General features: G+C 42.1%; 5 protein-coding genes and 1 pseudogene across 10 annotated transcripts in view; 2 read left to right on the top strand and 4 right to left on the bottom strand.

The window, feature by feature from the left end:
* Positions 1 to 11242: 11242 nt before the first annotated feature.
* LOC112223812 lies at positions 11243 to 22415 on the bottom strand (annotated as a pseudogene).
* Positions 22416 to 24777: 2362 nt separating this feature from the next.
* On the bottom strand, positions 24778 to 27138 carry LOC112230886 (sclerostin domain-containing protein 1). The gene is made up of 2 exons (XM_024397237.2): positions 26814 to 27138; positions 24778 to 25806 (listed from the first exon to the last, which is right to left on the bottom strand). The coding sequence occupies exons 1-2, from the start codon at positions 27019 to 27021 to the stop codon at positions 25358 to 25360; spliced, it is 657 nt and encodes a 218-aa protein (XP_024253005.1). The 5' UTR covers positions 27022 to 27138; the 3' UTR covers positions 24778 to 25357.
* Positions 27139 to 31616: 4478 nt separating this feature from the next.
* On the bottom strand, positions 31617 to 36455 carry LOC112230891 (ankyrin repeat and MYND domain-containing protein 2). Its single transcript, XM_024397252.2, has 10 exons — positions 36236 to 36455; positions 35696 to 35760; positions 35208 to 35346; positions 34982 to 35080; positions 34605 to 34765; positions 34015 to 34229; positions 33558 to 33693; positions 33020 to 33148; positions 32706 to 32835; positions 31617 to 32459 (listed from the first exon to the last, which is right to left on the bottom strand). The coding sequence occupies exons 1-10, from the start codon at positions 36300 to 36302 to the stop codon at positions 32305 to 32307; spliced, it is 1296 nt and encodes a 431-aa protein (XP_024253020.1). The 5' UTR covers positions 36303 to 36455; the 3' UTR covers positions 31617 to 32304.
* Positions 36456 to 37776: 1321 nt separating this feature from the next.
* LOC112230919 (tetraspanin-13) lies at positions 37777 to 43174 on the top strand. The gene is made up of 6 exons (XM_024397311.2): positions 37777 to 37945; positions 38660 to 38827; positions 39230 to 39310; positions 39577 to 39690; positions 39796 to 39909; positions 40714 to 43174. Exons 1-6 carry the CDS (start codon positions 37820 to 37822, stop codon positions 40786 to 40788), a joined length of 678 nt encoding a protein of 225 aa, XP_024253079.1. The 5' UTR covers positions 37777 to 37819; the 3' UTR covers positions 40789 to 43174.
* Positions 43175 to 43305: 131 nt separating this feature from the next.
* LOC112230897 (large proline-rich protein BAG6) lies at positions 43306 to 59421 on the bottom strand. 4 transcript variants are annotated; one of them, XM_024397270.2, is made up of 25 exons: positions 58889 to 59421; positions 56247 to 56340; positions 56039 to 56156; positions 55318 to 55535; positions 55121 to 55192; positions 53251 to 53373; positions 52843 to 53021; positions 51304 to 51433; positions 50895 to 51095; positions 49780 to 49879; positions 49275 to 49331; positions 48748 to 49133; positions 48420 to 48492; positions 47947 to 48257; positions 47442 to 47733; positions 47061 to 47230; positions 46815 to 46868; positions 46559 to 46661; positions 46333 to 46457; positions 45999 to 46136; positions 45733 to 45780; positions 45419 to 45619; positions 44982 to 45089; positions 44559 to 44705; positions 43306 to 43955 (listed from the first exon to the last, which is right to left on the bottom strand). In XM_024397270.2, the coding sequence occupies exons 1-25, from the start codon at positions 59146 to 59148 to the stop codon at positions 43860 to 43862; spliced, it is 3804 nt and encodes a 1267-aa protein (XP_024253038.1). In that variant the 5' UTR covers positions 59149 to 59421; the 3' UTR covers positions 43306 to 43859. The 4 variants fall into 4 exon arrangements, with proteins under 4 accessions (XP_024253038.1, XP_024253030.1, XP_024253047.1 ...); XM_024397262.2 differs by having other exon boundaries at positions 49648 to 49879; positions 58889 to 59420; XM_024397279.2 differs by lacking the exon at positions 58889 to 59421 and adding an exon at positions 57586 to 57757 and having other exon boundaries at positions 49648 to 49879.
* A 10673-nt stretch (positions 59422 to 70094) lies between these two features.
* Positions 70095 to 71051, top strand: part of apom (apolipoprotein M) — a 6353-nt gene continuing 5396 nt past the window's right edge. Inside the window, exons 1-2 of one of the 3 annotated variants that reach the window (XM_024397335.2) lie at positions 70095 to 70369; positions 71005 to 71051. The exon at positions 71005 to 71051 is cut by the window's right edge and continues 93 nt beyond it. In XM_024397335.2, coding sequence (XP_024253103.1) covers positions 70250 to 70369; positions 71005 to 71051 — 167 coding nt within the window. In that variant the 5' untranslated portion in view covers positions 70095 to 70249. The remainder of the gene's footprint in view (positions 70370 to 71004) is intronic. The other 2 variants (XM_042312135.1, XM_024397325.2) reach the window with 2 other exon arrangements.

Consider the following 71051-nt stretch of genomic DNA (forward strand, 5'->3'; position numbering starts at 1 on the left):
CTCAGGTTTAAGGTATTCCTGGTCTGGGATCTTTGAGGAGAAGGAAACGCGGGGAGGGTAAACATCAGGGCTCTCACTGCAGGGATTAGAGCGCCCATATATCACTGTGACAACCCTCTTTTCATGCTGTGACAGGTTGCCAGGACCCTGGACTGGGGGGGATCCGGTGACACTTCCTATCGCCGCGGCAGCCATTGATAGGGGATACGATCATAGTTTTCACACCGTAAGATTGGCTTACTGCACTAGAGCGTCTCCCAACTCTCACCACCAACAACTTCAGCCAACAGCTTAAATGGTCTGAGTGTTCAGTGTTCACACATCATGGTACACATGTCAGGTGTGCATCTTTGGTCAGGTTGAATAACACCATCGCAACAGGTCTGTGGAGGGGCTTTGATCACAGATCTTTCAGTTCATTGTCCATGACTCCATTTGTTCAGCTTGGGAGAAATCTTTACCTTAGGTAAACAGGAATGGTTCTGCAACGCTGCGTTCCAGCTGTGGGTGTTGCCTTGAATAACATGAAACCACAGTCATGGCTCCTTTCAGTAGATCAACTTTGGGTCCAAAAATACATTTTCTGAAAGCCAATGAGTTGGGGATGAAGAAATTCATAATTTTAAAAAACTTAAAATGGCATGCATTTATTCATCTGTAAAGCTAAAATACTACGAAAGTTGCTATTAATATGTGCAAAAGTGTACTTATGTGGCAATCCATTCTACTGTAGATAAATATATCTCAAACCGCAGACATTCAGTTCACAATTATCCTGTACAGACTTCAGGGTGTGTCTTGTATTCCCCCGTATGATACATAACAGAAGCATTTCAATTATCTCCATTAAGTTCATCCCTACTTACTGTGGTTGAGTAGTAATAATCCTGAAACAACAAGAACATTTAGTTTGGGGGGGAGACTATGGAGAAATGCAAGGGGCCAAGAATAGATCCCTGCGGGGGGCCGCATGTAATATCAAAGACATAGTCTCCTAATACAACAAAACATTGTCTCCCAGTAAGATATCAGTTAAACCAGTCCATTACTGGTCCTGATAAATATACTACATTGCATTCAGGTTGCAGAGTATACGAGTATACAATGGTGCAATACTGAAAATGTGCTCCACTATCACCAGACACCAACAGGTAATTTTGCTTGCAACTTCCTCTTGCTGCATTAGGGGATCTACACTACCAGATTTGCCTTGATGACAGCTTTGCACACTCTTGGAATTCTCTCAACAAGCTTCACGAGGTAGTCACCTGGAATGCAATTCAATTAACAGGTGTGCCTTCTTAAAAGTTAATTTGTGGAATTTCTTTACTTCATAATGCATTTGAGACCAAGTCCATATTGGCAAGAGCAGCTCAAATAAGTCAAGAGAAACGATAGTCCATCATTACTTTAAGAAATGAAGGTCAGTCAATATCGAAAATTTCAAGAACTTAGAAAGTTTCTTCAAGTGCAGTCGCAAAAGCGCTATGATGAAACTGGCTCTCATGAGGACCGCCACAGGAATGGAAGACCCAGAGTTACTTCTGCTGCAGAGAATAAGTTCATTAGAGTTAACTGCACCTCAGAAATTGCAGCCCAAATAAATGCTTCACAGAGTTTAAGTAACAGACACATTTCAACATCAACTGTTCAGAGCAGACTGTGAATCAGGCCTTCGTGGTTGAATTGCTGCAAAGAAACCACTACTAAAGGACACCAATAAGAAGAAGAGACTTGCTTGGGCCAAGAAACACGAGCAATGGACATTAGACTGGTGGAAATTTGTCCTTTGGTCTGGAGTCCAAATTTTTGATTTTTGGTTCGATGTGGGTGAATGGATGATCTTCACACGTGTATTTTCCACCGTAAAGCATGGAGAAGGTGGTGTTATGGTGTGGGGGTGCTTTGCTGGGGATACTGTCTGTGATTTATTTAGAATTCAAGGCACACTTAACCAGCATGGCTACCACAGCATTCTGCAGTGATACACTGTCCCATCTTGTTTGGGCTTAGTGGGACTATCATTTGTTTTTCAACAGGACATGACCCAACACACCTCCAGGCTGTGTAAGGGCTATTTTACCAAGAAGGAGAGTGACGGAGTGCTGCATCAGATGACCCGACCTCAACCAAATTGAGATGGTTTGTGATGAGTCGGTCCGCAGAGTGAAGGAAAAGCAGCCAACAAGTGCTGAGCATGTGGGAACTCCTTCAAGACTGTTGGAAAAGCATTCCAGATGAAACTGGTTGAGAGAATGCCAAGAGTGTGCAAAGCTAAGGGTGGCTATCTGAAGAATCTAAAATATAAAAAAATAATTTGATTTGTTTAACACTTCTTTGGTTACTACATGATTCCATATGTGTTATTTCATAGTTGTGATGTCTTCACTATTATTCTACAATTGTCACGTTCTGACCTTTATTTCCTTTGTTTTGTATTTATTTAGTATGGTCAGGGCGTGAGTTGGGTGGGCAGTCTATGTTTGTTTTTCTATGATTTGGGTATTTCTATGTTTCGGCCTAGTATGGTTCTCAATCAGAGGCAGGTGTCATTAGTTGTCTCTGATTGAGAATCATACTTAGGTAGCCTGGGTGTCACTTTGTGTTTGTGGGTGATTGTTCCTGTCTCTGTCTTTGCACCAGATAGGACTGTTTAGGTTTTCCATGTTTATTGTTTTGTAGTGTTCATGTGTACATTTACATATTAAAAGAACCATGGACACTTACCACGCCGCATATTGGTCATCTGATCCTTTTCGCCTCTCCTCTTCGGAAGAAGAGGAGGAAATCCCTGACAACAATGTAGAAAATAGTAAAAATAAAGAACCTTGAATGAGTTCTATAACTTTTGACCGGTACTGTATATCATTAGTAAAATAATGTGTTTCATTCCAGTCAGTGAAGGTTTAAAATAACAAATCTCCTCACATTCGATTAGATTCTTGGGTGAGATTTCGCCCCAGGTTCTCCACAGTGGAATTATTGCAGCAATCCCATAGAATGGCCAAATGTCTTGGCATACGAGGTAATGAAACATGACAAAATCTATACTTACAGATGTCTAAGGGGAAATCAGACGAGTCTCCAATAAGAACAACTGTTTTCAATACGATATTTGAAACTGTATTTACCAGAGTGGGTTTACTGATCCTTATCAAGTTCTAACAACAAGAATCCCTCTACATGACTAACTAAAGAATTCCATCTCTAAACAACATGGAAATTCTAGCATACCAAAAACAATATTGCTATTTAACATTTTGTTTGGAGAGAAAAACACACAAAAAACAATCACTGACTTTCAATTTTTGTTATAATTACAGTGTCAATGTGTGTCAGTGAGTGCTTGGCTAACATAGTCATAGGTCGATACATTTCAATCTGTTTTCACACAAAGGTTTGCTCTTTGCACTATGTCATGTACAGTATAGGAACTCTACATGCAATCTTGGTTAGGTTTCCCAGTCACGGAGTTACAATGTCTAATTGAACAGGGCTTTTAAGTACCTTTGGGACATTGTATTAAATTACAATTCATTAAATACTGTCCAGCCATTTGGGTGATATGAAAATTAAATAACACAGATGCAATGAGTTTAAGTTGTGGATGTCCATTAACATAGATATATTTGTACATATCTGGAGGCCAGGAGGACTGAAATAGGGAGTTTTGACAAGAATGAATAAGCCCATCTGGGAAGAATTATCCTCATTATAACAGAAAACCTATCACAGTGATTTATGCAAGGTCTTAGTCGGCTATTCCCCTATCTGACAAGGATAAGCATTTTCTCATAAAACTGGAACAGGAATGACTAATTAAGAGCATCACTCTCCATAGGTCAGTGGAAGACTCTGGCATGCTGGGAATTGCGGACCAAAGACCCAACATCCGATAGCACAATCAAACTCACATGTGAAGTAGGTGCATCACACGCTTCCCCGTAAAGAATACAGAGCACCTTGTTTTAATTAGATGACACGTCGACGTCAAAGACTGACGGCCGCATGTCTCCGACACTCCAAACAATGGAAAGCCCTCTTCACTTCATTACTCAGGTTGACTTCCTCCTAGCTAATGCTGACAAGGCTCAAATCAAAAGAGATGGTTGAAACCTCTCTCGAGCTGCCCGAACAGTGCGGTACTGCCATTGGTTTGTGATGTGTTATTGCTGCCAAGAAATGGAAGCTGTCATTTGTCCAAACACAAAGCTCACTGGCATGTATATCAATTGTTGCACAAACAAGATTACAACCATTATATGTTGTTGTTGTTTTTTTTGGGGGCTTTTCTATTGTGAGAACATCTGGCTTTTCTGTATCCTTTCCAGCTGTTGCGACCTACTGTTGTGGGTGAGCGCAACGTAGCCACTAGCCTGCAGTAATCCAATCTCTTCAGTAACACATATCCCGCCATCTCTAATCCAGTGTTAGGAGGGTTTCACATTCATATAATCATGTAAATGCCAACAGGAACACATTTCACGTCAACCGCATCAACCCTGACAACTGCAGTGAACTTTTGACAGGCCAATGGGGAACCTCAAACACCATCCAGAGCAGAGCCTTCCCATGAGACACAGCTGAGGTATGTATGCGGTAGGGCAAACACTTGAACCAATGTGTGTGTAAGTGTAACATGGCTTTTTCACACTTGGAGGACATCTTTATCCTCTGCATGTTTCTTTTATTAAAAACAAAACACAACATCCGTTGTCTGGGTGGAAAGGTTAAAAGGTCATATTCCACCCACCAATCATCCACACACCCACCCACACATGTAAGCACACGCACACACACACATCCAACATCTAACACAGACAGCACAATTAGCCTCAAGACCAAATGCATGAGGAGACAAGACTCTGGAACAAGGACTTACACAGTTCTCATTTGTTCTCTTTTGTTTGGTTTTTTGAAAAGAGCATTCCAGTGGGACTCTAAATCCAGGAGAACGTAAGGCCAGACACACATAAAAAACAAAACAAGGGGGCATACCTTTGAGTGATAAAGCTGGGTACCTATTTCCGAGCTTGGCTCCATCATGGCCGCCGGCTCTCCTCCCATCGGCTCGCTGGCGGACAAATCGTCCTTCGACACACTCAAATACACCTATCAAAAGAAGCCCCGCCACACCCAGTCAGACATGCATCTCCTGCCAATAATGACAATCTCTTACAGAGACTTAGAGGATGATTAAACCATTGGATCAATTAAAGCACATTGTTCAAAACACTCCTAAGAAAGACGAGCTTACGACTGAACAAGCATGTTTATTTAAAGGTCCTCGTTTGTGGAGGGATGTTGGAGGAGTGTGTTGTCGTGTTCGGGGTAAACACACGGCGGATAGGACTCTGGGGGTAGTAATCCCTCTGGTTCAGGTGGAAAGGCCTCACAGTGTTTATTTAGATAGATGGGCCCACCTTAAGACAGCATAAACCAACACTGATGAGTCACTTAGTGTGTCATGCATGGGATGGGAAAGCATGTGAGTCTACACTGCTGCTGCTGCTAAACGTCTATTTCTAATTGGGCTGTTGACTGACGCTCGACAGGGTGAATTCACTCCAATTATGTCTTCTTATACTGGATTTTTGTGTTGTAAGCTCAATGTCAAATGTGTTAATTAATCTGTTATAAACCTATTATACATCATTATATGACTATAAGTAAAGTAAGTCACTTGTCATCTATCAACATCTGTTTTAATTCAAATAAGTGGTATTATTGATTTGTTTTGCTGCAGTAGAAGGTGCCAGTTTGGCTTAAGTCTAGACGGGATCATTACCAGGCACATACTGAATCGATTGCCACGCACTCTGTCTGTGAAACTCGATTATCTCCCACTCTGATTGCTAGGTCATTGTTTAATAATACAGACTAAGCCAGGGTTTCCCAGACTCGGTCCTCTGGACCCCAAGAGGTGCACATTTTGTTTTATTGCCCTAGCACTACACAGCTGATTCAAATAATCAACTAATCATCCACTTTTGATCATTTGAATCAGCTGTTTAGTGTTAGGGTAAAAACCAAAATGTGCAACCCTTGGGTTCTCGAGAACCGAGTTTGGGAAACGCTGGACTATGTCCTCAAGAAAGAACAACGTGTGCCATCTAATGCCACCCAGATATCCTTCACTGTTGATTTTGCGTCCTCACTTAAGATGGGGAGATTCTGAGATCGCTCTGTGAGGCAACTCTTGTTTTGAATTCAGCTCCCACCTCGCTAACTCTGTTTGGATTTAAGCCTTCCCATGATGCTGATGTTCAATGTAGGACATCCTTAAGCTGCCATGAAAACGACTTAGGCCGGGAGTAAATGTATTTTTAATAAGGTGCTGGATCTAGGGAGTCCTAGGGTTCTCTACCTGGGAAAAAGGGCATCTGGTCCACAGTAAGAGCTGTGGGGAAAACTCAGACACAGATGCATTTACTCTGGTGTGGTGGAGAGCGATGCTCCCACCCTAATGCAGCCTGGAACCTAGCTCAACACCACCGGAGAGGAGCTGTTTGTGTGTGTGTGTGTGTGTGTGTGTGTGTGTGTGTGTGTGTGTGTGTGTGTGTGTGTGTGTGTGTGTGTGTGTGTGTGTGTGTGTGTGTGTGTGTGTGAGTACTTGCATGCACAGAGATTCACTGAAGACCTAACAAGGCCTTACAACACAAATCAAGGCAGGCGGTTTAATCAAGTTATCCTGTATGGCATTTGCAATGATTAAAACTGAGTTGTTTTGAAGACGTAAAGACTTGCTTAGAGAAAAAACAGAATGCAACTTCCCCAAGCCCACTGTACCTCTTTCCCCTCACTTTGTTTTGCCAGTTGTGCTGTTCCCGGGCTGAAAAGGTAAAATCACAAAAAGCCAATAGGACCTTCATACCGTAAATATTTATTTTGGGTTCCAATTAGATTATATCGCGGGGGGTTCTACTTGAGCTGTCATGAGTTAATGTTGCTCTGTGGTTGATATTGACATCTGAACCGAGCCAAACGGTAAGTGAAAGGAGTGAAGTGCTCTCAGGGGGGGTATAGGGTTTCTAAACAGCAACATCGTTTTGTCGGAGGGACCAGAGGTAGACTGCAAAGTGAACATTTTACAAGTGGAAAAAGGTCGGCTGGCCATGTAGTACATGTACCTTGAGGAAACTAGAGCTTGCCCGGGCCAGACGTGTGCTTTAGAAAACACCCAACACAAGTTCATTCACAGTGTGGGAAACCTGATTGAGCCATGATAAACGTCCACTAAGTCCACTAAGCACAGACAACACCCATATACACAATGTTCTCTGTTAACACTGCTAACTCACCTTGTTCTGAATGTGTGCGATTGCTACTGGGATACCCAAACATCAGAGGGTTCCATGGCCTTCGCAAGCTTACAGTCCATCCTTAAAGCAACAGGGCCAATTCACAACAAGCAAAGTGAACAGTAAGGGGCAAAGAGCCCCAAGCATAGAGAACTGAAGAGAGTCTAATTTCCAGTACCAGAACAAGAGTGTTGGTAAGGCAACTGTGAATTCATGTTTTTTTCTGTTATTTTACCAGGTAAGTTGACTGAAAACACGTTCTCATTTACAGCAAGGACCTGGGGAATAGTTACAGGGGAGAGGAGGGGGATGAATGAGCCAATTGTAAACTGGGGATTATTAGGTGACTGTGATGGTTTGAGGGCCAGATTGGGAATTTAGCCAAGACACCGGGGTTAACACCCCTACTCTTACGACAAGTGCCATGGGATCTTTAATGACCTCAGAGAGTCAGGACACCTGTTTAACGTCCCACCCGAAAGATGGCACCCTACACAGGGCAGTGTCCCCAATCACCAGTATGAGGCTCTATTCACACATTTATCCCCATGTGAACTCAACTCACCCAACTAATGACCACTGGATGCAGGAGTGCTCGGTCTGCCTCCTCCAACGCACTCAGCGTTTTTCCAACTTCAGGCAAGCAAGAACTGTTCACGTATGGATACAAATTAAAAGCAATTGTCAGAAAAGAGTGGAATATTGTTGAGTTGGCTATCTGAACAGCAAAAAATTTACATTTTGGCAATAACATAAAGCATTTTCATAGTGTTTAAACAGGCTTACTTATATTCTGTTTTCCTAAACTCCTGAAGTGTGAACTTACAGAAACTCAAATAAAGTTCAACTCTTTTGACAGAGATCGTCTCCTTATCAAGTCTGAGATCACATCCACCTCCTCGAAGAAAGACACAAAGAAACATTTTACAGAAATACTTTATTAAAATGTGAAATAAACCAAATTGTGATGTTAGTTAGTGCTGTTAAATTATATTGGAATTCAGGGGAGCTCAACTACAGTCCAAGAGGGTTTTCCATGCAGGAATTAATTTCTCCCTGGCACTTCATCAATTCATTTCAACCGGAGAGTCTCAGTCCACACACCTGGTTACCCAATAATAAATGAGTCCCTGATTAGAAAGCATGGACAAAACCAGCATACATTACGTAGCTCCAGGACTAGAGTTGAACACCATTGATCTTAAGCTAAATTCTCTCCGTGGCTGGATTGCTCATTAGAACAAATGAAAGAGACAAGGAACCACTGCTGGGTTCTCTTTGTCTCTCCGAGCTGGCAGAATGATAAAGCGTACAAAGAAGCCTGGGGACAGAATTGCAGATGAGCCAAGTTAAATGACATTACACTGTAAATCGAATCAAAATTCAGGACAGTCCAAAATAGTAAAAGCATTTTTGTTCACTGTAATTGTAACCACATTTTAGCTGAATATCTTTCAACGAATTTAGCCCTTGAATACAAATGAAATGAAGCTGTACAACATGCTACAGTCAGTGTGTCCATTTCATGTTCATCTCTTCTGTTTTCCCAGTAATTCTTCCCTGGTCCTGTCCAACATTTCATACACAAGAGGAAATAAACACAGAAACAAACATCCACGCTCTGTGTTTGTCACTGACTTTGAACCGTTTAGAATAACAACGACAATTATAAATATGAAATGGTTACGGGAAACATGTGGAGAGTTATTTGATCCAGAAAGATAAGTTGCTTGTGGGTTCTGAGGGAAAAGCATCAGTCAGAAATGTAGATTTGCGAGATTATATTTTCTGACATGATTTAAACAAGGTTAGTTGGGCATGAAATTCTGGAATGGGATGTTTGTTCAAGAAGTCTGTCTGGGAGAGCCAAGGAGACAGGAGGTCAAGGACCAAGTACAAGACACGCCAGAGATTCCGTGACCGAGGCAGAAATCAAGTTCCAGGCTGCCAGAGGAAAAAAAGAGAACTGCCCCAAACTATGAGTTTCAATTCAGTTTCAATTCAGAAAGATGTTACCAACATTGTTTCCTAGTAAAGACCTTAGAAACACCAAGTCCCAGCTTAAAACAGGCTATAAAATAAAGCGTTACCTATTACGTTTTCAAACTATGAGTTGCTTGTTCGAAATGCCGAGAAACTCAGACAAAGAGAAAGGATAGACAATATTTGAATATAGTGCTCAAAGTGTAGTTCAGAGAGCTTTGTCCCGACCTAGCTGTTCCTCTATCTGGCTGTGTCCATGACTAAATATCTAGTAGGTCAAGGTTCATATTTTTGAAAAAGGAGGGATATAATTCATGTGTTCCAAGATTGTACTTAATCTTGAGTGAATATGAAATACTATCTTATACCAAGCTCAAAATGTTAAAGATAAGGAGGGGATGGAGGTGTTCTCCCTTCATCAGATCCTCCCTTCCTATCATGACACTAATGTCTATTAGATTGGGCTCCGACACAAATGGACTCAGAGCCTAAATGTAAAAAAAAAAAAAAAACATGCAGATGTTTCAGTGGCAGCTCTGTAATGTCAGAATTATGTTTTTGTGGTAAAATTCCAATTCCTTTGTCTCAAGACACTGAAATAAATGTGGCACTAATAGCTTTACTTATTAAATAAAAAATGATGAATGGTGAAGAAAGCTGTTTGTTTGAACGGTCTGGGAATGTCTGATAGAGGACAAGTGATCTGGGGTTACTGTGGCAACAACAAAAAACCTAAAAAAAGAAAATAATAATAATAATATTTGACCAACATTATGTACAGAACAAGAAATAAAAGTGCTAACAAGAACATTGTTTTTAATATATTGCATATTAATACAATTTCATGTTTATTTTGTATCTTCCACTATGATTATGGGATCACGTCCATATTCATCCTGCTATGAGAATCCCCTAATCATATTCTCCCCACAATAACACACACGCAGCCAAATCCTCCACCTGCACACACACCACACTGTGTGCTCGCCTCCAAGCTCCAGCTCAGGCTCTACCTCCCTTATCCCCTGTATTAGATTCATTAATGGCACTGATCACAAAGCTAACTCCTCCATTTCCTCTCCTTTCATCTCCCTCGAACCCCTGGGAAGGATGTATCTGGTCCCAGACGCGTGCACCGCAACACGACCCCACCGGGCACCCGTGTGCAAGGAACGATGGTTCCAATCAGAGCCAAAGCCTTAGGTTCCTAGGATCCCATACGTCTCCGGGGTCTGCCTAGCACCACGACAGCTAGATCCGCTGCCTGTTTGACGCGTACTGCCTGATGAAGGGCTTGGCACTGCTTCACAGGAGGATGAGCTGTGTCTGTGCTCTCCCTGTATCACCAACACACTTCATCCGCCATGCATTTCCCACCTCTGTTGTCAACTACCGAGGGAGGATGTATATACTTTTCGATATACGCAGGAAGGAAGAGACTCGATGGCGATGTGGGGACGGTATGGTAGGAGGCCGGGATGTCTGTTATATAATTCATGAGAATGGAGAAGTGCAATGTGATTTGTGGGGACGATATGGCAACCTGTGACCCCTTCACCCTGACTGAGAATGAACGGGAGATATGTCATACGGGGACGGTATGGGGACACTGGTTGCCCTTCAACATGATGGGCGGTAGTGAAGAGTCATCGCTGAACACTCAATTAATCAGATAATTCCCATGGCATGAACTATATGACTGCCATCTGCTTTCCGTCATGCCGGGGAGGTGGAGTGGTGGAGAGGCAGAGGGGGGATGGGGGGGAGGAGGGTTTGGAAGCCTTCAGACAAGCTCCATTATAGGTCTAACAGCAGATGGCAAGTCTAACCGGGGCCCACCCAAGCAGAGCTCACATGGTCTGGGAGAGGGGTGTTGTCGGAGGGGTGGAAGAAACATCAATGTGATGATCGCATGTAAAATCTCACAAACATTGTAATTGTAATCATCGTCATAATCATCACCATACCATGTCCAAAGCGCTCATGCGCCTCTGCAGAGCGTTGGCCAGCTCTGTAGCCTGTGCAGACTCACCTGTGACAACACAGAGAGTCTCTGAAAAAAAAGAGTCTCTGAAAAAGAAAGTGTACTTTGACCACTTTTGCGGCAAATCTCCATTACTAATCAAAGACAATCATCTTTAAACATAGCGAGAATTCATTGAAATCAGCAGCACTCGCAATTCAACTTGATTTACGTGGGGAAGTGATGTGCCAAAGACACACGCACACACATGAATGAAGATGTATTCTTGCATATGCTCCCAACACACACTAACAATGAATTCATTCACACACAAAGCTCTCTTGGTATAATTACTATGCTCAATATGTCATAATCCAGTTGGACGGCCCAGGTGCATACAGAGGTAAAGAGTAGGACTGATGACTTTATGGATGTTTCCCTGACTGTGCAGAGAACATGATGGCTCTACCCTGCCCTGACTTGTATAGATGGCATTCACATCACAGACTGCAAACACCCACCCTTACTTTCTGACAAACTTAAAAACAAGACTTGGTAGAATGTCTTCCTGGGAGAACAATAAAATACTATTCTATTTCTCATCTACACTCTATTCCATTCTGAACTGGCATTGTCTCACACAGGACAAAACGCCTTTACGTCACTTATGTGGTATAGAAAATAGTGCTAATGTACATTAGGTCTACAAAGTACGTGGTTTTACTGTCGAGATAAACAACGATCATGGAAATATTGCACTTAAAAACAGTACAATGATAAAGTGATGATAAAGTACAAACAAAACAGTACAATGACAAAGTTGTGTATAAAAATGTATACACATACATACCTTTGACAATGGACTCTGCTGCAGCCAAATCTCCTTTGTAGGTCACCTACAGTAGAAATAAACTTAGTTTAACAACATGTTAGCATCAAACCTGTTCTAAAAAGCATTGTTAATTTTAATATATTTACATTCATAGGCCTTACCCGATTACTGGCTTATTTCAATGCTATAAAAACCATTAAAAAAACTCATCATATCATCACATCACATCATATCAAGTAGTATTAGATACAATAGACAATGTATAAATTCAGATCTGTACTTGTCCCTGTATAACAAACTAGTAATAAGAATACAGCTAGAGCTATGACAATGGCCTAATTTAGGCTAAAAGATATTGTCCCAAACTGAGTTCCAGTGTCCCAGGCTTGCTCACCTTCCACAGGGTTGGCGGGCCCTCGATGAGCTTGGCATTGGTGCCACATTACTGCAGCGCCAGAGGAAGGCACTCTGTGCCAAACTTAAAGTCCGACTCGCTGCACTATGAGGACAGGACACAAGAGACGTGGGATTGTTGACGATGCATAACAAACGGAGTTAGTTCCTATTTCATAAACAGAGTTGAGAAAGTATTCTGGGGACAAACAAAAGAGGATAGCTCACAAACTCACATCAACCATAGTTACATCTAAACAGATTTTTCACCTAGTCGGCTCGGGGATTCTAACCAGTGACTTTTCGGTTATTGGCCCAACGCTCTTAACCACTAGGCTACCTGCCACCCCAAATCAGAGGAAAGTTGAGTTCATAACACTTTGGCCCAGTGCAGTGAGAACACATTGGAATCAGATTGCCGGCGCTGTAGATCGCATTGCATTGAAAAAGTGATATAAGCGATGAGCTCATGGCTTTTAAGATACTGTGTGTGGACTACAAAGGCTAAATCAAAGGCTAACTCATGCTACCTGAGATAATATGCGGGCAATATTTTATCAGGGTTATAGAAGAGAGGGCCTTATTCTCAGGACCCTGGAACTGAAGGAGAAATATGACTGCGTCCTGTGGTAATCGAACCTGTAGAATTCTCTCCCAGTACAAAGGCGTGCACTGGGGACAAGGATAGCGTGTCTCCCCTTTGTCTTTTCAGACCAGAGTTCTGCCAGGCTCAATGCATGTCAAACTACAAATGTGAGGCTCATGCAGAATATGTCCTACAGTGCTAACTTGACAGACACCTTACACTTCCCCAACTTCGATGGACACAAGTGAAGAGGGGGTGGGGCACTCCCCATCGCGCTAGAGTCTCTGGTTCTCACAAATACACTTACATCACAACAAATTTGTCTTAATTATCAGTGAAATGCTACTTGACTGGCCTTGACACTCCACTTCACTTGCATAGTGAATGTGCTCTCATTTTCAGAGTCAAAGCCAAAACCAACAGGGCTCCCTGGTAATCTAAAATTCGTAGGTGCCAGGAACCAAAATAACTGCAGACAAATGGGGCTCCAATTGGAACCGTACTTCGGCTCTTCGTCAAGGCTTCAAAACACTGGTATCTGCATCATCATCTAAATCGACCCAAGGTTCAAATAGCAGAGCTCTGAAGTATCTGGGCTGGTTGAAATATAAATATGGTGAATTTTTGCAGTGACGGATTTGTGATAGACAGAAAATCTTACAATGTAAAACTTATAAACCTACATTTTAAGATAAGAATCCACACATTTATGATTTTGGTCAAAGGGGTGATTCCTGACGAATCTAGGTAAAACAAAAATATGATTTGGGAGATTTTCCCAACATTTAATCCATAGAAGGGTCCATTGGAGGAAGGATTATTGACATATTTGACATTTGTATCATAAAGCACAATTGAGAAATAATGAATTGAAGTTGGAACATTTGTGACATTATGGTCTTACCCAGGCCTCCTTTAAGACGTTAGAATGTTTCATCTGTAGGTGCTACAAAGAAAAATGTTTTTCATATGAAGCTTTGCCACTTGCTCTGTAATATAAGTAACATTTTGATTTCAATAATGATTTTCTTAAATTAATGTATGAATATTTAAAAATAGAAACATGAATATTGAAAACATACCCTTTTCGATATAGCAAATGTTTTAATATATTGTTGAATATAGTATACTCTACAGGCATATCAAAGTTCCAAAGTGGGATCTCTGCTAGTTTTGATGTTATGGACAATTTTATACAGAGAAATTGTCATAGTAGGCAATGTAACCAATCACAGCCATCATTTTACTTGTATCATTGCACATCCTGCAAATCACCAGCAGAGGGCAACTGTTTTGAATCGATTTTCACAATCACTGTTTGTAATGCTTACAAATTGGATCATAACTTTAACAATAGAAGAGATCCCACTCTGGAACTTTGAAATGCCCACAGAGTATATATTGTTCAACAATATATTAAAAAATATAGCAAATCAAAACGTTTTCAGTGTTGGGGGTAATGCGTTACAAAAGTACCGCATTACAGTAATGCATTACTTGTATCAGTAATGGAATAATATAACAAGTTACTGTGTTCAAATATTGTAATACTATAATAGTACTTTTTCAAGTAACGCATCCAATACTGGCAAATTGGGCCACCTTAATTGGCAAAGTGGGACACTTAATTATTTATTGTAAAGAAGGATCATTGAGAGGGTACATGAATAATATATATTCGTGATAAATTAAATGTATTAAAAACACTAGGTATTTTTGTGGAACATTAATAATTAATGATCTACACGAAATACTCTGCAATGTCAAAGTGGGGAAAAATTCTAACATTCTAATTCTAACAAGAAAATATTAAAAATAAAGCACTAATCTATCTTGATTAGATAAGTACTCAACCCCATGAGTCAACACGTTAGAATCCCCTTTGGAATAGCTTATAGCTGTGAGTCTTTCTGCCTAAGTCTCTAAAGAGCTTTCGACACATGGGTTGTGCAACATTTGCCCATTATTCTTATCAAAATTCTTCAAGCTCTGTCAAATTGGTTGATGATCATTGCTAGACAACCATTTTCAAGTCTTGCCATTTATTTTCAAGCAGATTTAAATCAAAACTGTAACTGGGCCACTCAAGAACATTTACTGTCTTCTCGGTAAGCAACTCCAGTGTAGATTTGGCCTTGTGTTTTAGGTTACTGTCCTGCTGAAAGGTGAAATTATCTCCCAGTGTCTGGTGGAAAGTATACTGAACAAGATTTTCCTCCAGGATTTTGCCTGTGCTAAGCTCCATTACGTTTCTTTTTTAACCTGAAAAACTCCCCAGTCCTTAAAGATTAGAAGCATACCCATAACATGATGCAGCCACCACTATGCTTGGAAATATAGAAAGTGGTACTCAGTAATATGTTGTATTGGATTTTCCCCAAACATAACACTTTGTATACAGGACAAAAAGTGATTTGCTTTGCCACATTTTTTTCAGCATTCATTTAGTGCCTTGTTTCAAACAGGATGCATATTTTGGAAAATGTTTTATTCTGTACAGGCTTCCTCATTTTCACTCTGTCAATTAGGTTAGTATTGTGGAGTAATTACAATTATTATTTAAATGATTTTTTAAAGACCTTTATTTAACTAGGAAAGTCAGTTAAAAACAAATTCTTATTTACAATGACTACCTACCAAAAGGCGAAAGGCCTCCTGTGGGGATGGGGGCTGGGATAAAAAAAATCTATCTATATATATATATATATATATATACACTGCTCAAAAAAAGAAAGGGAACACTTAAACAACACAATGTAACTCCAAGTCAATCACACTTCTGTGAAATCAAACTGTCCACTTAGGAAGCAACACTGATTGACAATAAATGTCACATGCTGTTGTTCAAATAGAATAGACAACAGGTGGAAATTATAGGCAATTAGCAAGACACCCCCAATAAAGGAGTGGTTCTGCAGGTGGTAACCACAGACCACTTCTCAGTTCATATGCAGTTCCTAGGCTGATGTTTTGGTCACTTTTGAATGCTGGCGGTTCTTTCACTCTAGTGGTAGCATGAGACGGAGTCTACAACCCACACAAGTGGCTCAGGTAGTGCAGCTCATCCATAATGGCACATCAATGCGAGCTGTGGCAAGAAGGTTTGCTGTGTCTGTCAGCGTAGTGTCCAGAGCATGGAGGCACTGCCAGGAGACAGGCCAGTACATCAGGAGACGTGGAGGAGGCTGTAGGAGGGCAACAACCCAGCAGCAGGACCGCTACCTCCGCCTTTGTGCAAGGAGGAGCAGGAGGAGCACTGCCAGAGCCTTGCAAAATGACCTCCAGCAGGCCACAAATGTGCATGTGTCTGCTCAAACGGTCAGAAACAGACTCCATGAGGGTGGTAGGGCCCGACGTCCACAGGTGGGGGTTGTGCTAACAGCCCAACACCGTGCAGGACGTTTGGCATTTGCCAGAGAACACCAAGATTGGCAAATTCGCCACTGGCGCCCTGTGCTCTTCACAGATGAAAGCAAGTTCACACTGAGCACGTGACAGACGTGACAGAGTCTGGAGACGCCGTGGAGAACGTTCTGCTGCCTGCAACATCCTCCAGCATGACCGGTTTGGCGGTGGGTCAGTCATGGTGTGGGGTGGCATTTCTTTGGGGGGCCACACAGCCCTCCATGTGCTCGCCAGAGGTAGCCTGACTGCCATTAGGTACCGAGATGAGATCCTCAGACCCCTTGTGAGACCATATGCTGGTGCGGTTGGCCCTGGGTTCCTCCTAATGTAAGACAATGCTAGACCTCATGTGGCTGGAGTGTGTCAGCAGTTCCTGCAAGAGGAAGGCATTGATGCTATGGACTGGCCCGCCCGTTCCCCAGACTTGAATCCAATTGAGCACATCTGGGACATCATGTCTCGCTCCATCCACCAACGCCACGTTGCACCACAGACTGTCCAGGAGTTGGCGGATGCTTTAGTCCAGGTCTGGGAGGAGATCCCTCAGGAGACCATCCGCCACCTCATCAGGAGCATGCCCAGGCGTTGTAGGGAGGTCATACAGGCACGTGGAAGCCACACACTACTGAGCCTCATTTTGACTTGTTTTAAGGACATTACATCAAAGTTGGATCAGCATGTAGTGTGGTTTTCCACTTTAATTTGGAGTGTGACTCCAAATCCAGACCTCCATGGGTTGACAAATTTGATTTCCATTGATAATTTGTGTGATATTGTTGTCAGCACATTCAACTATGTAAAGAAAAAAGTATTTAATAAGAATATTTCATTCATTCAGATCTAGGATGTGTTATTTTAGTGTTCCCTTTATTTTTTTGAGCAGTGTATATATATATAGAGGACAAAACACACATCACAACAAGAAAAGATACCACAACACTACATAAAGAGAGACCTAAGACAACAACATAGCATGGCAGCAACACATGACAACACAGCATGGTAGCAACACCACATGACAACAACATGGTAGCAGCACAACATGGTAGCAGTACAAAACAGGGTACAAACATTATTGGGTACAGACAACAGCACAAAGGCAAGAGGGTAGAGACAACACATCATGCAAAGCAGCCACAACTCTCAGTAAGAGTGTCCATGATTGAGTCTTTGAATGAAGAGATGGAGAATGTTGTTGATCCATCCTAAGTTTTCTCCTATCACAACCATTACACTATGTAACTGTTTTAAAGTCACTGATGTTGAAATCCCCGAGCAGTTTCCTTCCTCTCCAGAAACTGGGCTAAAAATTGAGTTTTTGAGCTAGGAAGTATTTGTGTCGTGACTGGGCGTATTGATACACCCTCCAAAGCATAAGTTAATAACTTCACCATGCTCAGAGGGATATTCAATGTCTGCTTTTTATAACAAAATGTCCCATCTTCCAATAGGTTCCCTTCTTTGCAAGGCATTGGAAAACCTCTGTGGTCTTTGTGGTTGAATCTGTGTTTGAAATTCACTGCTCGACTGAGGGACCTTACAGAAAATTGTTAAACACTATTATTGCACACAGAGTGAGTCCATGTTTTATTCACATTTTTACTTATGAACTTAATTGGCTCATTCATACCCTGTAACTATTCCCCAGGTCGTTGCTGTAAATGGCAATGTGTTCTCAGTCAACTTACCTGGTAAAATAATTGTTGTAAAAATAATGGGAAACTGCCAAAATTGTAATATTTTAAAAAGTTGAGAGTACTGTAGTACAAAAACCACTTACAGTCATTTTGATTCTCAATTACATCCCATTACAAAATATGTTGTAATTAGACAGTGAATATCCTTCCTTCATGTTTTATAACCTTAACATTAGTTACCTCAGAACACTCATTTTACTTACCATTATGCCTCTGTTAGTCCACGGGATGCCACACCCACAATGATGATGTCATACCCATTGAACCCATTGTTTATCATCAAATACTTAGGTATTTGATGGGTATTGATTGTTGATTATGTTATTGTACATATTTAAATATATCTATTACAAACCTTAAGAGTCCTACTTTTGCCTGTGTCCCATTTAACCAATACTCATCCTATATGGAATTGTTCCACAAATACGTGTCCTGGATAGTCCCGGATAGCTTTACGAAAAGATACATAGCCTACATATTAAAGCCATTAAATACCGGCTATCAAATCAAAACCGACTTCAAATGCCGATCGCAAGATTCAAATAACCGGCGCATTAATTGACCGCGGCGCAAATGCAAACTATGTCAGGTCAATCCTGCACATAATAATGTATTGAAATGAAAGGCATATAATCAAAGGGATTACTTATCATCAAGGACCTAAAGTATTTAAGTCTAATGAAATCGACCAAACTACGGCAAAAAGTACCAAAGGAAAATCTACACCTTCGCTCATCTGATAGGCACATAGTGGAGCTTCGTGCTGAATGGATGGCGTAAAAAAAATCTAAATAAAGAGAATGTAATAGATTATATGTAATAGAGTGTTTTTCCAAGTAACAAATCCAAACACAGTTCATGTTTATATTTTTTTAAATTTTCATAAATAATTGTAAGAAAATTGTTGAAATACTGAAAAATTGAAATCAAAATACTACTCATAGTACAGAGCAAGACGTAAAGCTTCATATGAATTATACTTAAAAAATGTCAAATATATGTCAACAAACATTCCTCCAAAGGACCCTTCTATGATTAAATGCTGTGAAAATCCCCAAAATCATGTTGTCACCCCAAGGTGAAATTATTTCCATTATTATTTCGCAAGTATTCTTGGATGTTCAAATCGTCTCACATGTAAATAAAAAAAATCACAGACAGTTAGACCTGTAGTAACCACTTTACTTCAGTGTTATTTTTAAGTTACCTTTGCCAAGCCAAGAGGTCTTTTTCTGTTGTTCGATGGAGTGATAGCCTGCACAGTGCCAGAGTATATTAATGTGTCATTTCTTTCCCAGACATAACCATGCCATAGTGAAAATGATGGCACCCACACCACAATCTCTTCAGCTTGAAACCCTGCAGGTTCGAGCACATCTGGTGAACAATGGACGACTGTAAAGACTTGGTGTGATGTATGAGAATCATAAAGTCTTTTGTCATCTAGTCGCATTGCTGGGGTTAATTATTTCTTAAGCATAAATCTCTCTCAGACTGTCATTTTATGTGATTCAATGGACCTTTTAAAGCAATTATTTGACATTGAGAGGGAACATTCAAAACCTGCAGGACATGACTAGTGCTCGATTTGGAAAAAGGTTTGCAGACCTCTAAGGTTCTCTATTTCCCTGACCGGAAGTGGAGACAACTTCACAAAATCATTATCTAAACGTGAGAACTAACTACTGTACAAGGCTTGGTTTGGACTTTGTTTCAAGGTGCATCCTTGTTGGCATATTTCCATTTAAGAAAATCATTCAAAGTTGGTTGTTATATCAGTCACATCCCTAATTCAAATGTGCACGGTAAACATAGTCATTTTTAGCCAGGTCAAACAGACTGACTGATGCATTCACTTTCTGTTTAATTGAAACAGAATGTGAGTTTTCGTGAGATCAGGCTGGGTTCACGGGGCTATGTATTTTTTACATAGCCCCAAAATCGGGCTACCAGTTTTTATTAACTGGACCTTGGGTAGACTACAAGTAATGTTTTGTGTACAAGAGCTGCCTAGAAGTACCTACCCTCTGATAAGCCTGGTAGATGACATCATAGATGAATCCCTGGGGTATCTCACTGGCTCAGTACTTGGTTCTCTCCAGAGAATGGTCCAGGTAGCCCTCCAATGTGGTAGCAATCACTGTGGAAAGGTCGGATAGCCCCAGCAGCCTGCAAAATAATAAACGGAACAGAATATGTCATTCTTCCTTATTCTTTATGGCAAATGCACACATCAATCCATAATGTATCAAATGGTTTCGATGCTATTGTGTCTTGAGGCTTACCACAATTGTTCTAGCCATGGCTGGATAACAACAATAAATACTAGCTAAACAACAGCTTGTGCATACAATGCTTTTTAAACAACATTCCTGAGATCCTATTTTCTTGTGACCATGACGTGATTGAGGATGAAAATCCCCATTGTGCCAAGAACAAGTATGGTCAATGAGGTAATGGGGGCAAAATGACTTGCAAATGGAATGAAAGCAAACATGTGTTATGTGTGTTACACATGTTGTTAAAATCAAAATTAATCTCATGCTCTTCGGAGGAGACTGACATTTAATCATGATCGGGGATACTGGCAAGTTAATGAAGACCAGACTGCCGGCTTTGAGAGTCAGTCACTCACACACACACACACACACACACACACACTGTCAGCCCCAATGTCAAAGAGCTCCTGCTCTCACTTCTCACTTTTGTGACCAGCCTTCAACAATATCATGTCACAGCTAGTAAAATGTAAATATGAATCACCATCTAAACATATCAGTGTCTTCCTTAGCCACTAATATCAGCCAATGTGGTTTACATTTGTCATGGCTTACAGTAGGTACACATGGCTACAGTTGAGAGCAATGAATCGGTCCGTCTGTGCCCCACTGACTGTGTCGCGGTGGAAGAGATAGAGGACTTTGAATATGTACAAACCCCTTGCTCTTTGGCAGCCATTGTTATCTTCAAGAGGAAGTCCTCTTCCACAAAGGGACGCACTGCATCATGAATGATGACCACCTTTGGTTTGACGCGGGCCGTACCACCCTCTCACTCACTGAGGGCCCGACCCCATTGAATATACAGTGCCTTGCGAAAGTATTCGGCCCCCTTGAACTTTGCGACCTTTTGCCACATTTCAGGCTTCAAACATAAAGATATAAAACTGTATTTTTTTGTGAAGAATCAACAACAAGTGGGACACAATCATGAAGTGGAACGACATTTATTGGATATTTCAAACTTTTTTAACAAATCAAAAACTGAAAAATTGGGCGTGCAAAATTATTCAGCCCCCTTAAGTTAATACTTTGTAGCGCCACCTTTTGCTGCGATTACAGCTGTAAGTCGAGCTCTCCTTGGCAAGCTCTCCTTGGCAACCACCACAACGATGCTTTGGATCCATGGCACTCTGTCAAAGAAACAGTATGTCTAGTCATAAGTCAACAGCTTTCACTGCGGTTAGAACATATCATTCTTGTTGAGTATATTTGTTTCATTACTTGTGTCATGACTTGTTATATTACCATACATAACACATTCGGGTGCAATTATTTACATACATTATTTCAACCGAATTCAAATGAAATGGTCACATTGAAACAAAAATACATGGTAGTATAAAGAACAAGTAGGCTATTTTGGACGTTGTAGAAAGTTTTTGGAAGTTGTAGAAAGACTCAAAATTGTAATGTGTGACCTGGTGGATTCAGTAAAGATCTTTTGAATGGGATAATTTGAGACATTACAAAACCTCACATTTATTCAACGATAACATAAAAGAGCTTGGCACCCCAGTGAAATGGTTTGTTTACATGTGGCCACTGTCTTGTGCAGTGACAAGGGGCAGGACCATAAAACTACAGTATTCCAAACGGGACAGATATGTATTTGCATGCAAACATTCGACACTTCAAGTGTTACCTCTCGAAAGTTTGAATTGTGTAGCTTATCAGAAGTCTGTTGAGAAACGTGCAGAGCTGTTTGGGTGTCAATATCCCCGTTCTTTCTCCACTGCCACCGGCTGGGAGAACCACAGCTACCGGGAAATCGACACTGCAAAGTCCCGCAATGTGCTTGTCCAACCGGGCTTGGCATGTTGTGAAATGCCCTGGATCAACAGGCCTGGCCATGTCACCCGTTTCCTCTTGCATGCTTCAGGACAATTTATTAATTTGAAGTTAAAACGGACTAACATTGATGTCATGAATATATCCTACCGGTATCCCCGTGTACCGTTCTATTCATTATTTTATGGGCGGAGTCGCGTAGACTAGTGATTGATTCGATTTGCGCGGTCGAGGAAGCCCCATACGAGCTACACGTCACTGATGTTATCTGTGGGGTCTTTGCTGATGTTCTCAAGATTTCGATATCATATCTAAAATGTATTTGTGGTTATTTATGACTTTCATGCCTTTTAAAATGTTGACTGCTTGATGCAATTGAGCATACATTTACATTTTAGTCATTTAGTAGATGCTCTTATCCAGAGCGATTTACATGAGCAATTAGGGTTAAGTGTCTTGCTCAAGGGCACATTGAGAGATTTTTACACCTAGTCAGCTCAGGGTTTTGAACCAACAACCTTTCAGTTACTGGCCCAACACTCTTAACTGCCAGGCTACCCGCCGCGTATTCATTTATTCAAGATTGCTTGATCTGGTGCAACTGTATAACTAGTGGGATATGATAATTGTATGTGTAGGCCTATACGATATGGGATTACTTCACCTACAGTTGAAGTCAGAAGTTTACATACACTTAGGTTGGAGTCATTAAAACTCGATATCAACTACTCCACCAGTTTCTTGTTAACAAACTATAGTTTTGGAAAGTCGGTTAGGACATCTACTTTGTGCATGACACAAGTCATTTTTCCAACTTATAATTCACTGTATCACATTTCCAGTGGGTCAGAAGTTTACATACACTAAGTTGACTGTGCATTTAAACAGCTTGGAAAATTCCAGAAAATGATGTCATGGATTTAGAAGCTTATGATAGGCTATTTGACATCATTTGAATCAATTGGAGGTGTACCTGTGGATGTATTTCAAGGCCTACCTTCAAACTCAGTGCCTCTTTGCTTGACATCATGGGAAAATCCAAATAAATCAGCCAAAAAAAATTGTAGACATCCACAAGTCTGGTTCATCCTTGGGAGCAATTTCCAAATGCCTGAAGGTACCACGTTCATCTGTACAAACAATAGTACGCAAGTATAAACATCATGGGGACCACGCAGTCATCTTACCGCTCAGGAAGAAGACGCATTCTGTCTCATAGAGATGAACGCACTTTGGTACGAAAAGTGCAAATCAATCCCAGAACAAAGCAAAGGACCTTGAGAAGATGCTGAAGGAAACAGGTACAAAAGTATCTATATCCACAGTAAAACGAGTCCTATATCGACATAACCTGTAAAGCAGCTCAGCAAGGAAGAAGCCACTGCTCCAAACCCGCCATAAAAAAAGACAGACTACGGATTGCAACTGCACATGGGGACAAAGATTGTACTTTTTGGAGAAATGTCCTCTGGTCTGATGAAACAAAAATAGAACTGTTTGGCCATAATGGCCATCGTTATGTTTGGAGGAAAAAGGAGGCTTGCAAGCCGAAGAATACCATCCCAACCGTGAAGCACGGGAGTGGCAGCATCATGTTGTGGGGGTGCTTTGCTGCAGGAGGGACTAGTGCACTTCACAAAATAGATGGCGCCATGAAGAAAAGTGATGTGGATATATTGAAGCAACATCTCAAGACATCAGTCAGGAAGTTAAAGCTTGGTCGCAAATGGGTCTTCCAAATGGACAATGACCCCAAGCCTACTTCCAAAGTTGTGGCAAAATGGCTTCAAGACAAAGTAAGCGTATTGGAATGGCCATCACAAAGCCCTGACCTCAATCCTATAGAACATTTGTGGGACGAACTGAAAAAGCGTCTGCAAGCAAGGAGGCCTACAAACCTGACTCAGTTAAACCAGCTCTGTCAGGACGAATTTGACGAAATTCACCCAACTTGTGGGAAGCTTGTGGAAGGCTACCCGAAAATGTTTGACCCAAGTGAAACAATTTAAAGGCAATGCTACCAAATACTAATTGAGTGTATGTAAACTTCTGACCCACTGGGAATGTGATGAAAGAAATAAAAGCTGAAATAATTCTCTCAACTATTATGACATTTCATTCTTAAAATAAAGTGGTGATAATAACTGATCTAAAACAGGGAATTTTTACTGGGATTAAATGTCAGGAATTGTGAAAAAATGAGTTTAAATGTATTTGGCTAAGGTGTATGTAAACTTCGACTTCAACTGTACATGCTTCAACATTGAAATGCCATCTAGTGTTCCATAGAACAATTTGGGGTAGGCCTACATATTTGTAGGTGGTCGACATGCGCTGCCACCCAAGATATGTTTAAAACTAAATTACTATGTGTAAGTAGCCTGCCACAGGACATGGATTTACATCAATGAAACAAGAACTTGAAAATGGCCCCAGGACATAAAATAATTGCAGGGGGAACATCAATAAAGTATGCAAAAAAATAATACTGGGTAATAGTCCATTTTAAAAGTGGTAAATTAAGAATTAACATACAATAAGGGGAAATTTGGGTTAACATGTTTTATTAAAATGAAAGCATGAGCAATGACAGATTTTTGCAAAATATGTGTGATGCATATTAAAAGGTTTATCAAATGAATAGCAATACAACATATATTACATCATATACATCTTATCGAAAACATTTAGACATATGTTATCATACTTCAGAGGACATGTGATATCATATTATATATGTACACATATTTACATTGTGTTGTGTATTTGTGGTGCTTTTGTGTTGGGAATCCCTTTTCATGCAGAGCTTATTTTATTACATTATATTGGCTGTAAAACTGTTTGTATAATGGAGTTATGAGCAGGTTTACATTGTCATACAAGAACTTAAATGACGCGAGTTATCTTAAAAGTTCCAGACAGTTCTATTGGTCATGATGACCCCATTTAGGTTCATTTCATCTTATTAGCTAATGACTCAATGGTGCCCATTGGTCCTCAGATGTAGCAAGCAACCAATGCCATTCGCTTTTACAAAGTCACTTTCAGTGGTCCTCCTCACAACAAGCCAGTCCCAATAAAGAGATAATCCAAGACCACAGTCACAGAGGCATTCTGCAGTCCTGCTTTAGGGCTCTGCTTCATGCCAATTCTCATTTAGCTTAATCTTCCCTAGCCTCCTTTTGGCTTTGGCTTTGTGTTTGTGGAGAAGCTGGGGCCGAGACAAGGCAGGCTCCTCAAACTTCATATGGCTCGACTCGTTGTGTTGCCGGGAGTACCTCTTACACTTGCACGAGGTGACCACGGTGATTTTGTACGTTCTTGTGCTGCCGTCCTGGCACTGCAGCTGGATGCGTTGGGTGCGCGTCTTGTCGTTGACGCAGCGCCAGTCCTGACTGTTCCTCCGGCTCCAAAACTTTCTGCCGTAGCCGCCACCGATCCAGTTGGGAAGCATCTGAGCGGGGAGGCACTCGCCAGCACATACTAGCTCCTTTATGGGGTTGATGCTTGTGCATTGGCCATCAGAGATGTATTTGGTGGACCTCAGCTCTCTACAGCCAACTTGGCTTCTCTGGTCTGTGAAAGAGAGAAACAGAAAAACGATGAGAATCAAACCACTTTGAAGATTAAAAATGTCCTTTTGTGGCCACAAACAATTTGGTTTCACTTTGAATCCTACTGCAGGTAACATAAAGGGTTTTCGATCAGAAAACCTTACAAACACAGCCATCTATTTGGTTCATTTGGAGGTTTTTGGCACAGACTGTAAGCCTATACTGGTTACTGGCTTGTAGGGAGGAAATTGTGCATTGCACTTGCATGAGAGGAAGGGCTTTAGTGTTCTGAGCTATGTCAATGGAGCTGGCTTTCTTGTAGGATTATCAGCGGGCAACTGGTAGGACTATCAGCACTGTTCTGCTCCAGGCTACAGTTCCTCACTCTCCCTGTAATCCAAGCCAGGGCCCCATTCACAGACTGCCATACACCTCTGTGACAATGTGCCCCCTTCTCTATGACAGAGTTTGATGAATGAAGAGAGGAGAGGCTCCCTTTCTCTCCTTCATGCTCGGGATCCTGAGAGAGCTCAAGTCAAACAGCGCCACAATCACAGACTTCCTGTGTATAGGAACACACCTCCATTCAGTGGTGCTGACACACGATCACTCCCCAAACGCTAGCCTGGCTGCCCTGGGTGACTCATCTCTGCTGCCCTGCTTGGACGCCTGCCAGGAGTGTGTGTGTGTGTGTGTGTATTGAAGATCATTGTGCCAAGCTTTGCCTGGTCTCACTCAGTGGGGGCATATGATACTGTCTCTGGAGAGTGTCACTACATAGCTACTGACCAGAGCTGATCATATGTCATTTTAGCAGTTACATTAAGAATGTAGTATATTAATTTCAAATATAATTTAGAGAACACCATCTCAACAACCTAATTGTAGAAGCCTCTATAAACCTGCTTGCGCTGGAAAAAATATGTCTATGCACTTGTCTTGAGAAATAAAATAAGTAAAAAAGTAAATCAGTTAAAAACAAAGCACAATTTCTCAATGTTTTGAGAAAGAATACTGAACAATACTCACCAACTCTATCGTTCCCAGCAGTATTTCCCGCGCCTCTCCCGCCGTTTCTTGCCCGATTTAAAGAGACATTGCTCCGGGCATCCTGCACAGGAGTATCCACGTGCGAGTATAGGATCTCCGTAGCATCATTATTGAACGCCTGGCAACTCCTCACAAGAATAGAAAACAAGAATACAAGGTGGCACGACTTGCATGCGCTCAAGTGCATATTTGCTTCTGGGGATTTAGGGAATAAGCAGATCCCGTGTCAGGTAAATTGATTCTGTGCCTCTGATGTCTGCGGCAGAGATACTACGTTCTGAGCTTGTTTTATATAGGCCTGCCCGAGTCTAGTTTTGGCAACCGCTCAGGTGCACATCATGGGATCTCTTGACTGAAGGCTGGGCGTAACTGGATAACCACGCCCATGTGTCTGTGCGCTAGAGAGCCAGTGCGTCTAAAACATCTGGAGTGATCCTGTTCCTGTCTCTCCAATTGATGGGATTTGGTGCTATTGCGTAATTTGTGCTTCTTAAGATCGCAATCTATTCATCACATTTAATCTATTCAAAATAATAGAAGAACCCTCCACTTTTGGTCTTTGCAGTAATGTGTTCTTCTTCTGTTAAATGTTTTTTATACATGTTTTTATATATATTCCCTCATTTAATAATCTTCCATGTTCTGACATGCAATCTCACCTATTCTTCTTAATTCAAAAATGAAAGCTGATACGGTCTGTGTAATTTGCTTTCGATCTCTGTCATTCTCTTCCTCTCGACCTCTCAATCCCTTGTCATTTTTATACCTAATGATTGGAGTGCCTAGACTAACTGGAGTCTTTGTGTGTGCGCAACTCATGGCAAGGAGAGATATAATTACTTCTGCGGGAGCATTCACTTCAGCCTTGTCTTCCAGATTTGAAAAGAAGTGTCACACATAGACACTAATTGTTGCTTATGTGAATGAAATCTGATACACTTTTGTTCAGTGTCATTATCATATGAACCTTAAATATAGGGCCCTACTTCCTCCTGTGTAGAATACCACAAAGCATTGAAAACAAAGCAGATGACTGTATCTTGTCATATAATATCTGCCTGAATACATGTAATGGTGAAGCCATAATATATTGTTTGTACTATTGTTGATTTTGTAACTAACGACCTTGTCTCTTTTTTACTTTAATGCAAGGCATATTTCACTAAAAAGTTCTTTCACCTACCTCACTTCCGCCACAAAATAAAGACAATCAAACCATTTTATCCCAGGAGACTAGTAATACATGGATGGCTTTCCCGTCTACAGTCCTTTAGGTGATGGGGTGAATGGTGCAGAAGTTCATACGATATACCACTGTCATGTTTCTCCTATCTAAAGGAGCAGAAAGCTGAGACAGCACCGTCTGTAGGTGTCCAGACCATGGAGACGGTGACATATAGGAGCAGATCAGGTGACAGAATCCTGTGGGAAGTAAAGGGACAGGCACACAATCCCATACACATTCCTGCACGCACAAATATGCACACACACACAGAGAGTTATTAACATATCGACAAGCAACATGACAGGAGTGTGTGTATTGGCAGGAAGGGACCCTCATGTGGTAATAGGAGGGGGGGGGGACTAGAGAGGGACAACATGGGAACAAAGCCAAGAGAAAAAGTTCATGGGTGTGTAGAATTCACTATGAATCCCCAAGGAAGCCCACTGTATAAATGCAGACAATGGAATGGATTTGTGTCTTATGCTAGAGAGAGCTGTTCCCAGTTTGCCTTTAGCCACCAGATTCAAGGTACTGATTTCATTTCCCCAATTGTATATTATAATTGATATGAATTATTATGTCAAAATTGTGAAACATCCCAGTTTACTGTGAAGAGTAGAATTGTGAACTTGGGCTACAATTCAGTAATAGGCCCACGATAATGTAATGAAATAAGTGCATGCAATTCAGGGAAACCTTTGTCACCCTGCAGTCAAAACACTAGGTAGAGATAGTATGCCATCTACTGACCAGTCTTTGCCATTGTTGAAGGAACTCAATTGCAGCACGAGTAATAATGTCATATCATGAACGTTAAAATAATAATAATAATAAATAAAACAATAGCATGATTGTTATCATTTAGCCTCACATTACACCAAAATCTATCAACTATTGCCTCCTGCCCCAAAAAAAAAAAAAAAAAAAAAAAAAAACATTTCAGAAACCTGTGCAATCTGAAGATGAGGCAAGAGAACAGAATTCTTTGTTATGACAAAGAATATAAAACAGGGGTTTCCTGGCTCCAGGTAGATCTAGTAGGGTGGTTGGTTTGGTTTGTCCTTCATAGGGGATAGACATGTCTGAATTACTATCCTTCATTTATTTTACCTAAAAGATTGATCAAGTATTTTGAAGATGTAATGATATTTAGAATTTCACTGCATATTTCCTACAGGGGCTTCATGATGCTCTCCAGAAGTATGGAATCATGAGGGACATTGATGTCTGTCAACTTTACCTTGCCACAAAGTAGTCTTGTCATAACTTCTATGGAATCTATAACTTAAGTATTTCAAATGAGGCCCTATTCATTGCAAGGCTGTGGACGTGATGTGACCTGTAAATTATAATTTGTTGGAAAATACCAATCATGTCAGTATATGCCAGTATTATGTTATATAAAATGCAAATCCAAATCACAATGTTCTGTAAATGTTTCAAATTACCGAACTCTCCTACCATTCCCTCAACTGTTGCATGACAGAAAATTACCTCCAAAATGATAAAATAACATATATTGGGTAAATATTGCCATCTTTATTTTCCTAAGCATATGCTATAACATTGCATTGCATGTTCTGTGTGAGTTTGTCTTGATGTGGATCTGTGTTTTCCATCCTCAAGTGCACACATGCCTGTTCCCAGATCTGTTTGTGCTCTTGCCAAGTCCATTGCTGTCATTGTCAAGCCAAGTTTGGCATGACAATGTCACATGGAGCTGTTAAGAGAGCAGAAACAGGCTGGCACCCAGGCTACAGTCCTTACTGTATGTTTTCCATTCCTAGACACCCTGGGACACCTGACCTTTCATTGGGTTCTTCTTCTGCACAAACACCAGATGAAGAGGCTGGAGGACTGCGTGGCTGAGTTGAGGAACTTGCAGCATCTCCACACTGTCAGTGAGTGAATAGGGATTCCACTGATACTGTACAGTCTAAGGCCCTCACATTTGACATGGTTATGTGAGGAACAACAGATATGACCAGTGGAGGCTGGTGGGTGGAGGAAAAGAAGACGGGCGCATTTTAATGGTTGGAATGGAACAAATGGAACGGAGTCAAACATGGTTTCCATATGTTTGATACCATTCCAGCCATTACAATGAGCCCATCCTCCAATAGCTCCCCCCCACCAGCCTCCTTTAGATTTGACACCATTTTGTAGATTAAAACCTGTTTGACAATTACTTTTGCAGCTTTTTTCCCTGAATCGCTACTCACAACAGACCGGATATCGTCAATATGTGGTCCATAGCTTGCCTTCAGTGAAGCTATTGGATAGAAGAGGTATGTCAACAAATATTGAAATCATATTCCAAAAATGGGAAAATAGGAAACTAACTTGTGAAACTGTTACAATACATTGCTGTGTCAAGTCTGGGATCCTTGTTGAACCTAAAGTGATTCCCGGTTGACAGAGATGAAGCAGGAGGAGAGGAACAGTTCATTACAGCCGTTTAGTATAGAACACCATTGTGTCCCCCAGTTGGCAGCCGGGCAGAGACTCCTGCCAGTAGAGAGACTGGCATCTATGGGGAGGGATGACACCTTGCTCAAGGTAAAATACTGTACTGTACCAAAGGAGAAGAGCATTTGCCTTACATTGCAATTCACCAGCTTTTTTAATCTATTGAATTCAAAAATTGAGAAAATATGCAATCAATTTGATAATTTTCCTCCGACTTGCAGTTCACTATGGATCAAGACAACATTTAAAGTAAGTCACAAATAAGGGATATGGGTGATTATCTCTTCATACAAATTCTGCAATGTTACAATTGAATGTATGAATCCTAAAGTAGTGAATGTTCTCAATGTCTATTTATATGTGCTTCTCTGTGATGCTTATCTCTGCCCAGGAGCCCATTTGGTGAGATAGCATATCCCAGTGTGCACAGAGCCATGCAGAGATCCATCATGCAGTTCTCCACTGTGGTCTGGAAGGCAATTTCCACTGCTGGGGGAATGGAACCAGCCAGGGGCCAACATCCTCAAGTCATGTTCAGATAACTGCACCAGAAACAAGAGGGGTGAATCTCAATTGTATTTAACCGATTCTTCATGTCCTCTCTCCTTGGCTTCTTCTCAAAATGCATTGGAGGAGAAGATCCCAGGGGAGGAACATCAGATCTTCTCCAATATGCTTTGAGAAGAGGAGGAGGATGTGAGGAAATACAACACCTGGAGGTCATACCACTGTGGTGTCATGCTGTGAGCCTGTAGAGGGAGCTCTAGCTGAATTATACCAGTCAATAGAATCAGTTTTCTCATTACCACTACACAACAAACAGACACCCCAGTTCAATGTTACACAGTACAGGATGAACTGGAGGAAGAACTTTGGGAGTCTGAATCCTCACTGGTCTACGTTAAGCACATTTCCCATGTGAGTGGAGTCTAGTCTTAGCCTGATCCCAGATCTGTTTGTGCTATCATGTCAAAGCGGTGTCATACGAAACATTGTTTGGCATGACAAGGAGTGGCAAGGTTTGGCATGACTGATACAAACAGGCTGACACTCAGATGAGTAATCTGTCATACAATCAAAAGCACAGAGACAGTAGTGGTGTTTATTCTGTTGTATTGCAATCACAGTCATTTGACATCTTCGAAACATCAGTATTCAACAACAACAAAAAAGCCACATTGTTAGAGGGATTTGCCAAATTGCTTTTTCAGGAGGTTACAGTAACTTAAAAAATATTTTGTTCTTGGCCAATTCAAGCCACTTTACTGTATGTTTGGAAACAATGTCCTTTATCTATTAACTAGGGAAATTAAAGACATGAACAAACAGAAAAGCAATTAAACCTACGACTACTTTTTTACATAACACTCCCTGAAGCACTTTGCATTATTCTTTAAAAAACACCAACATAATTATATTAGTGTACAATTTAACATTGGACATGAATGATGAAAAAAAAACATGGAATATTTTTAAATTTTTTTAAAAGCATAGACACTCGTGACCCTAACCCTTCTTCCATCGTGTGCAATAGTGTTGCGTTGCTTTGGTGGAAAACAATGTCAGATCATCAATAAATAAGGTATCCTTTCCCATGGGTTCAGGCCTTAAGCTTGTGTGAAGCTCCTGCGTACTTCATCCCCAGGTTAACTGTTGGGCCTTACATGGCAGGCCTCCCTTAGACCTTCTAGGACAACAGTGTAGACCTGTAGTAGGGGAGACAGCAGGGTGTATAGGCATTGTGCACCTGTGTTGGACGTCCCTTACAGACCTCCTTCAGTTCTCTGTGGCTGGAGTGGTGGAGACAGGGCTGGGGGGAGGGGGGTCTGCTTGGTTGTCAGAGGTTGACGGGGAAGTTGGAGAGTCTTCATTGGGTCCTACTAAGAGGTCCTGCATGGAGCCTGTAGCCGACTCTACCGCCTGGCTCTGCTCTGAGAAACACATAAGTGGCCCACCGTTAACATGATGCCTTGTAACACGGCTCAATGGAAAGATGATTTAACCTAACTACCACTTTTGAAGCTGAAGCATCCTATTCAAAACCAAGCATTGTTTTGTAATCAATGTACAGTAGGTGTTTCATGTCATCCTTGGTCACTTAAAATTACAATGAAACATATACAAATTAAACAAGAGGTGACATGAAAATGTACGGCTGAAGAATATTTCTCCAATACCTTTCCGCTGTCGCTCCATCAGCTTGGCTGACTCTGCCTCGTGCTTTTCTCGCTGCTCCTGAAGCTGCTTGCAGACCTTCTTATGGGTGAACCAGTGCATTTTCTGGCAGGCTGGGGCACAGTAAATCACCTATAGGAATACAAAAACGTTGCATGTGTTGGGTAAGAAGAGAGGCCCATGCATCGGATGCAAGGATACATAATGACAGAATGACCATTGCTATTGCAGTTCTATGAATGATGGCAATGGATATATGAATATAGCATTTGACTGTATTGATATGAGTTACTGTAGAAAAGCGCATTGTGCCTACCATTTTACAGATGGAGCATCTCTTCTCTGCTCCCTTCTCCCCACAGGTGGTACAGAACTCTGCATCCATGAAGCCCACCTGTCCTGTTATAGCCTGAATCAAAACTGAGATGGCTGTAGGATCGTTACCCTGACCAGGACAGAAAGGGGAAATGGTAGAGAAAATTCTAAATATACACAAGATATACAGTACAAACAATTGAAAATGACACTAATGGTCAAAGATTAAGCCTAGTCATGAACTAAAAAGCTATTTTAAAGGAAATTCCTCATTGAGCATGCTTTTTAGTCCATGACTAAGCTTAATCATTGTCTGGGAAACCGGGCCTAACAGTATAAACGTTGAAATGGTTATTAAGCCCATAACATGAAACTATTACAAGTGGTGCTTCACTCAAACTGACGTTGCAAAATGAGTCTATATTAAATACACAGACAGACATCACGAGAGAGAGCATGACTGTAAAAGCACTTTGTGACAAATATTGATGGGAAAAGAGGCTTCATAAATCAATTTGATTGATGACTGATTGACTCACGATCTCCACGGGAGCGATACTTCGTACCAGCTGCTGCAGCAGTGTGGCGTCACGGTGGGGGAACTTGCGGATGCACTCTCTGATGAACTTCTCCTGGAACAGCGGGAAGCCGTCACTGTCCCGGCCCTTCAACAAGCTGCATGGGGACAGCAATGACATCTGGGGTTGTATGCATTGCAATACAGTATACATAACAATCAAAAACAGATTTAGTGTGTCAGAGTATTTCTACACATCATCAGTGCAGCCAGATATATGCATTTCATAGCAATTTCTTCCTTATCTTACCGACTTTTTGCATTGACATCCTCTGTCAGTCCAGTTTAATAAAAAAAAGATCTATAAATAGTAGTAATAGTGTCCGGGTAACCAGCCCCATATGTATTTACATGTTCATATGTGTATACTCTATGCATGTCTGGGAAACCAGCCCATACAGTCCAACCTCCTCGCCCACCTCTTGATGAGTCCTTCCAGCTTGTCATCACGCTCCTTGAGGAAGGAGGCACACTTCTGCAGCACACAGCTAATGTAGTGCATCTTCATTGCCAGCACCTCGTTCATGTCCTGCTGCTTCACACACTTCTCACAGATCAGTTCCATCACCCGCCGGCACTTCTCCAGGGCCTCCACCTCGGCCAGCACCGGGTTCTCCTTCACCAGAAGCACCATCTGAGAGAGGCAGACAGAGAAGGGGGGGTTCTCATACACTATAAAGGGTGACATAACAGCTCCCTATGTAGGATGGATTGCCAAAGGTCACATAACCCACTATTCGCCAAAAAGCTATGCTTTATAAAAAGGTGATATAACGCACGGATAGGGTTATATTGGTGGTGGTCTGTCTTTGTGTTTTGCCTTTTACAGTTCTCCAACAGACTTGTCTTTAGTCGGAAAAGGTCTGCTTACTTTTTTCCCGCCTGATATCCTTGCTGGTCTGAGTGGTCTGGTGTACCCATTGCTTTGATCAAATATGCATCACTTAATATCTCACTCCAAACCCACTATTCCATATTGTGGCCCAGAGACAGCGGTGGTGGTATTTACCTTGACGGGGTTGAGGTTGGTGCTCATGATGATCTTGTGGAGGGGCCCTGCCAGTTTGGGGGGCAGCTTGGGCTCCTTCTCCAGCCCCTGGCGTTTGGTGTAATACTCCAGCTTGGCCCGCGAGAAGAAGTTGTTGATCACCGTCACACAGTCGTGCTGCCCTGGGGAGAGGGAGAGGAGATACATCTGGGTGAGAAACAAGTTCCGATGTCTCACTGTGACAGAGGTTGCATTCATAAGGCTCCAAACAGAATGTGCCCTAATGAACACGATCAGAATAAAGGGTGGCAATGCCCATATGGAGTCATTCAAGTTTATTCTGCGTCACAGACATCACATACACTTCCTGTTATGTGTGATATCCTTACTGTACTTACCGACAAACGCAGCCATCTGAGATGCTGTTCGCCCGACGGAGTTGACCACATCTGTCTCCGCTCCTGCATCTAAGATCATCCAGGTGATATCAGTCTTACCTAGATGGCAAGGTGGGGAGAAAAGAGTTACCGCACACAGTCAAATTAATGAATTCACCATGGGGCACCCTGATCTACACAGGGATATCCTTTCTCAGCAATATGAACAGTGAGAAAATATGCCTACCTGATAGCCCGGCGAACATCAGTGCCGTGTATCCATGCTCGTGTTCATTACAGTTCACATCTGCCCCATGTTGCAGTAGCAGCTTGCACATGTCCGCCTTGCCCTTGTATGCAGCGTGCATGAGGGGTGTCATCCCATTCTGAGGAGGAGAAACAGAACTGTCAGTAGTGTATGTTGTAGATATGCATCATTTAAGTAGCCTATTATAGACAAATGATGCCGAATTAAATCCACATAAAAATATTTCCCATTGTACAGCATTGTAGAATGCACAATACAGGACAATGAGATTGCGGAAAATAGCTTTTGCTAAACTGTGGAGTGCCTGGAATGGACTGCCTGCCTCTTGAGGAGCAGACATAGGCAATGTTATGAAACAAAACGAGACATGCTGTCTGTGGTTTCCTTACTGTCCAGTTTGCAGACAAATTATTAAGAGCATAAATCAAACACTAATGTTACAATATAATATCGTTGAAAAATCAAACCTCATCCAAACAGTTGACTCTGACATCCTTGCAGCCCAATAATCTTGAGGCTTCTTGAACATTTCCTGAAAAAAGCATCAAAGGTCAATCATTACTTGTACAAGCATGCTATACCTTCAAGGGATTGTATTGCATTGAAAGTTATGAACACTGCCACAAGTTAACCAAGGCTTGAAACAACCAATAGTTAACTTGTCTAGAAACTGTTTCAGAAATGTCATGAACTGGCTAGCTAGCTAACATAACGTCTAGTAGTACTGTACAATACTAACGTTAGCAGATTAGAGATTTTTATAACAATGTGTACTAGCTTGGCTAGCTAGCTACAGTAGTTAGCAAGTTTCCTTCCAATGCAACTTGCTGAATTGGGCTATCAAGTTAGCCATATAGTCACCATCATTAGAAACATAATTTAACCCATTACATAACGCACTAGTTAAATGTGAAATCGCACAGCAATCTCAGATATCTTATCTAGACTACAGTAGCAAGCGTACTGTCTAGCTAGCAAGCATTAGCATTAGAGTAAAGAGGATTTACCTGCAGCAATAACTACGAATAATTCCCTCTCCGTGGGAGATAGATCTCCCTTCTTCGGAGCTGACATATTGGCTAGAATTGTGCGTTAAAAAAATCAGTCAATGACATAAGACAAATATGGATAATTATGAGTGAAACTAAATTATAGACTATCACGTTGTTTGGTTTTCATTCTGAAGCTTGCTAGCTGGCTGTTGGGGTTAAACTGGTGGTTTCAGACTGTACCACGTGTTTAGTACAAGGGTGGGCATTGAAATTCATATGAATTCATTCAACTTTTTCTCTTCCATTGAAGACATTAACACAGAACGTAAATAATATGCATATATATTATTGCAGTATACAAAATTTCAACACCGTAATTATTTATCATAATACGAACCGCTTTCAAAGCCCATTCTCCTCCCCCTTTTCAACATTTGTTAGCAGTTCCACAGAAGTTTAGAAAGTTCATTCTTGATATGTTGAAGCGTTTTCCTCTAGCCGTCAGTGTTCTTCAATATGTTTTAGTGGGGTATAATTCATCACATTTGTTCTTAAGCACGAGCACACTTTCATAACTTGAATAACAAATATTAAGGTGTTTTATTGAAAAGCAATAGTGTTGTTTATCAATGTCCAAATTAGAGGATAAAGGTTAAAGATACATTAGTGTCGTTATATGCTCCCATTGTTTCAAAAGTATTTTTCCTCATCAAAAATAGCATTTTTTTTACTGCAGTAATTTTGAAGTGTAACTGTAGTACACTACAGTTATTCTGTAATTACTGCTCCAAAATACCACAGTGGACTGCAGTTACTGCACTTTTACTGCAGTTTCAAAACTGCAATCTTTTTTTGTAGGGGTTTACCCTTTTTTTGTAGGGGTTTACCCTACAAAAAGATTGCAGTTTTGAAACTGCAGTAAAATGCAGTAACTGCAGTCCACTGTGGTATTTTGGAGCAGTAATTACATAACAACTGTAGTGTACTGCAGTTGAACTGCAGTTATACTGCACTCTAACTGCAGTGACACTGCAAAATTACTATAGTAAAAAAATAAACTATTTTTGGACATATTATTTGCAGTTTACTGCACTCTGATTGCAATCTTTTTTTGTAAGGGAATATTTTATGTGAAATGTCTTACAGTGCAGCCTAGTCCTAGTAAACCTCCAGAATGGCGCAGCGGTCAAAAAGGCACTGCGTCTCAGTGCTAGAGGTGTCACTACATACCCTGGTTCGATTCCAGGCTGTATTACAACCGGTCGTGATTGTGAGTCCCATAGGGCAGCGCACAATTGGCCCAGCGTCGTTCGAGTTTGACCAGGTTAGACTGTCATTGTAAATAAGAATGTGTTCTTAACTGATTTTCCTAGTTAAGTAAATGATAAATAAATAAACATACACAGTATCTGGTGATTAAAATAACACTTGGGTAATTACTTGCTCAGCCATCACACATTTTTTTTAGCAGCATTTGCATATGTGAAGTCATCATTTCAAGACGACCAATCCGGTAAATTGAAAACCTATTTCCCTTGACTTGTCCCTCCTTTGAATCCTACACACCTTAAAAACGCCACAGTCAGTGTTTTTCATTCAATGATAAGACTTCTTACTTTTCCAACTCAGACACATTTGAGTCTGATAATTTCTTTGTTCGAGATGGTTTGCGGAGGATTTGTTTGCACGAAGAATTCCCTATGCGCTCTGAACATACTTTATGTTGTAAGTACCACGCAAAGATGTTTCCATATGGGTACGAATTGTTTTTCGATGATCGGCTATTAATGAAAGTGCAAAAGCCAACATGATTCTAGTCAAGAATGATATAGCCAGGGCAAGAAGGGCTATCATGCAAATTAAGTCGTTGTGACACCTATCAAAATGATAGTAGGCTACATTCCAAACAGTTGACACAATGTCTCTCAGTTAATGCAAAGTCTAAATTATTGGTTCCCAACCAGGTGTACTAGGACCTCTGGGGGTATTTAAGAAGCCTCATGATACCATAAGCCTACTTGTAATCCCATAAGTACATTTTACTTCAGGGTTACTCGGGGCAGAGCAAATTTATGTTGGTGCAAATTTATGTTGGTGGTACAGTAACTGAAAAAGGTTGGGAACCACTTGTCTAAACCATATCTGTATAGAGTGATAAATTATTGTCATACAATTATTGCAATTAATGTATAATATAATCAAAGTACTCAATGTGATACTTTCCCAATGTATCAATAAATATTGTATTATGTATCAAATGTATGTATTTATTTCATAACATCTGTCTAAAGACTTTAATCAACCTGAAGGTTGTAGCCTAAATATGAGATGGTGTTGACTTTGCCCACATCAAAGAAATCAGCATGAAGTGTCCTTTTTAAGTGCTTTTCCGTTCCTAGTGGACTTCTGTCATCACTTTGTATTGTGCTTGGTCTTCAGATGGTGAGCTTGCTGCTGATTGGAGTAGCTGCTTGGGGGAAATGGTTTGGCCTCGTCTCCAGTATTCGGGTGGTGGCTGGAGTCGTTGGCGTGGGCATCTTCCTGTTATTTGTGGCCTTCGTGGGCCTCTGTGGAGCCCTGATGCACCACCAGGTCCTGCTGTTCTTTGTATCCTTCAATCAGGACTAGGGTGACGTTGCCCCTAGACACTGATGGGTCATGTTTTTTGTATTTTTCCCAACTAATGGTTAAGATTAGGATTGGAAAGGAAGCTGATCCTAGATCCACTCACTTTTCATCACCTTCATGTGATATGATTGGTTTTGTGTGGTTGTAATGTGTTTTATTCATGTCCCCTATCATTACATGGTTAAGTGAATACGAACTACAACACCTACTGAAACCGAGGACTGTTGTATACTAGAGGTTCTTAGTTGCAATGTGTACCCAGACTACTCTTAACTGCTATTTTCTCACTTTATGAACAATTCTCTTTCAAATACACAGCCTCGCGTTGCCTAGTTTGTTTCCAGAGGGTTGTCACATGTGAGCTTCCTTAATTGGCCTCAGTACATGATTATTCTGTTCCTGGTGTTCGTGGTGCAGCTGTCAGTATCTGCCGCATGTCTGGCTATCAGTAAAGAGCAGCAGGTACGTGACAATATATTATGTGATTCATGACCACTTAATCTGTAGAACACCTTAAATAAATAAATAAATACTGGAAATCATTCATACTTTCCTTCTGTGTCTTGTATTAGATATTTAACAAATGGATAAGGCACAACATAAATGGAAAGTGTGAATAATTTCCAGTTGATCGCAAAGAAGCACTCTGATTGATGACATGCTGAATGAGGCTCTGGTCACAGAATTCAAATCTCCCTGCACCGCTTCATCCATTTCCCCCACTGTAGAAAGAACTCCTAGAGGTGGGCTGGAACAAGTCGGAGGCCACTCAGAAGGATGTGGAGAGAACTCTAAACTGCTGTGGCTTCTACCATCCAAACTATAATGGCACCTGTGACGCGGTAAAGACTCTGGCTTGTTATCAGTGTAAACCAGCAACATGTTTGTCAGATAGTGATGGACATGACTTAAATGATGTCCTCTCGACTTGCTTCCTCACACTACAGGACTGTTTCTCCAACCCATTATCCTGTGACCCTTGTGCTCCAATCATCCAAAGTCATGCTGAGGAGGTTTTACGCTTTGTGGGTGGGATTGGATGCTTCTTCAGCTTCACAGAGGTTAGCAACCTGCTGTAGCCTCATAGCATTGCACTGGCAATGGGTAGAACTTGCTGTGTAACATAGGAATCCCACAGCCTTTTACTATGTAAATTGGAACTGAAAACATAATACTCTGTATTGGGGACTTTTACTGTCTGCATCTTTATATTATGTCATCGACACTCTACATTTTAGACTTTTGATTTAGACTTTTTGGCTTCAGAAATGATTTCAACAATTCCAAATCTTGATATCTACACTGAGTGTACAAAACATTAGGAACACCTGCTCTTTCCATGACAGACTGACCAGGTGAAAGCTATGATCCCTTATTGATGTCACTTATTAAATCCACTTCAATCAGTGTAGATGACAGGGAGGACACTGGTTAAAGAAGGATTTTCAAGCCTTGAGACATGGACTGCCATTTAGGGAGTGAATGGTCAAGACAAAATATTTAAGTGCCTTTCAATGGGGTATGGTGGTAGGTGCCAGGCTCACCAGTTTGAGTGTGTCAAGAACTGCGACGCTGCGGGGGTTTTCATACTCAACACTTTGCCATGGGTATCAAGAATGGTCCACCAGGACATCCAGCCAACTTGACACTACGTTTGGACACATTGGAGTCCAACATGGGCCAGCATCCCTGTGGAACACGTCTCACCTTGTAAAGTCCATTCCCCAATGAATTGAGGCTTTTGAGGGCAAAAGTGGGTGCAACTCAATATTAGGAAGGTGTTCTAATGTTTTGTACACTCACTGTGTATTGTGCTTTAGTATTAATTTAATCACATTAATTTTTTTTCTCCCATCTAATTTCAGATCCTGGGAGTGTGGCTAACGCACAGATACAGAAATCAGAAGGATTCCCATCCAAACTCTGGTGCATTTCTATAACTAGCCTGTTCATGAACTCAACTTTGCACTGTCATGCATTTGTATTTAGATCCTTTGACTCATCTACGACTGTTTCCTATTCAGATATTGCTGTGATAATATAACTATGCGTTGATATCTAATACTATTGACTGTTTTTTACAAAGTTAATGAAAACAAACAATTCCAATTCCATTTGAATCTTGAGTGATGGACACTGAAATTGAGAGCAGTTACTTTAAGGTTAAATTTGACTGAGGTCACTGATTGGAGTAGTGATCAAATGTCATAAACCTACTGTGCACACCTTATACAAACAGAGCACAGGCAGAGCGTAATGTTTCCTGGTAAGCTGTCTGTGGATTCCCAGTTTCAAACCCGGCTTTCTTTGGGTACCTACACAGTGCTGTCTTTGTTGCGTGTATTGGGGGTGGGGGTGGTGTGTGTCTTAGATGTCATACGGATGCCAACAGATTCAGCTTCTTTTTCAGATTCAACTCTACTAAAGTTTAGATGGCGTTGATCACTTCACAGGGCATGTACCAGTACAAACATTAAGCTTTTTTTTAATCTGTGTTTCTAAATGGTTAGGCCATATCACCCTATTAATTTGAGATCTGGATGCGTCAAGCGTATCAGTTCATATTACAACCCATTTCTAAACATCTACTTTAGGCTATTATCACTCGCATTGACAATGTCACAACTAAAAAAAATACAATTCTCAAAAGGAGATTCAGGAAGAAAATAATTTACTGAGGTGATTTCTTCACTGGAAATGGGGTAGTGTGACTTCAATGCTTCATCCAACTCACACTAGTTTAACTGTTCTCCAGTGAACATTGGGGTTTGCATAGCAACTTGCCTTGCCTCATTTGGCCAAACCCCTCAGATCTACTTTAGATACAGAGCACAGTGAGTTGCAATGCAGTCTTATGACCTACTAAGAAAATGTAACTTAGTGCTGTTAGTCACGCCTAGGCTACATTCCTGCCTTCCAAAAGGATAGGAACCAGGAGCTGACTGTGTAGTCCCTTTTATTCTTCTATAGCCTGCCCAACCTGTTCATGAAGGCATCACCATACGTAAATCAATCTTAACACAATGTTAAAGCAAAGCTAAACAAACGGACTCTTGTATTTGTATGATCAACTTAGCACATGCGGAACAAATGTGAGCTGTTCTGTGATAGTGTATAGTGCCACTAGCTGGCAGTGGTAACGGTCATTCGCATGGTGAAATATGTTGTCAATCCCCTAGACCAGTAGGTCACCAACCGGTCGATCTTCAAACAAAAGTCAAAGATAAAGGCTTGCGTTCCCTTTGTGTTGCGCTGTTGGCGGTATGCGCACTTGATTCAGAAGCCATGTGCACCGGGAGGCAACGTGTTCCAATTTTGAACCATTTAATTTGTCTGAAATAAACAAACTCCACCTGACTGGGAGAACTGGGGCTAAAACTGTGCTGGCCAATCGCATAGCTCACATCACTGTGCTTACAGGCTTCCAAGACCTCGGCCGCAACAGTTGAATACTATCCGACGTAAGATTTCATAACGTTCAAAGCATGACTACAGAGATTGTCAAAGAATACAGCAAAGAGCTGCTGTTTTATGACTGAATTAATGTAACATTTGATTCAGCACTGTCAATCTTTATACAACACTTGCAAAACAAAACGCGCTTATCCAAGCTTTCACTCCCGCTGTTATTAGGTCTATTTTTAATATTCAACTTTCTCCGGTCAAAGGAACAACACGAATTTGTGCACGAGTTAGATGTGGTGCGACTGCGTTTCGCCATCAGGTGTAAGACTGTGTCCCCTCTCGGGTCAGTGTCACCGGAGGAAAGGAAGGAGATAGCAGGGACAGTGAGGCGCACCAGATGCTGTGCTCTCCGTCAGCTGAGACTAATGCCATGTTCAAAACAACTTGAAAATCTCCGACTTTAGTGCGTCCGAGACAATTGGGAAATCAGGAGAAGAAAACTAGATCCGACTGGGAAAGATCGTTTAGAACGGTCATCCAACTCGAAACCCCCAAATATTTCAAACTGGCAATTCTAAACCTCCGACTTGAAAGCACCATTACAATTAGCCCAGTAAAATATAAAAGCAAGTTATTTTAATTTATGCTGAGCTGTGCCTTCCAATTGCTACACCAATCTATTGGTTATCTATTTTGTATTCAAAGCTCAAATGAAATATTATCTGGTCTGAGAACAATATTGTCAGGGGAGTGTCGTCTGGGTTTGGCTGGGCTAGGCAGTCATTGTTTTTAACTGACTTGCCTAGTTAAAATAAGGTTAAATATAGCCAATATGCTGTGATGTATTAGGCCTACTGCACAAACCTCATTCTTACAGAACTGTTTTTATGAAGGTAATGTAATAAAAGTCTGGTGGCTCTGCTTGCTTTTTGATTGCAAAGGTTGGTGACCACTGCCCTAGACAACTGAAAGGCTGGTACTTGTTTTTCCACAAGCACCATTAAACACCAAGTTATTTATTCAGCACACATTTTCATCCCATGAAAGCATACTCTTGAAATAAGCCATTTTTATTTTCAGGGAAGCTAATGAAAAACACAACAGGTAAGATATATAGGCAGGATAATATTAACATGATAACACTAAACAAAACAGCATTGCAGATATAAGGTCAAAAGTAAGTCATCCATAAAATAAAGACAAACTTGTCAAATCAGGTGTGTTCCATCACCAGGAGGGCAGGGGAAAAATAGGCACTGGAAAAATAAATCAGTCAGTAATTTAGTCAAAAGGAGATGTGTCTGGTACAACAACAAAAAATTGATAGGCACCTGATTTTCCTAGGTTCTAGCCTTTTTCTAGGGAGTTTTTCCCTTGCCACCGTGCTTCTACACCTGCATTGCTTGGTGTTTGGGGTTTTAGGCTGGGTTTCTGTACAGCACTGAGATATCAGCTGATGTAAGAAGGGCTTTATAAATAAATTAGATTTAGGCTTAACTGCATTCAGTTGTGATACTGAGCAATCCAAAAGTAAAGGATGGTGAGGATGTGTACAGGTTGGTTATGTGTAAAATTTCATCAGGTTGCAAAACAAGTTGTGGTTAGGTTATGAGTCTGATGAAAAAGCTCTGTGTGTGTTGGGGAACTGCTGAGAGCTGAAGTCCGGGTCCTCTCTCACTCGCTTCTTTATGTCTTTCTTCACCTGATACAGAGGACAGAGGTGGCAATTACAAAAAGTGTCGTTCAACATTAAATGCATCATCGTTCAATATTGAAAATCACAACCAGTGGTGCAAAATGCTTTAGTTTGCTTTACAATTTATAGTTAACTTTTACTTCACTTACATTCCTAAAGAAAATGTACTTTTTGAATGCTTAGCAGGATAGACATTGTCCAATTCGCACACTTATCAAGAGAACATCCCTGGTCATCTCTATTGCCTCTGATCTGGTGGACTCACTAAACACATGCTTTGTTCGTAAATTATGTCTGGTTGTCAGAGTGCCCCTGGCTATCCACAAATGAAGAACAAACAGTGCCATCTGGTTTGCCAAATTTACAAGGAATTTACTTTTGATACTTGAGTAGTATTTTACTGGGTGACTTTTACTTGAGTCATTTTCTATTAAGGTATCTTGACTAGAAAATAGGTACTTTTTCCACCACGGCATATAACCGTCAGTGGCAGCTCCCTAATGACCATTTACAATCGTGTCAATGTGTGACATCTGTAATATTAGGAGAAGCCATGGAATGATGGAACAGCTTGTTTTTCTGTCAGTGAGTGTTAGTGGAGGACTGTACCTGCTCTGCATATGCCTCCTGGAGCTCAGGGCTGTCAAGCTCCTCCTGCAGGTGGTCTGGGGAAGTGACTGGCCTGACTTCGGCCGTCCTTGCAGCCCTGCTCACTGCGTCGGAGAGGGAGAGAAGAGCGCCGTCCCCCTGTCCTGTCTGAAAACACACACACTGGTCATACGCCAATCCAACTTAGTACAAGCATAAGCCCTCGCACTCAGATGTTGAACATAGCATGCTGATACTACAATGTGATCAGAGTTTACGTTAGCCCTGATACAGCAAGGCTCCCATGTTTTAGCCCATGGAGGGTCAACTACAGCCAGGAATGCCAACAAAGCTTGCAGGATGCCTCCTATAAACGGAAGACTAGTGAGATCAGGGCTTGTCTTTTGTACATAAGTTAGTTTCATGCACAGGCAATCTATTTACCTTCCTGCGTTTGGCAGGCATCCCATGTAAATAGGCATCAGACATGGGAGGCTGGGCCTTCATCTTCCTCTGGGTGATCAGGTCATGTCTGATGATGGGTACCCACTCCTATCACACAGACAGACATGATCAGAATGACAGACAGTTAAACTCACTATCGAGAACCATATAACTGCACATTGGATTTTAAGACTTGAATGGGTTTGGATGCAGATCTGATTAGGCGATTACACTTCCATTGTTGGATCATTTTCTTTCTCCCAAGAATCCGAACTACAAGTCAACGAAAGGTTTGCAAAAAATTCAGTATAAATTCAACTAGAAGCTTGTATGTAAAACAGAGAAAACAATGTGGAAGACAGAGAATGGCAAAGCAACTAAAGTGGACGAGAGAAGAATTGGACAAGTAGTGGGAGAGAGCTGAACAGTGATCTTACAGCAGGGACGGCAGCAGCCCAGGCCTCGGTCTCTCTACCAGGCTCCTCCCTCCCGCTGGCTTCAGCTGCTGCCATGGCGCCACCCAATGGCGCAGCACCTCCGGTGGCTCCAGTTTCCCTAGGCTCTGCCCTAGTCTCCTGTGACGACGCCATGGCTTCTTCAGCTGTGGTGGCCGGGGCTGGGGAGTGAGTGTCCTCCATCTAAGGTGGGATAGAGAAAAGAGAGTTATGGCGAGGAACTAAAAAGAGACAACACACCAAGGTATTTTGAGGACAACAAAATTAATCTTACAAATACATTTTGAAACACTCACCTCTATGATCTGGGCACGTTGAGGCTCCTGTGCATTAGAAGCCTCCCCCTTGGAAAGAAACCATGTAACATATATTGCTTGAGTGGAATCTGGTAATGGAATCTATGACAATTATCGTAACGGACACTTGATTAGAAAATGATGGTATCCATGTGCATTGTTAGATAGTAGTCCAGTAAATGAGCCTTCTAGAACACTAACGGTGTGCTTAAAAATAAAAAAACATTATGACCTGTTTGAGAGATGGTGTGTGTGTGTGTAATTACCTGCTGTGTGTGGACGGCATAATGCAGTATCTGGTCCTCTGTGACGGGGATGTGCTCCAGGATGACCTGCAGCCTCATGGTCATCATACTGGTCAGCCAGTTCACCAGGCTGGGGTTCATGTCAGTCGACAACGTCCTCTGTAACGGGAGAGGGGGTCAATCACAACCTACTGACCAGATTTCAGTCTGGTCATATCCATTTAGCTATTTTTTTCTAATCTATAGAAAGAGTATTATAAATCATCTGACAGAGACAAACTGGAGGGAAGGAGAATAGACATTGAGTTGTAGGTTGTATATCATGTCATAAGGAACATTGAGTGTGTGTACTGACTATGCGGTGGTTGATGACAGAAGTGAGGGCACTCTGCTCTCCTCTCAGACAGTACAGGTTGAGGGCCAGACACTCAAACAACCCCTGGTTGCACATCTGCAGCAGCTGCGGCCCAAACGTGTTGTCTACAGGAGGTGAAAACACAGCAATAAGTGACAAAAGCACTGACATTCATAGGCCAGGTCTGATGAATTGCGCCAATTTGGCACAATAAAGACAATGTTACCTGTGCAGCGGAGTATGTGTGTGGCGATACGCGTTAACTGCCGCCTGAAGAAGGACAGGTTGGTCTGAGTGACGTTGACACCCTCCAACACTGCCACTGAAGACTGAAGGACCAAGACAAAGAGAGAAATATGAGGGATAGATTCACCTCTGACCAACTGGCCACAGGGAGAATTTAAAAAGTGACTGATATTATTGAGCAATTTGAAGACCACTGACAATAAAAGGGGGCAGCCCAAGTGAACTACGGTACTTACAAAGCTCTCGGTAATGTACTCCTCAAGTTCATTGATGAGACCATCAGCAGCAGCCTATGATCACAGTGAAAGAACCAAAGCGGGAGAGATAATGAGACTCATCAAGTAGCTCATCTAGCCCCATGTGCAGTGACACTAATAACAGGTGAAACTAATGACAGGTGACCGTAATGGACGCATAACAGTAATGACAGGTGACAGTAACATCCCAGATAGAGGCGGTTATATAGACGGTGGCCCACTCACAGCGACATTGTGGTCGGTGGGCTCGCTCCCATTGAGGTAATGCTGGGTGAAGAACTGAGACAGCTGGGTCTGGATGCGGCCCAGGGGCTGGTTCTGTCCGTGGAGCAGCAAGACCAGGTCCACCATGGAGAAGTTCTGACACACTAGGGTCAGTAGATCTCCAAAGAAACCTGAGGGAATAGAGACAAATGTGTGGACATGAAACAAAAACACTGAGGAAGAGAGAGCACGGGAGAGAGGGAACGCAGGAGAAAGAGGGAACGCGGGAGAAAGAGATTACAATTCATAGACAGAAAGCGAGAGCAAGGTTCAAGAAAAAGGGAAAGAGGGAAACTAGAAAAAAAGGGAAGAAAGAAAAAATAAAGCAAACAAGACTCTTACCCATGGCGTCCCCTGTGCCGGGTGTGAAGATGTTGCTGGTCTCGGAGAGCCTCTGGATGAACTGGGCGATGCTCTCAGTGTTGCTCTGAGGAGAGCCCAGGGAGCCCATCATGGTAGACAGGACCCCCTGTACAATCCCAGTGAACAACTCCGGATTCAGGGCCTCTCCCTGGGCCCCGGCACCGTCCCCCGTGGGAGGGTTAGGGGTGGTCCCGGGTGGAGGGGTGGGGGTGCCAGAGGCAAGGGGCTGTTGGGCACCGTTGGGGGGTGGTGGGAAAACTGGTCCGGAGGCCTGAGATAGAGAGTGAGATGATGGACAGCGAGAAAATAAAATGTATCATATGAAAGATATGTAGTTAAGAAACCATTATGGTATTTTGGTATACGTCAGTTAACTGGAGGATGATGTCATCTTGGTTTCAACCATTCGGTTCTAACAGGCACTACGGCTATGTGTCCTAATCCACAAAATACACTTGGAACAAACTCCGATCCAGACACTGACCTGCATGAAGTCAGACACTCCCTGGACGAAGGCAGGTACTCCAGGCATGGTCACAGTGATGGAGGGTCCCATGGCCCCAGGAACTGTCCCCGCTGTCCCCAGGAGAGAGCCCAGGAGCTGGGCCAGGTCAGGGGGAGCTCCCTGGGGCATGGTGGGTATGGCTCCAGACTGGCCTGGGGGAACAGTGGTGCTAGGAGCAGGGGTGGGGATAGGGCCAGAGGAGGAAGAAGAAGAGTTGGAGGAGGATGAGGAGAAGGTATGAGAAGCTGAGGAGAAGGTATGAGAGGCAGAGGTGGTGGCTGTTTGACCAGCTGGGGGGGGAAGGAAGAGAGGAAAGAAATTACAATGGGCTTATAGTACACTTAACCATCACACTAAAAGTGAATCCTCTGTGTTAACTAAGCAAAACCACCCACCCCAAAAAAAGGAGTCTAGAGAGGTGGGGTGTATATGGTATTTCTAAGACAGCATACCCATCTGTCCAGGCATTAGGAGTTGTCCCACCAGTCCACTGATCATCTGATTGAGGGCAGCAGGAGGGAAGGGCTTTGGGGGAAGAGGTCATAGGTCAACAGTTTCTATAAGCATATAATACAAACGTGGCTATGCCATTAAGACTTTCAGAGCACTACAGCATAAGACAATTGGTACTGTTGATGGAAAATGCCCACAATGACTAGCAAAACATGAAAGTCTCCGACTGAAATTCCAAGTCTGACAACTCCTTGTCAAAACTTGACTGAACTCTACAAGCCATTAACCTCAGTCCTGCACCAAACCCCCTATCACAAACATGCTCACCTGTCCTGGTTGCTGACCCATCATGGGGGGCACGCTAGCTCTAAGGTTGATGGTGGCCCCCCGCGTGCCAAAGGCGGGTGGAGGGACCCTGGGGGCAAAGGTGGGCCGAGTAAACACCACCCTGGCCTGGGGTGCCCCAGGAGAAGGCAGAGGGGGGGCCGTGGGGGTGGTGGCAGGGGTGTTAGGGCCAGTGGTGGTGGTGGTGCAAGGGCCAGTGGTGGTGGTGGAAGAGGTAGTAGTGGAGCCTGGGGGGGTAGGCTGGAGGGGTTGGCCAGGGATGGTGCCCCCGGTGGCAGCAGCCACAGCCTCTGTGTACTGGGCGATCTGCTGCATGATGGACTGCATGAAGTCTGGGTTCATCTGAACACCGGGAGGCATTTGGAAGCCTGGGGAGAAAGGATAAGAAAAGGTTTCTTTGTGCCTTGAATATTGGATTCAGGTATATTGGGCTTTCCTCTGGTCCCCAGTTTTTCGGAGATACAACCACAGGTACTAAACCATTATCATGAAGTGTTACCAACACTCACCTGGCTGCCCCATTCCTGCAGCGTTGGGCTGTCCAGCTGCCTGAGGAACACCAGAGTCTGTAAACACACGAACACAATGTTTGAACTGTAAACAGTGTGTAGAAACAAATGGACTTTGGTTTAACAAGCACATACAAGAAAAACACCCTTCCAAAATTGAACGAGACCTATCGATTTGAGCAGCACAGGGACCTGTACGGTACTTTGACTATCAGTCAAAGAAGGAAAACTTTCTCTCAGAAAATACCATTTGGCAATAGGGAATAAATGCAACGGTAGAGCTATTCACTTCCAATGGGCCATTTGTGGATGAGAAACAGATGGACATGTTGTGGTAAAGCATTCAATCAGTGGCGGGTACGGGACAACACACCGTCCGTGTTCATCTGCATCATGACCACCGGCATTGTCTGGTGGCTGATCCTGATGACCCGGGGGCCGGGCTGTCCCTGTCCAGCCTGCTGATTGGACGGAGGAGGCTGTGAAGGAGAGGTCTGTCCCTGACCTGGCTGGTCCGATTGGCCGGCGGCCTGACTGGGCTGTGCCTGTTCCTCTGTAGCTGGTCTGCCATTGGACGCCATCGTGACCGTGGCTCCCAGGTTCATCTGCAGATGAGTTTCAAAATGTAATTGACATACTGTGTTCCATTGGCAAACGATATCAAATGAAGTTTACACGAACCAATGTAACTAAATACACTACCGGTCAAAAGTTTTAGAACACCTACTCATTCAAGGGTTTTTATTTTGACTATTTTCTACATTGTAGAATAATCGTGAAGACATCAAAATTATGAAATAACATAGGTAATCATGAAATTACCAAAAAAAAGTGTTAAAAATCTAAATATTTTTTATATTTGAGATTCTTCAAACAGTCACCCTTTGCCTTGATGACAGTTTCATGAGGTCGTCACCTGGAATGCATTTCAATTAACAGGTGTCCCAACAAATGAACTTTTAAGAAGGCACACCTGTTAATTGAGAGAATGCCAAGTGTGCAAAGCTGTCATCAAAGCAAAGGGTGGCTACTTTGAAGAATCTCAAATATAAAATATTTTTTGATTTGTTTAACACTTTTTTGGTTACTACATAATTCCATGTGTATAACATAGGTAATCATGAAATTACCAAAAAAAAGTGTTAAAAATCTAAATATTTTTTATATTTGAGATTCTTCAAACAGTCACCCTTTGCCTTGATGACAGTTTCATGAGGTCGTCACCTGGAATGCATTTCAATTAACAGGTGTCCCAACAAATGAACTTTTAAGAAGGCACACCTGTTAATTGAGAGAATGCCAAGTGTGCAAAGCTGTCATCAAAGCAAAGGGTGGCTACTTTGAAGAATCTCAAATATAAAATATTTTTTGATTTGTTTAACACTTTTTTGGTTACTACATAATTCCATGTGTTATTTCATAGTTTTGATGTCTTCACTATTATTCTGCAATGTAGAAAATAGTAAAAATAAAGTAAAAATAAAGAAAAACCCTTGAATGAGTAGGTGTGTCCAAACTTTTGACTGGTAGTGTACGTAAGACAGAAATAATGTAATAGGTCTAAGTGTCTGCTAGGTGGCAACAAAACAAGTTTGACAATGGGATACAACACCGACTAACATGTAGCGGGATGTGATGGTGAACGGCTCCAGGCATGGACACTGGGGAGGTGTAGTGAGACATTGGCCGGATCACGTGTAGGTGGCGTGGGGTGGGGCTCAGCAGGTTGCAGCGCAGGTCACTAAGGGCAACCAGGGCATTGCCCAGGAGACGGAGGGCCTCGCCCACCAGGTTGAGAATCCGCTGGTCCTCCTCTCTTTCCTGTGTGTGACAAGAAGAGGGCTTAAGACATTTCCTGAGAACGTGTGTTTTGATATTTTATTCAGGTAGTCTTGTGGGGAAAGTGACAAGAATTGTAAGATGTCCGACTGCAATTTAAGGCAATACAGCAAACACTCATGACGTTTGTGTGAATTGTACCTAACCACAAAGCACTAAGTTATGAGGAATGCAGCGGTGAAAAGCTTACGGCGTTGGCGTATTCTGCGGTGGTAGCAGACTCTAGGATAGTGTGTGTTCTCTGGACGAATGGCTGAAGTCTCTCCTCCACCCTCCTCAGCTCTGAAAGCATCTCCACCAGCTCTGCTGGGCTGGGGTGACTGTCAAGGGGAGAAGTTGTCCTTATTTACATGCATCACAGGTTCATGTACTTTACCAGGTAGGCCAGTTGAGAACAAGTTCTCATTTACAACTGCGACCTGGCCAAGATAATGCGACAAAACCAACACAGAGTTACACATGGGATAAACAAACGCACAGTCAATAACACAACAGAAAAACTCTATAAAGTGTGTGCAAATGTAGTAGGATTAGGGAGGTAAGGCAATAAATAGGCCATAGTGGAGAAATAATTACAATTTAGCAATTATACACTGGAGTGATAGATGTGCAGATGATGATGTGCAAGTAGAGATACTGTAGTGCAAAAATAAATAACAGATTGGCTGTGTACAGGTGCAGTGATCTGCTCTGACAGCTGATGCTTAAAGTTAGCGAGGGAGATATAAGTCTCCAGTTTCAGTGATTTTTGCAATTAGTTCCAGTCATTGGCAGCAGAGAACTGAAAGGAAGGAAAGGCGGCCAAAGGAAGAGTTGGCTTTGGGGATGACCAGTGAAATATACCTGCTGGAGTGCGTGCTACGGGTGGGTGTTGCTATGGTGACCAGTGAGCTGAGATAAGGCTTGGCTTCACCTAGCAAAGACTTATAGATGACCTGGAGCCAGTGGGTTTGGCGACGAATATGAAGCGAGGGCCAGCCAACGAGAGCATACAGGTCACAATGGTGGGTAGTGTATGGGGCATGGGTGAGAAAACATGGCATGGTGATAGACTACATCCAGTTTGCTGAGTAGAGTGTTGGAGGCTATTTTGTAAATGACGTCGCCGAAGTCGAGGATTGGTAGGATAGTCAGTTTTACAAGGGTATGTTTAGCAGCATGAGTTAAGGAGGCTGTTGCAAAATAGGAAGCCGATTCTAGATTTAATTTTGGATTGAGAGGTGCTTAATGTGAGTCTGGAAGGAAAGTTTACAGTCTAACCAGACACCTAGGTTTTTGTCCACATATCCTAAGTCAGAACTGTCCAGAGTAGTGATGCTAGTCGGGCGGGCGGGTACGGAATGTGATCGGTTGAAGAGCATGCATTTAGTTTTACTAGATTTTCAGAGCAGTTGGAGGCCACGGAAGGAGTGTTGTATGGTATTGAAGCTCGCCATGAGGTTTGTTAACACAGTGTCCAAAGAAGGGCCAGAAGTATACAGAATGGTGTCGTCTGCAACCAATGTCTAAAGTCAACTTTCATTGTGTTGATGTCAATGGCAGATTCTGTGTGAAACATTTTGCGTGCATGTCTCAAGTTCCGGATTAAGCCCTATTCTTCTTATTTCACATTAAATGCCCTAAACAAGTTTGATACATTTGTAATTCATCCAGCATCCTTTTTCTTCAGTATAGAGCAACAACAACAAAAACACATGCAGGACAGCGATAGTAAGCAATAACGTCTTACTTGGGTCCAGCTTGAGCGGCTCCCTCTGTTTGAGTGGAGGAAGAGAAGGATGGAGGGGTAGTAGATGGAGGTGGAGACGTGTCCATGGGCTGGGTGGAGGGAGAGGGAGTGGAGGAGGAAGAGGGAGGAGGTGCTGCAGCAGCAGAATCTGGTTGGGCCGAGGTGCCGCTTGGTTGACCCTGAGATTGAGCGACAAGGTAGCAGGTAAGGGGAGGATGTTGCGCAGTCATCTTAATTGAATGACTTCGAACTCAAATAGACCTGCTTTCTGAGACTCCCTAGAATATTTTCAAATAACATTTTGTCCAAATACTTATGTTTCACGTTTGAGCCAGTTTATTAATTAAAAACTAGGTCTATACGGTGGGTATTCCTAGTTGTTATAATCTTTATAACTTAAAACCTCACCTCCATCCTCTCGATGAGAGCATTGGTGTCCCTCAGCAAGTTCTCAGCCAATAGCAGTCTCAGCCTGGGCTCACTCTGAACCGATTGGTCCATATCAATGTGCACATTCATGGAACCATTGCTCTGTGACAGCAAAAGTATTAGTTGACAGCTACTCAACATGTTTATTCACAGCATTTTGTATATACAGTTGAAGTCGGAAGTTTACATACACTTAGGTTGGAGTCATTAAAACTTGTTTTTTAACCACTCCACAAACTTCTTGTTAACAAACTATAGTTTTGGCAAGTCAGTTAGGACATCTAGTTTGTGCGTGAATCAAGTAATTTTTCCAACAATTGTTTACAGACAGATTATTTCACTTACCATTCACTGTATCACAATTCCAGTGGGTCAGAAGTTTATATACACTAAGTTGACTGTGCCTTTAAACAGCTTGGAAAATTCCAGAAAATGAATACAAGGCTTTAGAAGCTTCTGATAGGCTAATTGACATCATTTGAGTCAATTGGAGGTGTACCTGTGGGTGTACTTCAAGGCCTACCTTCAAACTCATTGCCTCTTTGCTTGACATCATGGGAAAATCAAAAGAAATCAGTCAAGACCTCAGAAAAAAAATGTGTAGACCTCCACAAGTCTGGTTCATCCTTGGGAGCAATTTCCAAACGCCTGAAGGTACCACGTTCATCTGTACAAACAATAGTATGCAAGTATGAACACCATGGGACCACGCAGCCGTCATACCGCTCAGGAATGGAGACGCGTTCGATCTCCTAGAGATGAACGTACTTTGGTGCGAAAAGTGCAAATCAATCCCAGAACAGCAGCAAAGGACCTTGTGAAGATGCTGGAGGAAACAGGTAAAAAAGTATCTATATACACAGTAAAACAAGTCCTATATTGACATAACCTGAAAGGCTGCTCAGCAAGGAAGAAGCCACTGCTTCAAAACCGTCATAAAAAAGCCAGACTATGGTTTGCAACTGCACATGGGGACAAAGATCGTACTATTTGGAGAAATGTCCTCTGGTCTGAAGAACAAAAATAGAACTGTTTGGCAATAATGACCATCGTTATGTTTGGAGGAAAAAGGGGGAGGCTTGCAAGCCGAAGAACACCATTCCAACCGTGAAGCACGGGGGTGGCAGCATCATGTTGTGGTGGTGCTTTGCTGCAAGAGGAGACTAGTGCACATAATAGATGGCATCATGAGGAAGGAACAATATGTGGATATATTGAAGCAACATCAAGACATCAGTCAGTAAGTTAAAGCTTGGTCGCAAATGGGTCTTCAAAATGGACAACGATCCAAAGCATACTTCCAAAGTTGTGGCAAAATGGCTTAAAGTCAAGGTATTAGAGTGGCCATCAAAGTCCTGACCTCGATCCTATAGAAAATTTGTGGGCAGAACTGAAAAAGCGTGTGCGAGCAATAAGGCCTAGAAACCTGACTCGGTTACACCAGCTCTGTCAGGAGGAATGGGCCAAAATTCACCCAACTTATTGTGGGAAGGATACCTGAAATGTTTCACGTTAAACAATTTAAAGGCAATGCTACCAAATACTAATTGAGTGTATGTAAACTGCTGACCAACTGGGAATGTGTTGAAAGAAATAAAAGCTGAAATAAATCATTCTCTCTACTATTATTCTGACATTGTACTTTCTTAAAATAAAGTGGTGATCCTAACTGACCTAAGACTGGGAATTTTTACTAGGATTAAGTGTCAGGAATAGTGAAAAACTGACTTTAAATGTATTTGGCTAAGGTGTATGTAAACCTCTGACTTCAACTGTATAGAAAAAGATAGTAGGCATCCTCATGTATGGATTTATATCTATGTTATAAATCATATATTTGATTTCTTACCCCGGTGCTGGTGCTGACTCTGGCATTCCTTGCATTCTCTCCCAAGCCTGACATCATTTGCTGGACTGACATCTAAGAAGAGTGTAGTAGACGGTATAGGCTAGATATCAGTACTGATCCACACCAGGCGCTCAGGATATCATTATAAAGCATGGAACAATGACAAATTTGATCCAAAACACACACAAAAGCTGTACCTGGATCTGCTGAGGGTCCATGACGTTAACCGGGAGGTTGAAGGTCCCCAGCATGACATAGCTGTTGGCGTTGCGGTCCTGTGGGGGCACTTGGGACGTTCCCTGGGAGGTGGTAGAGGAGGACGTCGCTCCGGCCTCCGCTACCCCTGACCCCGAGCCTGGCTGGGAGGGCTGAGGGGGGGCCCGCTCCACCAGGTGGATGACTTTTCCACCAACGTCTGAGACACAGAGGAAATAGAGAACAAGGAATATCATCTCTATTCATGTGCTCCATCAATCTATCAGGTGATGTGCATAGCAGCCAAACAGCAATTACATGATGGGTACGCAAGAGTTCTGTTGGTGTGCAGTTGTATAATACGCTTACATCTGTGCATTACTGGCCTTGTAAGTCATGGAATAAGTGAATAAGAGAGTTATTCTATATATCACATTTAGACAATGTGCTTCTACATCTGCATTGCTTGCGGTTTGGGGTTTTAGGCTGGGTGTCTGTACAGCACTTTGTGACATCGGCTGATGTAAAAAAAACAGGCTTTATAAATAAATTTGATTGAGACAAAGATGTCTGGCTGTTTGCTGCGTTTCTGTTCTGTGTTGACAGATGCTTTGCTGCAGCTGTGTGCTGCTCCAGATCAAACTGTCGGGACTAATTTCATGTTTATTAGCATGTGGCCGTTTTGTATTAATTCCAGACCGCTCCACAGACAGCATTACTCACTGTACTCTGTCAGTGTCCTCTCATCCTGCAGGACTCGGCCCTGGTAGATCAGCCTCTGTTTGTCCACAGGAATCCCAACTGAAGTGGCAATGTGCTCCTTGAACTCTTTCACTGTCAACTGGGAAAAAGACACTGGTGTGAAGATTAGGCCTATATCCAGTACATGTAAGGCTACTGTGAAAGTGCTCTATTGGAAATGAGAACGTACCTGGCCGCCTACAGTGTAACTTCGGCTCTGGGAGTCCAAAGTTTTGACAGTCACCTCTATATCAGCACCCGGTTCCTCCATGGTTAAGTTCACCCTGTGTGTAAAGTGACAGGGGCAATAGAATAGAGTATCATATCAATGCTGTCATGAATAACATTATGTAAGGGATAATCAATGAGGGGCTACACGCTAGCGGAGTGGAACTAATCGTCCACAGAGTTGCAATATTTTCCTGAGAACACATAGAGCCCTGAGTTGATTACCTCTTTTATACCATGGTTATAACAAAGCTGCGACCTAACCAAATTCACATAGAAAAGTGAGTTATAGATCTGTCGTTCTCATTGAAAGCAAGTATATGCAGTAAATATGTTCTATGTGCGCTAGTTTTATGCTTCCGTTCTTAAGTATTTTTTGTTCATCTTTTACTTTCGTTTCAGTACACCAGCTTCAAACAGCTGAAAATACAATATGTTTGGTTATGGAAAATATATTTCACAGCAATTTAGATGATACAATGATTCTCGAAACTGTTGTGTCATTAAACTTAAATTAGGCAAACTATTAGAGTGTTAGCTAACAGGAAATGGCACAGTTATTTCTGCATAGTGCACCTTTAACACTTTTACCACATCCACTGAAGTAGCAAGCAAGTTAACTATATTGCTGTAGTAGTTGCCTTGGTAACGAAACAAACAGAGTTACTAGTTAAGCTAACCAAGCCATCAGTCCTAGCTTGCTATTAGGAAAATCGATTTCAATAATGTTTTCAATTCGACTTTTGCTATCAAAAAGCAGTTCAAACGTATAAAATGGCCATTGAATTCTACCATGCCTATAGGAAAATAATGGACGGTCTAAAATTCTCTTGAAGCCAATCAGAAACGAGTATTCAACAATATCCATGGTATAATGTGGCTAATATAATTTAAATTGGGTCGTTACCTAGCTAACTTTAACGTTAGCTAGCTACTGCCTAAACAAAGATACTGTGTGGTCTAACGTTAACGCTCATGGAAGCTGCCATAGCTATCTAGCTAAACTAGCTGACTGGCTAACATCCATGCCTTGAAGCAAACATGGTCAAACAAAACATTTTCATGTCAGCGTTCACTTGATGGAAATCCATATTAATTGTAGATGGAACCTCTACAAAAGTGATGGTCCAATCAATTTCACACGAATATTGACCAAAAAAACGACAAGTAAGTTAGCTAGGTAGCTCACAGCTGCGTTAGCTTTTAGCAAGCAGTTCGCGAGCTAGCCCTGAGCTAACGTTCCCATTAGCTGTATGAAGTTAGCTAGCTAGTTACTTACTAACTTACTCGATAGCTCCTACCTGTGAAGTTAAATCTTCCGATTTCACCCGAATATTTGCCAATTCTTCACCGATTATTCAGTGTTGAATTTAAAGCTAGCTATTTCCTCGTATGATAATAGCAACTGCGGTTCAAGTAACGTGACATATGATTAGCTACCAGAACAGCTGTGACGTTTCAAACATACAGTAACAAATGGGATGTGCTCATGAAGTCAGTCCAACATGTTTTGCTTATATCTGTTAAATGGATCTGCTAGACAGCTAGATAATATCCCCAGTGCAGTTATAGTAGCAGATGATGGTAAGGTGAGGATGTTTTTGTTAAAACCAGGCCTGTAGGAAATTAGGGGAGCCAAGAGGTTCAGTAATCCTATGTTCATATTACTGGAAGGTGACAGTATAATAAAAGGGAAACAAAGTGCTCCTTTTTTTCCTTTCTCGAAACTTGTTTGTTGTTTGATAACTGCAAGATAAGTAGGGGTTGAAAAGCAGAAACATACTATGCAAACAAAAATATAATCTGCTGATAAATAAATGTTGTCTAGGTTTGCATGTTTTGAAGCCAAAACAGGCATGGTACACTTGTGTGAGAAAAGTCTATTGCTGTGTGCATGTCAATAATCCTGGCTTATTTATCTCCTTTCCTACATTTTTATTTTACTAATTGAACAGAAACTCTAATCAAGAGACTAACCACTAGAGTATTTTCTAGTATGTAAGATGATGGATGACTACCAGGAACTAGTTTAGAGGGAGAGCTGAAATTGGGACTTGAACAGTGGCTCCTACAGCACAGGTAAGGATCTAATAGACACTGCCACACAAGCCAGCTCTGTGCAGAACTATACATTTAAAAACATTCTTGTGCATCCAGAGATCAGAGCTGCAAACATGGCGTGCCACAAAAAGCCTGGGCGTCTGGGCAACGGCAGTACAACATACAGAGGGTCAAGACCTGGGGTGTATTCATTAAACATACTGTTTCAAAACGTTTTGAAACGAAAACTAGAGTTTCTATTGGACAAATTCTGGTAGTTCCCGTTTCGTTTGCTTCCGTTGGATTCTTGAACTGTAAACGGTTTCATTTACAAGACATAATGAACACACCCCTGCTGCTCAGGGCAATCGGAAAAGAGATGAATGAAGTCCTTTTGGAAGTTGGACTGAAATGCACCCTTTATTTTTCCTCTGGATTTGGTAACCTAGCCAGGAACCCAACCTTATGTAACGGTTCATGGAATCCAGTCTACTTGGAGAGTGAACTGATCAGAAGATAGATATAGCCTAAACAAAACAAGCTGGATAGACTATGGTGAACTACCTTGGTGGGTCGGTGACTGGTACCCGCTCCTCCTGTTCTTCTTCCTCGGTCTCGTCGGTGTCATAATCTCTTCTCCTCGGTGGCGATGTATCGCCGACCATTGGTTCGAACAAGTATGGCTGGATTGGCCCACTACGCACGTAATCTGCAAATTCTTCCCAGGATGACGAATCTCCATCATCTGTGTAGCTGCCAGTGTCTGTTAAATCTTCATCCGCCGAGACCTCAAAGTTTACTAAATTGCGGTCATTGTCTGCCATGTTCCCACGTGCGAATTCAGCTTTAAGATGATTTGAATGTAAGTGGATACTGCTAGATATCTAGCTTTACATAGTTATGAAGAAAACTAAAGAGACATTTTGCAGATAGCCACCTCTTCAGACTCATAAACTAGTTTACATTTACAAATAATTTGACATTATTCAGAAAGGCAGGCGGAAAACACACACCTGAAAAGGAGTACAGTGCATCTCTACTCAAAAGTTTCAGGTGTTCCTCGGGTTGTAAATCCTTTCACCTGCACTAAAAGTGGCTGGTTGACAACAACACCAAAACGTTGTCAGGGGAGGGCACACTTCCGCGCTGTCTGGGAGGCGGGAACTGTAGTAGATGCTAACAGCCAATGAAATCAAACAACCCACCCGAATTAGACAACAATTGAACAACGGGACGGGAGCCACGAATCTGCGCAGGTGCTGGTTTGAGGAGGTTCGATTAATCTCGCGCGTACACCCGTATAGGCATGTTTTACACCGGCGGAATTTTGAGGCGTTCGAGTTGGGGGCGTGAGCCAGGTGGCCTGCTCTGTCTGATGGAGAAGTCGGCTCAAAACAGAAGTGACGTAATAAGCACGTGTAGTAATTATTTATATCTGTTTTCCCAAACGCTTTTATCTGCATTCCTAATGAAAACGTAATTTGTGTAACATATATGTTGTATATTTCTGGATGATGCACCATGTCTTGCAATATAAACTGTTAACTCTAAACTGAAACAGTTTTGATTGGACACATTTGGGTAGGTCCCTGTTCCATTTGGTTCTTAAACAGTAAACCGTTTCCGTTGATGTAATGAATACAGCCCAGGTGTAATCTAGTTGGTATGTTTGTTTGCACTGCTTTGGTTCAGTGGAGGCTCCTCAGAGGAGAAAGGGGAGGACCACCAAGCACAACGTGGCTTCAGTGTGTAAATCAGAAAGATGTGTCAGCATTGAGTAATTGTCTTTGGCCCCCTCCCAGTTAGTGGGTGATGAAAATCCACAAAATGGCGCCGGGAGAAATGGCAGCAGTTTTACGGGCGCCCAACCAATTGTGCCATTATGTGGTTTAGTAGGAAAGCTGCCGTTACAGTCAATATTAATCACCAACGTGCAATCATTGGACAATAAATTATACGAGGTACAATGACGAATATCCTACCAACGGGACATCAAAAACTGTAATATCCCATGTTTCACGGAATCGTGGCTGAATGATGACATGGATATTCAGATAGCGGGATATACGTTGCAAACGGGCAGGGATAAGACTGCCCAGTGACACGAGGACTGGGCTAAATCACTTCTATGCTCGCTTCGAGGCAAGCAACACTGAGGCACAGCTGTTCCGGATGACTGTGTGAACAGGATAAGACCTTTAAACAGGTCAACATACACAAGGCTGCGGGGCCAGACAGATTACCAGGATGTGTGCTCTGGGCATGTGCTGACCAACTGGCAGGTGTCTTCACTGACATTTTCAACATGTCCCTGATTGAGTCTGTAATACCAACATGTTTCAAGCAGACCACCATAGTCCCTGTGCCCAAGAACACAAAGGAATCCTGCCTAAATTACTACAGACCCGTAGCACTCACGTCCGTAGCCATGAAGTGCTTTGAAAGGCTGGTAATGGCTCACATCAACAACATTATCCCAGAAACCCTAGACCCACTCCAATGTGCATACCGCCCAAACAGATCCACAGATGATGCAATCTCTTTTGCACTCCACACTGCCCTTTCCCACCTGGACAAAAGGAACACTTATGTGAGAACGCTATTCATTGACTACAGCTCAGCGTTCAACACCATGGTTCCCTCAAAGCTCATCACTAAGCTAAGGACCCTGGGACTAAACACCACCCTCTGCAACTGGATCCTGGACTTCCTGATGGGCTGACCCCAGGTGGTGAGGGTAGGTAGCAACACATCTGCCATGCAGATCCTCAACACTGGAGCTCCCCAGGGGTGCGTGCTCAGTCCCCTCCTGTACTCCCTGTTCACCCACAACTGCATGGCCAGGCACGACTCCAACACCATCATTAAGTTTGCAGACGACACAACAGTGGTAGGCCTGATCACCGACAACAACGAGACAGCCTATAGGGAGGAGGTCAGAGACGTGGCCGGGTGGTGCCAGAATAACAACCTATCCCTCAACGTAACCAAGACTAAGGAGATGATTGTGGACTACAGGAAAAGGAGCACCGAGCACGCCCCCATTCTCATCGACGGGGCTGTAGTGGAGCAGGTTGAGTGCTTCAAGTTCCTTGGTGTCCACATCAACAACAAACTAGAATGGTCCAAACACACCAAGACAGTCGTGAAGAGGGCACGACAAAGCCTATTCCTCCTCAGGAAACTAAAGATTTGGCATGGGTCCTGAGATCCTCTAAAGGTTCTACAGCTGCAACATCGAGAGCATCCTGACCGGTTGCATCACTGCCTGGTACAGCAATTGCTCGGCCTCCGACCGCAAGGCACTTCAGAGGGTAGTGCGTATGGCCCAGTACATCACTGGGGCAAAGCTGCCTGCCATCCAGGACCTCTACACCAGGCGGTGTCAGAGGAAGGCCCTAAAAATTGTCAAAGACCCCAGCCACCCCAGTCATAGACTGTTCTCTCTACTACCACATGGCAAGCGGTACCGGCGGGCCAAGTCTAGGACAAAAAGGCTTCTGAACAGTTTTTACCCCCAAGCCATAAGATTCCTGATTACCCGGACTATTTGCATTGTGTAACCCCTCTTTTACGCTGCTGCTACTCTCTGTTTATCATATATGCATAGTCACTTTAACTATACATTCATGTACATACTACCTCAATTGGCCCGACCAACCAGTGCTTCCGCACATTGGCTAACCGGGCTATCTGCATTGTGTCCCACCACCCACCAACCCCTCTTTTTTACGTTACTGCTACTCTCTGTTCGTCATATATGCATAGTCACTCTAACCATACCTACATGTACATACTACCTCAATAAGCCTGACTAACCGGTGTCTGTAAATAGCCCTGCTACTGTTATTTTCAAATGTCTTTTTACTGTTGTTTTATTTCTTTACTTACCTACACACACACACACACCTTTTTTCTGCACTGTTGGTTAGAGCCTGTAAGTAAGCATTTTACTGTTTAATTTGCGCACGTGACAAATAAACTTTGATTTGATGAGCTCTATAGCAGAGTCTCTCAACTCAATCACTGGTTGAAAACTGTTTTCTGCCCCTCCCAAAATATAGAATTTGTAGATAATTGGCCCTCTTTCTAGGACTAACCCACAAACAGGACCAAGCCTGGCCTGCTGAGGAGTGACTGACTCCATCCTAGCTGGAGGGGTGCTCTCATCTTATCTATGAGCATAGACAGGGCTCTAACTCCTCTAGCTCCACAATGAGATTGCCAGCCAGACAGCCAGCCAGTCTGCCAGCTTAGTGGAGTCTGCCATTAGCACAGTCAGTGTAGTCAGTTCAGCTATACCCATTGAGACCGTGTCTGTGCCTCGATCTAGGTTGGGAAAAACTAAACATGGCAGTGTTCGCTCTAGCAATCTCACTGGAATAAAGACCTCCATTCCTGTCATTATTAAAAGAGATTGTGATATCTCAAAATAGGGCTACTTAATGTTAGATCCCTCACTTCCAAGGCAGTTATAGTTAATGAACTAGTTAATCACGGGTCATAATCTTGATGTGATTGGCTTGACTGAATCATGGCTTAAGCCTGATGAATTTACTGTGTTAAATGAGGACTCTCCTCCTGGTTACACTAGTGACCATATCCCCCGCGCATCCCGCAAAGCAGAAGGTGTTGCTAACATCTACGATAGCAAATTTCAACAACCAAAAAAAGGATGCATTTTAGTCTTTTGAGCTTCTAGTAATGAAATCTATGCAGCCTACCCAATCACTTTTTATAGCTACTGTTTACAGGCCTTGGAACGGAACATTGGAACGGAAATGGCGCTACACCAAACTGGAAGTCTTCCGATTAGCATGGAAATACCGTACCGTGCAGTATCAAAGAGCCCTCACTGCTGCTCGATCATCCTATTTTTCCAACTTAATTGAGGAGAATAAGAACAATCCAAAATGTATTTTTGATACTGTCGCAAAGCGAACTAAAAAGCAGCATTCCCCAAGAGCGGAAGGCTTTCACTTCAGCAGTGATAAATTCATGAACTTCTTTAATGAAAATATCATGATCATTAGAAAGCAAAGCACTGGCTGACACGTCCTTTAAATCTGTGTATTTCTCCAAAGTTCAGTTGTCCTGAGTCTGCACAACACTGCCAGGACCTAGGATCAAGGGAGACATTCAAGTTTTTTAATACTATATTTTTTGACACATTGATGAAAATAATCATGGCCTCTAAACCTTCAAGCTGCATACTGGACCCGATTCCAACTAAACTACTGAAAGAGCTGCTTCCTGTGCTTGGCCCTCCTATGTTGAACATAATAATCGGCTCTCTATCCACCGGATGTGTACCAAACTCACTAAAAGTGGCAGTAATAAAGCCTCTCTTGAAAAAGCCAAACCTTGACCCAGAGAATATAAAAAACTATCGGCCTATATCGAATCTCCCATTCCCCTCCCCCCAAAAATTGAAAAAGCAGTTGCGCAGCAACTAACTGCATTCCTGAAGACAAACAATGTATTCGAAACACTTAGGTCTGGTTTTAGACCCCATCATAGCATTGAGACTGCACTTGTGAAGGTGGTAAATGACCTTTTAATGGTGTCAGACCAAGGCTCTGCATCTGTCCTTGTGCTCCTAGACCTTAGTGCTGCTTTTGATAACATCGATCTCCACATTCTTTTGGAGAAATTGGAAACCCAAATTGGTCTACACGGACAAGTTCTGGCCGGGTTTAGATCTTAACTGTCGGAAAGATATCAGTTTGTCTCTGTGGATGGTTTGTCCTCTGACAAATCAACTGTACATTTCAGTGTTCCTCAAGGTTCTGTTTTAGGATCACTATTGTTTTCACTATATATTTTACCTCTTGGTGATGTCATTCGGAAACATAATGTTAACTTTCACTGCTATGCGGACGATACACAGCTGTACATTTTGTGAAACATGGTGAAGCCCCAAAATTGCACTCCCTGGAAGCCTGTGTTTCAGACATAAGGAAGTGGATGGCGGCAAATGTTTTACTTTTAAACTCGGACAAAACAGAGATGCTTGTTCTAGATCCCAAGAAACAAAGAGATCTGCTGTTGAATCTGACAATTAATCTTAATAGTTGTCTCAAATAAAACTGTGAAGGACCTGTGCGTTACTCTGGACCCTGATCTCTCTTTTGACGAACATATCAAGACTGTTTCAAGGACAGCTTTTTTCCATTTATGCAACATTGCAAAAATCAGAAACTGTCTGTCCAAAAATGATGCAGAAAAATGTATCCATGCTTTTGTTACTTCTAGATTAGACTACTGCAATGCCCTACTTTCCAGCTACCCAGATAAAGCACTAAATGAACTTTAGTTTAGAATCTTGACTAGAACCAAAAAATCTGATCATATTACTCCAGTGCCAGCCTCTCAACACTGGCTTCCTGTAAAGGCTAGGGCTGATCTCAAGGTTTTACTGCTAACCTACAAAGCATTACGTGGGCTTGCTCCCATCTATCTTTCAGATTTTGTCCTGCCGTACTTACCTACAAATACGCTACGGTCACAAGACGCAGGCCTCCTGATTGTCCCTAGAATTTCTAAGCAAACAGCTGGATGCAGGGCTTTCTACTATAGAGCTCAATTTTTATGTAATGGTCTATTTATCCATGTGAGAGATGCAAACTCGGTCTCGACCTTTTAGTCTTTATTGAAGACCCATCTCTTCAGTAGGTCCTATGATTGAGTGTAGTCTGGCCCAGGGGTGTGAAGGTGAATGTGCTTCTACATCTGCATTTCATCGGCTGATGTAAAAAGGGCTTTATAAATAAATCAGATTGATTAACCATCCTCCTCAGTGAATTTCACAAAAATTAAAATAGTAAACATTAAAAAGTTATCCTTTTTAGAGAACTATACTAAATATATTCACATCACCAAATAATTGATTAAAACATACTGTTTTGCAATGAAGGTCTACAGTAGCCTCAACAGCTCTCTGTAGGGTAGCACCATGGTGTAGCTGGAGGACAGCTAGCATCCGTCCTCCTCTGGGTACATTGACTTCAATCCAAAACATAAGAGGCTCATGGTTCTCACCCCCTTCCATAGACTTACAAAGTAATCATGACAGGTTGGAGGACGTCCTCCAGAAGCTATCAGAGCTCTTGCAGCATGAACTGACATGTTGTCCACCCAATCAAAGGGTTAGAGAATGAATCTAGTACTGAAAGCATTAGCTACAGCTAGCTAGCAATGCAGTGCATAAAGCGTGGTGAGTAGTTGACTCAAAGAGAAAGACAATAGTTGAACAGCTTTGAACAAAATAATTTCTTCAAAAATGAAGGAGAAGCAAGAGAGAGAGAAATGCAGCTAGTTAGTTTAGCCTACTCAACACCCAGCTCAAACAGAGAGGGATGCTATGTTCTCTAGCTGGCTATGACTATCTAACACTGAAACTCTTCCAAGTCAAGGTAAGATTCTGGTTTTACTAATTTATTGCCACCGGGGCCCGCCTGTGTAACTGCTTGCTGACTGTACACTGTACTGCATGATTGTAGTGAGTTTACTAACACGTTAGTTCTATTAGCTATGTTGACTATGACATTACTGTAGGCCAATAAAAGGGATCACCACCACACAAACTCAACCAGATCTGCAAACATTCTAGCCCTAGATTGTCCAGCAGGGGGCGTTAGATACATATTTTCCTTTACAGTCTGATTCCCACATGCAAATAAACCTTGCCTTTCAAAACACATTATTTATGACAGAAAAGTGTTGTTGTTTTTGTTTAAAATATATTACTTATTTTACATTAATGGCTATAAATCGATCTCTGAATGTGCTACCGTGATGAAATCGCTGTCTCCTGCTGCGCTAGGACGTTGGTTGCATGTAACTATTTCAGGCAACTATTGCAGGCTTGAGCTTTGTCTGTGGCTCGGTTGCTGTGATGTGGTGTTCAGCTAGGAGTTGATGGACAGTCCGAAAAGCGAATTAAATGGTAGGTGGTTTCAGATATCACATCCTACGTCACACAGGCTCAGAAATACTACTGTGTCGGTGGGAACCAGGGCTGTCGTCAATGCAAGCCATTTATATCTACGGTATCCACAGAACGATTTATAAGCGAAAATGTCGGTCGGTACCAGAACCATGCAGGACCCCTAACCATCTAACAGGTTTTAAAAGCACAGCAAAGTTCAAATGAGAAGACAATGTCAGAAATGTTGTTTATTTATACAACAGATTGTGTTATCACTGTGCTTCGTCTAATAGCAGAACCAAGTGACCTGGATTGCAGTTTAGATTACATTAAAAAGACATGGGGCAAGTGATCAATTCCGTTCGAGATGTTACGCTGATTATTACAGCAATTGTGAATGCTATTTTATGCATGCTATCTTGAACATGAACGCCTTATATGATTAACCTACATAAGAAGACATTTATAGTTACAGTAACCTCAATGTGGCCATGGATGTTACTCATTTTAAGGTTGACTGTTACATTAGTTTGTAAGATAGCCTTAACTTTAGGCTATTTACTGTATTACAAAAGCAATTTTGAATTGTGTTTGGTTGACAATGCAACCAAATATCAACATATAAAGAGAACGTATCTACTGGTTGGATAGTTCAATTTGAGCCACTGGCTTAATCCCGTTCTTTAACCTTTATTTGGAGACTTGAATCTAACATATGGTGCATTCAGAAAGTATTCAGACCCCTTGACTTTCCCACATTTTGTTACCTTACAGCCTTATTATAAAAGTGATTAAATTGATGACGAAAAAAGCCCATCTACACACAATACCCCATAATGACGAAGCAAAAACTGATTTTGAGACATTTTTGCAAATTTATTTTAAAAAACAACAACAACTGTGAAATATCACTTAAGTATTCAGAGCCTTTGTTGAAGCACTTTGGTAGTGATTACAGCCTTGAGTCTTCTAGGGTATGACGCTACAAGCTTGTCACACCTGTATTTGGGCAGTTTCTCCCATTCTCTGTAGATCCTCTTAAGCTCTGTCAGGTTGGGTGTGGAGCGTCGCTACACAGCTATTTTCATCTCTCTCCAGAGATGTTCGATCGGGTTCAAGTCCGGGCTCTGGCTGGGCCACTCAAGGACATACAGAGACTTGTCCCTAAGTGTCACGCCCTGACCTGAGATATCTCTGTTTTCTTTATATTTTGATTAGGTCAGGGTGTGACTAGGGTGGGTACACTAGTTTTGTATTGTCTAGAGTTTTTGTATGTCTAGGGTTTTGTAGGTCTAGGTGTTTTTGTAATTCTATGTTGGCCTGATATGGTTCCCAATCAGAGACAGCTGTTTATCGTTGTCTCTGATTGGGGATTCTTTTTTAGGTAGCCATTTCCCTTTGGTGCTTGTGGGATCTTGTTCTATGTTTAGTTGCCTGTCTGCACTATTCGTATAGCTTCACGTTTCGTTTGTGCTTGTTTGTTTTGTTTTGCTGAGGTCCTGAGCACTCTGGAGCAGGTTTTCAGAAAGGATCTCTCTGTACTTTGCTCCGTTCATCTTTCTCTCGATCCTGACTATGATATGACAAAGCCTACGATAGTCAGTAGTTATGGGTAAGGTGGGGTCCTACTACTGAAACAAGGTGGACAGTTAAAGCCAGTAGCTTATTGCTCCAGGACTCTCACAGATGCAGAGAAGTGCCATGCACAGATAGAAAAGGAGTGACTCGCAGCAGTCTGGGCATATGAGAAGTTTACCAGATATCTGTATGGCCTAGATACATTCACACTGCAGAGTGATCACAAACCTCTTAATAAACTGTAAAGACCTTGACTTAGTGCCTTTTGAGGTGTCAGAGACTGTTGATGCGCATGATGCGTTATAACCCTACAGCCAAGTATGTGCTGGGGGAACTGCTTGTTATAATATACACCCTTTCCAGACATCCCCAGGCAGCTGTTACAGGAGATATTGCAGAGCAGACCAGTGAAATTGAGGCCTATGATGCAGTTCATACACCACGGCTTATCTCACCCACCAAGCTTGATGTCGTCAAGAAGCAGACACAACAAGATGCAGAGCTGCAGATGGTGAAACACGATGTGACAACAGGATGGCCTAAGTATGCGGCCAAAGTATAACAGGTATAAAATCAGAACCCCTTCCAGAACTCCAGCACGGAGTGAACGTCGACGTGAAGCTGGGCGACAAACAAGGCTGGACAAAGACGGCTTCAGTGCTTCAACGATGTGACACACCCAGGTCATACTTGGCCCAGACAGATACGGGAGTGCTGCGCAGGAATCCACAGCACCTGAAACCCTTCCACAGTGCTTCAGAGACTTGTCAAAAGGGTGGAGAGGAACACCCAGAGTTTGACACGGAGTTGCACTTACCTATTCCAGATGCCGACCCACCTCCTGTCACAGAACCACAGACTCCGGTACACATGACTTCTCGTGGTACAGTTGTCAAACTACCAGACGGACAGCATGTGCAGTAATTAACACACAGCCTGCATTATGCGATAGGAGAACCCCACTGCAGCTATGAAGGTGACTGGCAGTCCACCCAGCTCACCTTAGAGTAGAATATAGTTTGTGTTGAAGAAACAACGACTGTTTTAACGAATGTGAAAGGCAGAAAATGGGTCGACGTTTCACGAGTTGTTGAACTGTAAAGACAGAAAAGTTTGTTACAGAGTGATGAACTATAAATAGTATGTGATGTTTTGACATTTTAGAAACATGTGTCTTAAAAGAAGAAAAAAGGGTGATGTGTTGTATTGGAACTATTTTATTATAGCGCATGGCACAGGTATATTCATGACGTCATATAAAAGGTGATTGGGCAAGTCGGTCCGCGTGCATCCGTTGTAACAAGTCCAGTGAAGTCTCCTGTGTTATGTTACTTATTGTTTCATTAGTCAACCAAAGGGACATTCACCTCCAGATTCTTCACATAAAGCATAACACTACAGTGACCATGATAACATCATCCGGTGGTTGAAATTTCACCCTCAAAACAACCGATGACGTTGATGACTTTTTTTCAAATCCAATGTATTTTCCACACAGATTCCATGTCACGATGCATAGACAAATTATGTTGAAACAACGTTTATTCAACCTCAGTTTGTGTCCAGTGGGTAGTTGTGTGACATTGTTAGTATGTATAGAGAGAGAGAGAATGACATAATGTCAGGCGTATTCCATTAAGAGACAAAGAACCCCTGAAAAGTTGATCCGACTGCAGCAAATGGAAGCAATGTTCTCTTTGTTCTCCTCATCAAAACGTTATCTTCCAGACACGAGTCAAATGAATATGCACAATACAGTTGTTTAAAAATCAGAAAACAAGGACATCCTATTCAGGTCTACCTACTGTATAAAACACTCAAAAAGTTGAGTATGTGTATGGTAGTGTGCCAGGAGTTTTTCCTGTTCAGGCTCACATAGTCAGGAACACTCCTGGCCCTAATGCATAGCACAGGGATAATTAATTACGTTGACACCGCTTGGTAGATACTCTAGCGCTGTGATACTGTCTTACAAAACAAGATAACCTCAATAACCTGTGGGATGTGCATAACCAGTGTAGACTGCAGAAATGACAGTCATATTGAAACCCATCCACCAACATGTGGGCTGATGGAGGGTGAGGAGAATAGGGGGTGTACAAGCAGGCCTATTTCCTAAAATTGGGTAAATGCTCAAACACTTCTTACTTTAAAGGCCACCCACACAAAAAGACTTATAGGCAATAATGTTGACATTTATCGGTCCCGCTTCATGGACCATGGAACAACACCTTTTGGTTTGTGGGCCTTTGGACTATGTGGGATGGTGGAAAGTTGTGCTAACAAACAAGTGGTTAATGATTACCACAATCCTAAAATGTTCGAAGCTCAATCCGGACACAGAAATATCAAGCCCAGAAAGAGAGATCAATTGCCAGGTTTCTTTTAGGCCACAAGTTGATTAAGGTGGTTCAGGTATGTTAGAGGCCAAGGAAGTGTATTCGTTCTTGCTCTTTGTGAATGGGTGGTTGTGTCAGCTCTTCTCCCCCTGCTCCCAACCAGTCCTCCTATCTACAAGCAGTCTCAATACCCAACAGGTAAGAGAGATATGCAGATGTAATATCTGTGTTTTTACCACTATTATGACCTGTCAATTAGGTTATTATGCACAAGCCCTGATATATCATGAGCCCTTCATGATGACTCTCAAATTATTATTGCATTTTGGTCTTTTAATATATTTACAAAAAATATGTGTGACCCATAATGAACCGTTTTATTTATTTTATTTCAACTGTATTTATACAGGGAGTCAATATTGAGTTAAAACATACAGGGAGTCACTTTTACAAGTGAGCCCCACAAACACCATACACAATGAGGTTTGCTGTACAGACATCCCACCATATGTGATTTGGTTTGACAGAATGGTGTAATTAGAGTCCTACAGCATACAGTATATGGTTGTACCTTACAGAAAATCGACATTCATGTGGTGTTTCCGTAATGGCTTGATATGGACAGCACCTCAACAAATGGTTTCACAGTTTCAGTTTCAGATTATTTCGCATGGGCCTTTCACTTGTCATCTTACGCTTTCCCCACCCACTTTTTTCCTAACAGTGGTGGTCGTTTTTTTTGTCAGTAATGTCTTAAAATAGATGTTTTCTTTCATTTAATTCTCCCCCTCTCTTTTTCTCCTTTCACAAATCTCTCTCTCTCTCTCCCTCAGTATCTTGGCAAATGGTACTTCATTGCAGCGGCTGGTGTGAAGGAGTC

This window comes from Oncorhynchus tshawytscha, linkage group LG03, assembly GCF_018296145.1.
Source record: "Oncorhynchus tshawytscha isolate Ot180627B linkage group LG03, Otsh_v2.0, whole genome shotgun sequence".
Classification (NCBI taxonomy): Eukaryota; Metazoa; Chordata; class Actinopteri; order Salmoniformes; family Salmonidae; genus Oncorhynchus; species Oncorhynchus tshawytscha.

Excerpts from the sequence above, each read along its gene's own strand:
- LOC112230886 (XM_024397237.2), bottom strand. The coding sequence starts at position 27,021 with ATGCACTTGAGCGCATGCAAGTCGTGCCACCTTGTATTCTTGTTTTCT. Across the intron at positions 25,807-26,813 it reads TGCTGGGAACGATAGAGTTG|ACCAGAGAAGCCAAGTTGGC; the intron begins GTGAGTATTGTT and ends TCTCTTTCACAG.
- LOC112230891 (XM_024397252.2), bottom strand. The coding sequence starts at position 36,302 with ATGTCAGCTCCGAAGAAGGGAGATCTATCTCCCACGGAGAGGGAATTA. Across the intron at positions 35,761-36,235 it reads ATTCGTAGTTATTGCTGCAG|GAAATGTTCAAGAAGCCTCA; the intron begins GTAAATCCTCTT and ends TGCTTTTTTCAG. Across the intron at positions 34,230-34,604 it reads CCAACCTCAACCCCGTCAAG|ATGGTGCTTCTGGTGAAGGA; the intron begins GTAAATACCACC and ends TGCCTCTCTCAG.
- LOC112230919 (XM_024397311.2), top strand. The coding sequence starts at position 37,820 with ATGATAAGACTTCTTACTTTTCCAACTCAGACACATTTGAGTCTGATA. Across the intron at positions 37,946-38,659 it reads CTCTGAACATACTTTATGTT|ATGGTGAGCTTGCTGCTGAT; the intron begins GTAAGTACCACG and ends CTTGGTCTTCAG. Across the intron at positions 39,691-39,795 it reads ATAATGGCACCTGTGACGCG|GACTGTTTCTCCAACCCATT; the intron begins GTAAAGACTCTG and ends CTCACACTACAG.
- LOC112230897 (XM_024397262.2), bottom strand. The coding sequence starts at position 59,148 with ATGGCAGACAATGACCGCAATTTAGTAAACTTTGAGGTCTCGGCGGAT. Across the intron at positions 46,662-46,814 it reads AGTACATTACCGAGAGCTTT|TCTTCAGTGGCAGTGTTGGA; the intron begins GTAAGTACCGTA and ends TTGGTCCTTCAG. Across the intron at positions 45,781-45,998 it reads ATGCCGTCCACACACAGCAG|GGGGAGGCTTCTAATGCACA; the intron begins GTAATTACACAC and ends TTTCTTTCCAAG.